This window comes from Talpa europaea (assembly GCF_964194135.1).
Source record: "Talpa europaea genome assembly, chromosome: 6".
NCBI lineage: Eukaryota > Metazoa > Chordata > Mammalia > Eulipotyphla > Talpidae > Talpa > Talpa europaea.
Window position 1 is genome coordinate 56919179 of NC_140072.1, and position 72089 is coordinate 56991267.

The 72089-nt window shown below is 46.7% G+C and overlaps 1 protein-coding gene across 2 annotated transcripts; it reads left to right on the forward strand.

Moving 5' to 3' along the window:
- Positions 1 to 10810: 10810 nt before the first annotated feature.
- On the forward strand, positions 10811 to 44776 carry ADD2 (adducin 2; the record flags this gene model as incomplete). Of its 2 annotated transcripts, none has more annotated exons than XM_084235061.1 (14): positions 10811 to 10996; positions 12777 to 12915; positions 16430 to 16581; positions 17048 to 17128; positions 18762 to 18911; positions 20181 to 20324; positions 22154 to 22252; positions 26940 to 27116; positions 30947 to 31204; positions 32113 to 32232; positions 33457 to 33546; positions 35450 to 35597; positions 37471 to 37590; positions 44469 to 44776. In XM_084235061.1, 14 exons carry the CDS (start codon positions 10811 to 10813, stop codon positions 44774 to 44776), a joined length of 2172 nt encoding a protein of 723 aa, XP_084091187.1. The 2 variants fall into 2 exon arrangements, with proteins under 2 accessions (XP_084091187.1, XP_084091188.1); XM_084235062.1 differs by having other exon boundaries at positions 44472 to 44776.
- Positions 44777 to 72089: the final 27313 nt, after the last annotated feature.

The following is a 72089-nucleotide window of genomic DNA, read 5'->3' on the forward strand; positions in this document are numbered from 1 at the left end:
GCCACATCATGCCCAATGGTCTCGTGTTTCCATTGATTGCATCTCTGTGTCCGGCGGGAGACAATGGAGGAGACAGAGTGTGAGCAGAGAGGCACCTCTGCTCGTAACTGCTCCAGTGTGCAGCGCATGTGCACAGGTGATGCACATCACTTCTGCTTCTGTCCCTCAGCCCTATCCAGATGGAAGAGGGACTAGGAAATGTGGGTGCCCAGGAAGAAGAGGAAGTGGGTTTGGTGAGCACTCAGCATTGTTTCTGGATAGTTTCTGAAATAGTTTCCCTTTAACATCCTCATGATAAAATCCAAACCCCACAAGATAATGTATGGAAGGAAGTGGAAAGTCAAACAACATGCCTCCCATTTTTGTCACCTTGTTCCCAACCCCCTGTGACAATGCAAGCCTCTCTTCTCAGGCTTTTGGGATGTCTCCACATGGGTGTTCTAGAGGCCAGCAGAGGTCCCCATGTGAGTCTTTGGACCTTCTCACCCTTAGGCATATTCCCTCCGGTACCCACCACCCCTCTTCCTGGACCTACTAACTCTCCTCCCCCTTTGCCAAACCAGCAAGTCCCAAGTCTCGTTGGACTTGTGAATCTATAGGTTTCTTTGTCTAGAGACTGGCAGAAAACTATCAGCTCCCCCTCCAGACCTAGATGCAAAGTATTCTTAAAATTTCTTTTATTCCTATTTAGTGAAAAAAAGGAAACACCATCTAAACAAAGCCAACAAAACAACTTTGACTTCAATGTGTAAAAGATCTATTTCCATGTCTTGTGGCCCTGGATATGATGTATTTTACTAGACAAGAGAAGGACACATCACCCAGTGACTGTTTCCAGGATGTCGGCAGGAGTGAGGATGGGAACAAGGATTGTCTTCCATGTGTTACACTTCACTTTCCTGTTGGAGGACAGATGCTTTCAGATTAAGCCAAAAAGCAAAATCAACTGTTCTCTGTTTGAACTTGACCAAGGTTAAACTTTTCAAAATACAGCTTCAATAGCTTTAGGTACACTTTTGCCTGAGGGCAAAAGGTAGCTGAGATGACTGCTTAAAAGTCTCTGTGACTGGTTCTAAGACAGCCTGAGGTGTGGAGCAGTGAATCAGAGAATATGTCAGTCCATTTAGACAGGCTTTTGAGGAACTTTTATCCACTGAGTATGCAAGTTTGGCTGACCTTTCACGAAAGGAACTGAGCCTTTAAAAAGTGAGCCCAGCCAGCGTGCTAGTTCAGCATTGTCTCTGCATCACCAGGCCTTCCTAAATGCCCCTTCATTCCCCTTCATTGACGGCATGAAGTCCATATGGTTTTGTGATTTATGACAGAGGATATTGGACCCGAGCGACTCATGAATGTCTACTGAGTAGGAATTACATTCCTGGGTGTCCCCATGCCAGAAGCAGGATCTAGAATTATCCTTTGAGATGCTGGCTGAAATCTTGGGGCTTCTTCCAAGAATATGGAGCCTGGCCTTGGGTGTCAGCCACATGCTAATTTCCATTCTCTACCTTCCTATCAGGCCCCTCGCACCTCCACACCTTCATTTAAATGAGGGGAGGAAAGTATAGTGAAGTGAAAATGTTGTAGAGCAACCCCGATACAAAACGGGGTGCCTGACTGTGGGTCCTCACCCGCGCGCTTAAAAGGACTTATCAATGCTCTACTGCAGGCACACGTGAAAGGTTAATAAAAGGTTTATTTACAAGGGAAGGGGAAATGAGGAAATATACAGCTCTGGGAGAAAAGCGGGAGACAAAGTTTTAAATGAGTCCTACCCGATCCGCCGATCTGGAACCCCAAAATGGCGCTCTGAGAGCTGGCCGCCAGCCAGGAGCGGTGAAGCCGGGAGGCGAGCGATCGCGAGCCAGAGAGAGCCCTAGGCCCACGTGTTTGGTTTTTTATATCCAACCTGGCTGCCCAACTCCACCCTCAGGTCCCAGCCACCCTCCCCTTGGTGGTGATGGGATTTGTCTTCCCCAATGTCCTGATGGTTTTAGTCTGGAGTGGGGGTGGAGTCCACAAAGCCTGTATGGGATTAACTCAGGACATCACTTCCCCCTAACAAAAAGAGGGAACAAGTTCTGGAACCAGATGGGATAAAACCTAGGTTCTGGCCTGTAGTAGGTCTGTGGCCCTGATCAAGTCACTCAGTTTCTTGGAGCCTCAATGTCCTCAACTGAAACAGCCAGGATGAGGGACCCTTCACTGCAGAGCTGATGAGAAGGGCCCAGCAAAGCACAAACACCTATTTGGGTTTAACAGCCTAAGTTGTTATGATTGTTGTGACTGAAGAATATCTTCCTTGAAGGTCTAATGCAGGACCTTGTTTCTTATAAATGTGGACCCAAGGTTTCTACTCTGTTCCACTTATTCCAGCAAGCATTGACCATATTCACTTTAGAATACCTCTGACATTCATTTTCAGATTGCTGTGTTCTACTGAAATCATTGTTGAATAAATGCCCCATCAGCGTATCTCTTTAGTTTGATTTATATTCATATTTTTATGTCAACATGGTTAATGGGCTTTTAACAACCAGGGACCAAATCTTATCTCTGGGGGCATCTTCCCTCTCATGCCCAATTCCAGTTTTTGCTCATTCTTGGGCACTAATAGATACTTAACAAAAAACTGTTCTTGTTCAGCGAGAGGGAATGGAATTGATTCTAAGTGGTGAGAAAGAATCTTGGTCCATTCATTCCCAGTAGTGTAAGTCTTGGGTAATAGAAGAATGGAAAATTTGCCTACTTCACTGGGCTTCACTAGGAAGTTATGTGTCTGGGAGACTCAGAAATGAGCACTTCTTAGGCCTGCAGCAGTTAGGGGGTTAAAGGATTCTTCCAGCCAAAGGGATTTCCAGAGATGGATGGAGGAAACTTTATTATTTATTTATTTATTTATTTTTCAAAGATTTATTTATTTATTTATTTATTTATACAAGCACTGGGTACAGTCAGAAGCGCGGGAGGGTGAGAGAATTCACCAGAGCCAGAGCGGGGAGCAGAGCAGGCAGAAGGACCAAAGTACACTGCTGAGGGGAGCAGCGGGCGGCAGGAGAGGTCTGCGCGCCATGTGGGACCCTCCTCCAGTGGCCGGGGAGCAGCCGGGGATCGAACCGGCCGGCGCTACAGAGGTGCGGGCAGCTTCGCAACCCAGCGCTCAACCGCTGCGCCACTGGGGAGGCCCAGGAAACTTTATTATCTCTCTCCTACCTCCTTCTCCCTTTGTTTTTTTAAACTATTTTTTTGTCCTAAATGGTCACAGCAGTTAATACCTAATGTAGAACGTTGGAAAATTCCGAAGGATGTGAAGAAGATGATGATAAGTTTTACCCATAATCCCCCCGCCCAGAGGCCTGGGCTGGCTCTTTATCTGAGCAGGCCAGGCAGGGTGTGGTCCAGCCCCTTTATTCAGGCGGTTCCATTTACTCTGCAAGGTAACAGCAGCAAGGCCAGACTGCCTTCTCCCTCGCTTTTGGAAGTTTCTTTCAGGGATCGGGTGAGTTTCAGCTCTGACTTCGAGTCTAAGACTTGAAGCAGATATGCTGTCCTTGCCAAGCATTGGCCAGGGGTCTGGGGGCCGGGGCTTTCAGAGGCCAGCAGCAGGAGGAGGCTACCGTGCCTGTGGCAGTGGTGAGAGCAGCTGGGAGATGACAACTTGCAGTTTTCCACTTTGGGCTTAGGGTGTCAGGTGCCACAGACTGTCTGTTCCTGTCTGGAGACCGCCCACTGAAGTGGCAGGAGACAGGCACCCGCCTCTCCTCTGCGCATGGAGCTTAAACAGATTTTAATAAAAAGTCAGACAACTTGGGCATCTGTTACTCCTCTTCTAGACCTTCTGTTCCCCTTAGAGCTACAGGGAACAATCCATAGAAATGTGATTTCATACTCCAATGATTTACATGTACCTGGTCTTGAGTGGGACAGGGAGGAAGACAGCCATGACAGAGAACATCTTTAGTGATTTACAGACCCAGTGGGTGACTCTGAAGCAGAGAATTGACTGAGCAAGTGTCAAGGGTGCGAGGATGCAGACTGCAGATGCTGAGAGAGCTCCTCCAGGGCTCACCCTCCCGCCCCCCTCAAAGAGTGAAGAAAGAGCAGAGGAGGGGCTGCTGGAGGGGAGAGATGAGGCAGGTGAGGGACAGGGCTGATCTTTGGAGAGTCAAGGATTTGTAGTGCTGGTGGGAGATGTATATTATCTTCTCTGTCTCCCCATAATCAATGTAACATTGTGGAACTGAATTTGTTAGTGTGAGAGTTGTAATTAATTGTTGGAATTCTGCTCCAAAATAGGCAAGAAGAATAGCTGCCGGAGGGGACCCAGTCATTTGGATTATATAACAAAAGAACATTTCGGTTTTTAGGGGAGGTGATTTAGGCACTAGGGCACCTGCCATGCCGCCTCCATGAACGCTCAGCACCTTACCCTGCAATGGGCTGCTTAGGGCTCTCTCCCACACTATACCATGAGCTCCCCTGTGGCCTCACTCAGCTCTGGGGTCACTCAGGGTCTGGACAGTGCTGCTTTGCTGAACTGGTCTAACTTGTCTCAATTAACTGTTAATCAAGTTTCAGTTCAGCTAACCTTCATTTAGCCTCTACCTGACACCAGGCCCTGTGGCAACACAAGGAATAGAAAAATGCCCAAGACAGAAGCCTGCCAGCTAGGAACTCCTAGTAATAGATGGTTGCTGGAAGACTAAGTGAAATGACAGAGTAAAGGTGACTCTGGAGCCCAGGAGACAAGGGCTTGGGGGAGAGGATAGCCCAACAACATTGCTCCAGGCAGGGAGGTGACTTCCAGGTCCTGGGAACAGCCCCCAGGGCACTGCTAGGCAGGGAGAGAAGGAGGGCACTGAGGGGCCAGGCTTGGCGCCAGTGAAGAGATTGGGCCTCTCTCTGTAGGCTGGCTATCTTCAAGAGCAAGGAGGTGGGCAGAGAGAAAAACCACAGGACCCTGGCTGGGGATGGGTGGGTTTGAATTTCCAACATGAAGCATCTGTTTAGTGTGATAAAACAAATTCAGAATTGAAATTTTATGTTGGATTAAGGTGAAATAAATACCTGTCACTTTTGCAATGCAATCTAAATTTGACTAGTCTTTGGCTGGAGGAATAGGAATTATAAAAAGAGAGCGAGAAACACTGCCTGGGGTCACGGGTCTGCATTTGAGAACCAAGTTTCTGGCTACTGATTGGATGAGGAAAGACTGCGTGAAAGACTTTGAAAGAAATGGGGAGACTGTGCATAATTCAGGGTGTGGTGCTCTGAGCAGGGAGATTTTAGAAGATAAAACCAGAGAATTTGGTGGCAGGTTAGATGCATAAGGTGAGAAGGGGGAAGAGTCATGTGTGCCTTCTAGACCACAGAGGAGGCCTGGCTGGGGGAGGGAGGCTTGGGTGCAAGGTTGTCTGAAACAGTGCATTAGCAGCTGGATTTCAAAGTGGTCATGGGATACCTGGTGGGCAAAGTGTCCTGAGCAGCTGTGACTTATTCAGGTTCATGGCTAGTGAGTGACCAAATGGAGACGGACCTCCAAATCCAAACTCTTCCCACCTCCCAGTCCAGCTCCACTACATACCAAGATCAAGGAGTATGTGGCCCTGAGATGCTCTGTCTCCTAGGAGATGTCAGGCATCCGGGGACTTGATACTCTCTGGGGCACCCCTTGCTTCTCAGCTATGTGCTCAGGGCATGGGTGACTGGAAGTTGGGGTGAGTTAGGTTCTCATAGAGCTATTTGGGGAAACTGAAGGCTGAACAGGTGGTGATGCTGACCTTGATACTGCAGCTGGTGCAGGCTCAGAGGGTGTCAGGCCATTGTCCCCCAAGCCCACCCAGCATGGCAGCCCTGCCCCAGGTGCTGGACCCGTTCTAGGGGCCCTGGCCTCAGTCTCTCTCACTCTCTTTTTTTCTCATTAAGACTTGCTGATCTGGGTCCTCCCTGGTGGCACAGGGGTTAAAGTCTCAGTGCTATATCAAGCTATCACTGCCAACCACTGTGCATAAGTTAGATCCCCAGCCAGGGAGCTGACCCACATGGTGCAGCAGACCTTTCCTGTCTCGCCCACTGCTCCCCTCAGCAGTATATTTCAGTAGATCCATCTGTTCTGCTTTCCACTCTGTCTCTGATGAATCTCTTACCGCCTGCACCTCTGGCCTACACCCCAGTTCTTGTATGCATAAATAAATAAAAATAAATCTTTTTTTTTTTTTCCAAAAGAAAAAAGACTTGCTGATCTGGCACCTCTCCTGTTCCTGCTGAGCCTGAATTTGTAGTCAGAGATTTGACAGTTTGGGTAACACAGGAGAATATTTTACAAATAATGCACTTGCCTTCTTCTCATGCCTATTTTCATTTTAATGAGGGGATAGCAACAAAATTCAACATATGGCGGTGGAATTTCAATATGAAAGGAGATTAGGATGGGAATTCTTTTGTTCAGTGTATATTTATATGGGGGAGAGATGACTGCTTCTATGCATGGCAATGTCACTTCCGGGGGCAAAGGATTCATTCTCTTTGGACACAAGAAATAGCTCAGACCTTAAAAAATTCAAGTCTTGGGAGATTATGGACAGGGGCAACCTCACTCCTCTGGCAGGGGGTGCTGGGAAGGGAGAGGCTTGTGCTCCAGGTAAGATTAGGAAGGTCAGTGACCACCCATCAAAATCCAGTTATGTCAGTAAACCCCACCCGGGAGCCAGCAAGCCATGGAAGAGAGGGCTTCCGTGGTGGTGGGTAGTGGACAGCCGTAGCATTAAGTGGTGACTGTGACCCTGTTCTAGCTAGAAAATAAGACCAATGGAAGGAGGGCCCAGATGGCAGCTGGACATGCAGAACAGAGAACTGCTTTTGGAAGCAACTGCCAGGCCCCTAATGAGAGGGGTGAGCATCAGGACTGGGCATAGTCGCCACGTCAGCACTGAAATGCTGATCTTTGGGCTTCTGGGAAGCTGGCCTCTGCACGAATGCAGTGTTCTGGACTCCCGCAGGCACACCAGACCGAAAGGTGAAGTCTTCTTGCCCCTTGAGACAAGCTTGCCCCTTGAGACAAGCTTCCCAAATGCTCCCCTGTGGCTCAGCCAGGTCAGGGGTGGAGCTGGGCTGGTTGAGGAGGCAGAACAGGCAGGGTCTGGCCCCAGGGCCACGTAGGGGTGGGGTGGGGTGGAAGACACACGGCCCTTGGTGAGACAAGCATCCCTGCATCTTTCACCCAAGTGAAAATGGACAAATATCACTTGTCTTTAAAAAAAAAAAATTTCAATAACTAATCCTTTGAAGGCCTTGATTCCCAGGGTTTTTGAAGTAATAACCTGCTGTTGTTTGTAAGATATTTATATTTCTTCTTCAGGAGTACTTTATGACCTGTTACCCAGGTACTCTAGATGAAATGGTCTGGAATCTTCTAATCTACTAATTCATGACCTGGCAACCCCCAATCCTTCCCACCTTGCTGGGATATAATATTCTTCAGGCTTCTTCTGCCTCTGGGACTACATCCAAAGTCACTCACACCAGCATCTGTGAGTTTAGTATCTGTTAGTGAAGTATTGGGGTGTTGTCAGGAAAGGGTCACCCCTTTCAGCTCAGCAGCTCATGACCCCACTGGGCTCATTCAGGGGTTCCATATTCCACTCCTTCCTTGCCCAGAGCAGCTTCTGTCCTCTGGGCTTCTCAGGGCCAATACCCAGCAAAGGGGTGTTCCAGTTTCTCTCTCTGAAAGGAATTTTGATCCCTGTCATAAAGATAATGAAGCTTTCCTTACACCTTTATAGATATAAAATAACAATATCTTTCAAGTTCATTTTTAAGAATTTTTCAACAGTCCTTCAAACGCATCAGTACCTAATAGTGCTGCAAAAATGGGGTGCAAAGTTGCAGGAATGCGGACAAGACCTGATATTTGTGTGGTTTGTATTTTCCAGTTCCCGCCTCGATGTCTGAGTTCCTGTAGATGTGGTCAGTGTCCCTGAGAGAAGAAGCGAGCGTGCAGGCTGAGCACTGAGAAGAGGCAGCCTGCGCAAGGCTGGTCCAGCCTCCTGGTAATTCATTGGTAGTTTCGGGTGGTGAGGAGGTGGGGGCAGGAGGGAGTGGGATTGGTAGAGGTACATTTTTTTGCTTGGCTGCATCTCACCAACAAGGGGATGACCTTAATCATCCCCACGAACTCCCCCAATCCTGCTGACTTAAGAGCTACCATGGAATCTGAAGGATATCAGAGGTCATTAGCTCAACCCTTTCACAGAGGCAGAAGTCCCTCTAGAGCACCCTGTACTCACTCTGACTCTGAGGAGAGAGCTCACCACCAGACACAGCAGCCTGTGCCATCTTCCCTGAATTGGGCAGTTCTGGCTGTTGGCAAGATCTCCCCCAAAACCTCAGTTAAAAATCTACCTGCTTGTCCCAGCCACTTAGTTTTCTAGTTCTGGCCCCTGCGTCTCTAAAAAATCAAGCTAATCCCTCTTCTACACAGCAGCTCAACAGGTACATGGGGCCACTGAGTGGAGACGTGCAGGACCCGGAGCCAGAGAGCCTGGGTCCTGGTTGAGATCCTGACCCCACTGGTGTCTGTGTGATCATGGGCAAGCATCAGCTTTTTTATCTGTAAAACTGGGACAATAATGTCTGCTTCATCGAGTGGTCCTTCAAAAGAAAATAAATCAAGAGTAGAAGTTGCCTGGTGCTGTTGTTCTGCCACTGATTCACTGGCACCGACGAAAGGGTGTCCTTCAACTTCATCCTGCCACTCGCTACTCTGAGGGAAAGGGCAACCAGTGGGACCCCCAGGCCACTTGTACTTCAGACTGACTTAGCTATGAATTTGGAGGTTCCAGCCACCAACCCTCCCCCCTTCCATTTCTGTAATTCACTAGAACAATTTGAAGAACTCACTGAAAGGCTGTTACTCTGATTACAGGATGACTGTAAAGGGTCCAGCTCTGAAGCAGTTAGATGGAGCAATGCCTAGGGTCGGGTGGGGGGGAGAGGGGTGCTGTGTTCATTGCCAGGAGTCACCCTCCTGCTAAGCTTCTGAGTGTGTGTGTGTGCGCGTGCGCGCGCAAGCGCTCATGCTTGGAGGTAAGGTTCTTATGACTCGGCATATTTGATTAAATCATCTATCACTTAATGCAACTCAAGTCTCCAGTTCTTCTCTGCTCCCTTCCTCCTTGGTTAGGGAGAGACTGAGGTTGCAACCCTCTAACCATGTCATTGTTTTTCACAGGGGCCCTCCCTTAAAATACCTAAGGGCCCACCCCAAGTCACCCCATTAGGATAAAGTCAGGTTTGGTGGCAAGGGGCTCATTGTGATTGTGAATAACAAGACATCCCTAATGTCTTTTCGGCACTTTAGAAATCCCAAGATTTCTGAAGCTCTGTGCCATTCCTGGGACAAAGTCCAGAATTACCTTTATGACATCACAGCTAACCCAGCCCACCGGCCTCCTCTGATCTTCAGCATCCTGCTCACTCTCTCTTGTCATCTCCAGGTCAACATGTTCCCACTCTCTGGCCAGAGAACTAGTCTTTCTCATTAGCTTTTATCTGGATGTTCTTCTTTTTGTTAATATAGCTCAAGACTGAATTCAGTTTTTGGACTGAAACAGTCATTGAATGTGCTCTGTTTACAGTTGAAATGTAAGCTTCTCTTTACTTGAGTTCTTAAAGCTGAATGAGTCTAGGCACTAACTGACATATAATAAGAGCAAATTCCTAATAGCACTTGCTATGTGCCAGGAGCTACTGTAAGTACTTCACATACATTAACTTATGTAATCCTCACAGCAACCCACAGAGGTTGGTAAACAGTTACAATCCCCATTTGGGGGCAACTGAGGAGCAGAGAGGTTCGTTGAGCTGCCCATTGTCACACGGCTAAGAGGCATAGTTGAGACTTGCACTCACCGCTTGTTTCAGAGCCCCTACTTCCAGCTACTAAGCCACGATGCACACAACTGTGATGACTTATGCAAGTGAGGGAAAGGAAGGAAGCACGAAAGGATGCCCCTTTACAAAGCCTAAAGAGAATCACGACTTCTATTTCCTACCCCTCCCCTATAAGCACCCTTTAGAGCTGAGCTCTAAGAAGTGAGCATAGGGGAGGGGGTGCTCCTGTCTATCAGGACCCCAACTTGGGGAGGGGAGAGCTACTTCACAGCCTTCGCAGACCCATTCCTGGGAAATGCAGCCAATCCAAGGGGAAGGGGCGGGGACCAGCTTTTACCTGCCTGGATGGAAAGGATTTAGAAGAGGAAGGCTCAGTACAGGCTGGGCTAGCCGAAACGATGCGAGTGCCAGGGGCCAGAGCAAAGTCAAACTTGTGAAGAAAAGCATAGCATAGCCTCGCTCAGGTTTTCAGCAGTTCTGTTCTCTTTTGTAAATTGCCCACCAATTATTTTTAGGAAACTTCTTAGAGGGCTTACCTTTTAGATGAAGTGTGAATCCTCAGTAAATACTATAGCTTTACACTCTCTAGATACGCAGGTCCGGCTTGCACTGGGGGAACTGTCCACTCGAACCCACGCGTGGCCAGTTGAAGCTGCCTTAGTCTTGGGGCTGGCGGAGCCCTGAGCCGGCCATATTTTCACCTAGTCCGATGATGCATTAGCGCCCCCTATAGATCGCTGCCTGCGCCGCGCCCCCTAGTGCACCTCTCCACTTCCAGGCCGCATCCCACCCTGATCCAACAGAATCCAGCTCCTTTGCTTTAGAAAATGTGAGCCGGGTCAGGGAGCATCTAGCTGTCCGCCCACCCTCTTCCCTGCTCTGTAGAGTTCCAGGAGCGGGTTGTAAACCCACCAGGAACATGAGTGGAGAGACCGTCCCGGAGGAGCCCGCCTCCCCCCCGGCCCCCCAGGGGCAGCAGTACTTCGACCGCTTCTCCGAGGAGGACCCTGAGTACATGCGCCTTCGCAACCGCGCCGCGGACCTGCGGCAGGACTTCAACCTGATGGAGCAGAAGAAGCGCGTCACCATGATCCTGCAGAGCCCGGTGAGGGGGTCTGGCCCAGGCGGGCGGGAGGGAAGTATGCTCGGAGCGAGGGCGGCGCGTTCATCCATCCGCTGACCCCGAAAGATAAATAACACCTCTTCCGCTGGTCAGCATCGGAGGCTTTTTTACTTATTAATTTATTTTGAACTCGCTGAGCAAGGTGCTCTGGCAACGAGGGTGTTCGATTCTCTCCCTGGTCACTGGAGGTTGGTGAAACCTGGTTTTTCAGGCAGGATGATGGGAAGAGGTGGGTCTGAGCAGCAGGAGCCCCACCTCGGTTTCCTGCGCTTCGGAGCTCTGGCTCCCAGCCTTCCCTTCTCACCAAAAGCTGACAGTGGACCGTGGGGCAAATTCTTGTAAAGCTGAGGCCAGCACGAGGTGCCACCTGGGCAGTTGCGGCTTCGCTTTCTGTAACCACAGTCAACTATTAGGAGCAGAGAGTCCTTGACCTCCACGGGGCGGGGGTGAAGAGGATCTGGAAGCCCCAGGAGGTGGGGGGAGTGGCGGGATCAGGGGGCTATGGGGCAGGAAAGGGGGGTCATCTGTATCACCACGCCATGGCTCCGACTGGAGCTCCCTTAATGCCTGCCTGAGAGACGCAGAGCTCATCCTTGAGGAGGCGGCCATTGAGAAGGACTGATGTGGACCTAATGGAACACTGATGGGGGGTGGGTGACGTGGCCCCGGGGGTGGGGCACTGGGAGGACAGTGTGGAAGGAAGCAAGGAGGAGTCTGAAGGCAATAGAGCTCCGAGGTCCTCAGTTTTCTGTGCATGACCAAGGTGCTGGGAAGCCCAGGACTGGAGCTGGCATCTCCAGGTCCTCTCCAGAATGGGCTCAGAGGCTCCTGTGGGGCCAGGGCATGTGTGTAGGCCATGTGTGACTTGGTGGAGGCATCCCGTGAGTGCCCTGGCCTCACAGAGGAGCACTGCTGGGCTGGGCGGGAGGGACTGGTAGCTGCATGCTGCGTAGAGGAGCCTGGAGGAAGATGGCAGGTACTAGAAGCATAGGAACAATGGAAAGCCCCCAGCGAGTTGAGGCTGAATGACAGGTATGGCAGGAGAAGGGGCAGAGTTAGCATGAACCCAAGTTTCAGGGTCTGACTGGACTGGACTCTATTCTCCGGCAGGAGATGGGAGTAGGAGAAGGTTACACTTTTGTCCTCCAGGTTCACCAGCACCTAAATGACTCCTGTTTCCTCCTGTTACCCGATGCCACCTAGTGGGCAGTCTTGTTTAGATAGGGGCCTGGTGGTTTGAATGGCCAGGCTTAGTATGTAGTAGGTTATCTGAAGTGCAAATGACCTCAGATATCATCAAATCCTTCTGTTCATGAGGGAACTGCAGCCCAGAAGAGCTGGAGGCATGGCTAGTGAACAGAGTGGATGGCATGTTTTTCATTTGATTCTTTTTTTTTTAAAATGTCTCTTAGACACTAAATTCCTGCCGGGTCTGATGGGGAGAGGGGCATTGGCTATCATTTAAACCCAAGAATCTGAATTACTGCCCAAGGGCAAAGGGAACAGGATCCATTCCCATAATCCCCTTGCTGCTCCCCACAGAGCAGTTTGGGGAAGTGCCTGAGGTCCCAGTGCAATGGCCCAGTGTCCTCTGGGGCCCAGGGACCCCAAGTGTGGAGTGGTCTAGCTAACACCTAGGCTGGGGCTTGGTGTGGGCACTTGGAAGGGCTCATCTTTGCAGCTGGGGTAGGGGGGTTCTCCTCTCAGTCTCCCGCATGAGCTGCATTGTGGGGACCAGCACCTTCTTGGGGGCCTGCTTCAGTCTTTCAGGGAAGAGCTGGAAGGCCTCATCCAGGAGCAGATGAAGAAGGGGAACAACTCCTCCAACATCTGGGCCCTACGGCAGATTGCGGACTTCATGGCCAGCACCTCCCATGCAGTCTTCCCAACATCTTCCATGAGTATGTGGGGAGCTGCCAGGAGCAGAGGTGGAGGAAGTGGGGCAGGGCAGAGAGGAAGGAGTAGCTTGGTTGCCAAGCTACAAATCAGTGGTGCAGTGTATTAGCAGCCCTGGGGGAGATGAGCAGCAGCCAGAGAGTTACCTGGCTCTGCTTCTGATGCTGCTGCACTTAAAGACTCCCAGGAGATTTCTCCCTGAGGCCCAGAAACAGGGGAGTGGTGGTGGCAATGACTTAAAAGGGAACTTGGTTCTGGTCCTGCTTGGGGGATTGGTGTCAGGATAACACACATCACTTCTGTGAGAGGCAGGACAGTTCATACATGACCCCCACCCCCACAAGTGGATTGGCATCAAGTCTTTTTTCAGTTCAGAATATTTTTCTATGATGTGAACACTGATGATATATGCTGGCTCTCTGGTTTTCGTCTCCCTTATCTATCATAGTCTCTCATCATCTTCATGTCTCTGTCCTTATACTCTTCCTTTTGAGAGAGAACTAGGGATAACCATCAGGAAGACAGTGGGATGCCTGGAAATCTTTTTAGTACACATGCAGGGTATCTGAGTGAGGGAACGTGGGAGGGGAAGTTCCAAGTGTCATGAGTTCAAGCCCCATGGGTATTCTTTGTTCAGCTCCATTTGCATTGAATTTTTTTAATTTATTTTTTTTCACAGAATTATCATTGGTTTTATAACATTATTTAGGCTTTGAGCCTTGAAATTCTTGTTTTTTATTGTTTTTTTTCAATAGTGAGTCTTTCAGCTTTAGCCTTCAGGAAGTTTGGTGAGTTTTCATCATTTTTTATTGTTTTTTTTAGGTAACTTGAATAAATGGTTCAGTTAGATCTGAGTCATAAACCTGCCACTCAGCTCTCCTGGCTTTTGTGAGGCTGGTTGGAATGAGCGTTCATTCTATCAAGATTTGAGAGCACTGGGGTGGGTTGGGGGAGGGACTCCTGTGGAGATGCTGGTTCTTTTTTCTCACCCTTGGGCCTGTGGGTGGGGTAATCCCACAACCAAGCTCCATGGGGCGGGGAGGGAGACTTTCTGACACAGGACAGAGACAACATGATAGAGTGCGTTTCAGAGCTATTCTGGCCCGCCTGCCACCCTGGAACTTTATGGTTATTTATAAGAGAAAGATTCACTTTGGTTTGAGAACCCTCCCAACAGCAACCCACCTGCCTGACTTGCCTGGTGGCCTTATACCTTTAATATGCCCCCCTTCTTGCTGCCAGGGATGAAAGCAAAGAGGTAATTGTTTTAAAAAATTAAAATTAAAAAATGTTTTATTGATTTGCCATGAGTTTACATAACTATCTTTTTGGGAGTACAGCATCACATCTGCACGTGTACACGTGCTTCCCATGCCCTCTCCCAATGCTCCAGTGCCCAACACTGTCACTTGCCTGTCTTCCGCGCTCTCTCTTCCTCCTCACTTCCCCTGGTATAAGAATTATTCTTGTTTTGCCAGTTTGTTCTCTTTGGTTATTTATATTCCATGAATGAGTGAGACCATTCGATAAATGTCTTTCATTTTCTGACTTTTTTTTTTAAAGATTTATTTATTTATGCATACAAGAGCGGGGTACAGGCCAGAGGTGTGGGGGGGGGCCCATGAGAGGATTCACCAGAGACAGAGTGGGGAACAGAACAGGCAGACTGACTGAAATACACTGCTGAGGGGATCTAACTCGTGCTGCAGTGGCCGCGGATAGCTTCATAGGTTGCGTCTTAACCCTTGTGCCACCAGGGAGGCCCCATTTTCTGACTTATTTCACATAGCATTATCAACTGAAAATCCATCCATTTTGTCCCAAAGGCACTATTTCATCTCTTTTAAATTTCTGAGTCGTACTCCACTGAGTATATATTCCACAATTTCTTTACCCAGTCATCTGTTGATGCACATTTAGGTTGGTTCCTTGTCTTGGTGATTGAGAGTAATGCTGCTCTGTACACAGAAGTGCATAAATCTTTTCATATTACAGTTTTCATATTCTTTGGGTAAATACCTGGCATTGCTTTTTCTAGATCACATGATTTTAACATTTTTATTTGTTTGAGGAAACTCCATGCCATTTTCCTTAGAGGCCACACCAGTTGCATTCCTACCAACTGTGGATGCGAGTCTTTTTCTCCACACACTTACCAGCATTTTTGTCATTTCCAGTCTTTTTGGTATAGACCATTCTCACATTGGTGAGGTGAATCTCATTGTAGTTTTGATTGCATTTCCAAGATGTAATTTCTTGTTTGGGGGAACTCGTAGAGGAAGGAGGCCTGCTGGACTGCTCAATTTGAATTAGAAATCCTCAACTTCAGAATTTTATTGTTATTGCTGGTTCAGATAAACCTTTGGATCCCTTCTGTCCTTGTCAGCTACTTTTACTGGACACATTTCCTAGAGATGTGTCACCTCTGATGTGCACAGGCACTTTGGGGTCATTTTCCTGACATGGGGTGTTTGAGGCTTGCTCTGCTTGCTTTGTGCCCTACAGCACCTAGTGCCCCCTCATATTTGAAACTATCTCATCATTTCAATTACCAGCAAACCTGATATAGGACGTACATCACATTGTATAGCAGTGAAGTTTATAGAGATGGTGGAAGCTTCTAAAGAGCATTTCAATCTTTTAAGGTTTTTAGTGGGATTCTGGGAGAGGCAGCATCAGGAAGCTCCCAGCCAGAAATCATTTATGATAGGACCTTCTCCCATGATTGGTTCCTAGACACTGATTAATCACGGTGCTGGAACTCAGACGCCCTCTTCTGCTTTCCTGAGGCATGCAGGCAGTGGTCATGAAGGTTGATGGGACAGGTTGTATGTAATCTTCTGGACCCTTTGAGTGCCTTGAAGACAAGACTACAAACCCTTTAGAACCATTTCCAAATCCCTTCTGCATCCTTCAGAACTCCCAGAAAGAACCATAAATAACCAAGGTCCTGCATGTCCAGTGTTGGGGCACCACTGAGGCCTCAAGCCCTTCAGCCACACTGACTTCTGGAAGTTTATTACTTGTCAGAAAAAGTTGAGGAATTTACTTCTCTGTTGACTTGCTTTCTACTTGCCTTATTTCCAAATGAGAGAAAAAGTTATATGATATAGTTAAAACAATATAATAACATCTAATTATTAATAACATTTTCACTAAAATGAGCTCACATAATATACCCATATATCCACTCAGAAACTTATTCTTGCTTTAATTCTATGTCTGCCTTTAGGATTTATGGTAAACTTGGCATTCTGGGAAACTTTCATTCTGTAGCCTTGAGTCTTGCCATGGTTTTTGGTCCAAAACAATGCCATCCTGCCCCCATAAGCAGAGAACTTTATTGAGCACAACTATCCATTGTATGGATTTTGCCCCTGGGTAAGGGTCAAAGTATGTTTAACTTACTTCCTATGAAAGTCACTTATACAGTTGTAGTGCCAGTGAGTTTTGAAGAGGTGGGCAGGGAGGGCGGGCCTAGGGAGTCCCAGACTCTGAGAGCTGCCCTGTCCCCCACAGACTTCTCCATAATGACACCCATCAACGACCTCCACACAGCTGACTCCTTGAACCTGGCCAAGGGGGAGCGGCTCATGCGGTGCAAGATCAGCAGCGTCTACCGACTCCTGGACCTCTATGGCTGGGCGCAGCTGAGTGACACCTACGTCACGGTGAGGAGAGCATATTGGAGTCAGGTGGGGTACTGTCTAAGGCCCCCACAAAGTCCAGTGGGAGAATTCCTGACTCTTGTCATGGCCATGGAACTTCTGGTGGCCTGCAGATAGAATACACGGAGTCCTTCCAGGGTCTCTGACAACTGTGGTCACCCGAAATAGCTAGTCTGCCCACAGGGCACTTCTTTAGATAAGGACTGGGCCCTCCTAGATCCTATTTCTAAGGCTACCTTTGGGATTGGGAGATTCCTCTTGTAGCTCCATTTCCCAGCTCCAAATAAAGGTGAAGTCATGTTCATCTTTCATGATTGGGGTTGAGGAGTAGAAGGGGGCGGGACAAGATAAGAGTTCTTAGGAGGAACATCTAGGTGCAGTGGTTTCATGTGAAGAAGTGACTCAGGCAGAGTATCCTTGAAAACTACCTCTCTCCCTCGTTGTCACTGAGAATGTGTGTCTTCTCCAGCTGAGAGTCAGCAAGGAGCAGGACCATTTCCTGATTAGTCCAAAGGGAGTTTCTTGCAGTGAAGTCACAGCATCCAGCTTGGTGAGTATAGTACAGTGCCTCAATGTCTGCTCCTTATAGAAGTGACAGCACCCCTTCTGCTCATATCAAGATATGTTATCACCAAATTAACCATTGCCGCCCTGTCCCCTGTGAAACTGACAACTTAATGGGACAGAGAAGACAATGGACACCAAAATCAACTGAATGCCTAGAGCATGACGTGAACAAGAGACCAAATGTGTGATGCAGGCAGAAAGCACAGTAGGAGGGAGGAGGAAGAGGAGATGGGCCTGGAGTCCTCAGAGCCTGTGATTGTACCACAAAGTGTAGGAGTGAGGAGGCCTTCCAGAAAGGGGAAATACATTAGAATGACAGCCAAGCCCTGTCCCAAAGCAATGCATGGCTTATTTTGTTCTGGTGCAATTAGAGAATAGCTTCTGGGACCCCTTTCTCCTGCTTCTCTTAGGAAGAAACTTCCAGAAGTTCATTTCAGTCAGGAAAGATTTCTGAGTGAGAAGAAGAAAGCAGTAGAAGGGGCTATTTTAGAAGTTCTTTCTAAGAATTTTGGGCAGAAGAAGCCCAGTGTTTCTTAAAGACAAGGACTGTAGCTGCTGTGCTCTGTACCTATGAGAAAATAGACTGTAGACACAGTTGAGTCCAGATTAAGTCCAGGTACTCAGTTAAAAGAACAGGTTAATTATGAAAGATCTATACAATGAAAATTTTAAGACACTGTTAAAAGATAAAAAGACACAAAGAGCTGAAAAAAAAAATAACCCATGTTCATGGATAAGGAGAATTCATGTAGTCAAAATAACCATCCTACCAAAAGCAGTATATAGATTTAATGCAATCCTTATCAAAATACCAATGACATTTTTCAAAGCAGCAGGACAAAAATTGCTAAAATTTATATGAAACCACAACAGACCCTGAGTAGCTAAAGCAATTTTGAGAAAAGAAAGAAGAAAAATGAAGGCATCATGTTACTTGCTTTAAATTATATTTTAAAGCAGTAGTAATTAACACTGTATAGTATTAGAATAAAATAGACACACAGCTCAATGGAATACAATTTAGAGCCCATAAATAAATCCACATATACATTAGCACCTAATTTATGACATGGGAACCACAACTATACAGTGGAGGAAGGAAAAATCTCTTTAACAAATGGGGTGAGGAAAACTGGACAGTCACATGTGAAAACAAAACTGGATCACTTTCTTATCCCATATGCAAAAATAACTTCAAAATGAATTAAAGATTTGGGATATAAAGACTTGAACAAATCTGTGTATAGAATACATAGAAGGAAACATAGGTAATGCTTTCCATGACATCTGCGATAGATATGTCTTTGGGGATTCAACCCCAAAGGCAAGGAAATTGAAAGCAAAAAAATAAACAACTGGGACTACATCAAATTGAAAAGCTTTTGTACAGTGAAAGAGAACCTCAGATTAAAAAGATAGCTTACTAAGTGGAGAAAATATTTGCATATCACACATCTGATAAGGGATTAATATCCAAGGTATATAAACAAAAATATACCATTTAACAACAAAAACACAAACCAAACAAGTCTGGCTCATGTATGCAGTGTCTGGAGGTAAGTTAAGTTGATAGGGACCAGATGAAGATCTAAAGTCTCTCTTGTTCCCTGGCTCAGATCAAGGTCAATATCCTGGGAGAGGTGGTGGAGAAGGGCAGCAGTTGCTTCCCAGTGGACACCACGGGCTTCTGTCTGCACTCGGCCATCTACGCAGCCCGGCCTGATGTGCGCTGTGTCATCCACCTGCACACGCCAGCCACGGCAGCGGTGAGTGTTCGCTATTCAGCCATATTTTGCTCCCGAGGCTGGCACAGCCCCCAAGCTAGTAACATCTCATCATTTGAAACAGTTCTGGAAAGATTTCTTAGACTTACATCAAGGTAAGAAGAGGGAACACCCAATGCAGGAGCCTCATCCTCTCCACTTTTCTAACTAAATAAGTGTTGGTTTGGGGACATAAGGTAAAAATGTGCCCTGTCTGGCTCTCCACCCTGTAGCAGATGCAGGGGTCACTTACCCAGGTGACAACCCCTCCTCAGCTTCTACTCAGGCCAGTCCTGCTGGGCAACACTAGCCCTCCCCACTCAGCCCAGGCTCAGGCAGAGATGGAAGAAACCAGGCGTGTACTCTCCTGTCACAACCCATGTGCCTGAGGGCTGGGGACAGGAGCATGAAAACCAGGGGAGAGTAGAAGGGAGACTCTCAAGAACAGGGTGTCCCACAGGCCTCAGGCAATTTCTCCATGAGTACCTAAGGTACCTGGAAAGACAGCAGGTCACCTGTTTGGGGTGTTCCTCTTATGGACCCCCAGGCCACATACCTTCAGGGACAGAGCAGCCTTGTCAGTGGCCTGTGGTTTTCTTAGCGAGTCTCCCCTGTTAGGTGCCCTCAGACCTTCTAGAATTTGAACCAAGACTGGAGATATATTTGTGCCAATGTGCATTTCTGCAGAGCCCAGGCTTACAAGGGGGGCAAAATGAGGAAAGAGGCTCTGCTAAACCTTGCCACACTCCTTGCTTTTAATAAAAGATGGGGAGTGGGGGCTACAGCCTGGTTTTAGCCTGTCCCCTAGCACTTGCATGGCTAGGCAAAAAGACCTCAGTGGACTTTCCTGCTAGTGAAGAGTCTTAGCTCGACTGACCTCAAGCCCAGGGTCTTCACCAAGCTACCTCAGGGGACCCTGGGCCCTGCCTCCCCACCACCTGTGCCAACTCCCCACCCCAGCTTCTTCTCTTAGGACAAGTCAGTCGCGAGGGCAGCAGTGGCTCTCTAGAGTGCATTTTTTTGCAGCAGTTTTCGAAGCTATTAACATGACTACTGTAAAATTGGGGTGGAAAGACACTAGAGGACGCAGCAAGGAAGCAAGACCTGAGCCAGGTGAAGGGGGAGAAGGACAATGCCTTTCCTGTGGGCTTGCTTTCTCCCTCACTTGAGATCTCCCTGAATAGAACATCATGGGCTGCTCTGGGAAAAGGGCTAAGGTGACAGAGGGGCTGGGAGAGCTGCAGGCGCTAACCATTCATCATCTCATTGAAGGTGTCGGCCATGAAGTGGGGCCTCCTGCCTGTCTCCCACAATGCCCTGCTGGTGGGGGACATGGCCTATTATGACTTCAATGGTGAAATGGAGCAGGAAGCAGATCGGATCAACCTGCAGAAGTGCCTTGGACCCACCTGCAAGGTCTGGCTCAGCTGTTCTGAGAAGATGCTCTGGGGTGGGATTGTCAGAACATTGACACGTGTTCATTGGACAATGTTCGGAAGTTACAGATAAACAAGCAAAAAGAGAAATAAAAATCTATCATGCTAGCCTGTGGTATAGGTGTGTAGGCCAAATGTATTTACTTATGTTTACAAACTAGGATCATAAAATAGATACTTATTCCCCTTAATGTGTTTGTATGTTATATTAAATATTTCTAAATCACTATCTAAAATTACACCTCATTTTGTGAATGTCTATACCACCATTTCATAATCCTCTTTGGTTGGACAGTGGAAGGATTTTTTTTCCCTTAGTTTTCTCTTGATATAAACAACACTGCAATGAAAATTCTTTCACTAAATCTCTGTGTATGCTTGAGATGATTTCCTTAGGATCAGTTCCTAAAGATGCATGTTTAAAAACTGTAACTTCATATTACCAAATTGTTCTCCCCATATCTAGTATATGAAAATGCTATTTCCCTTCAGTCTTCCTAAATTTGTGGGTTTTTTTCTTTTTCTTTTTTTTTCCTGCTGTCTTGATGGAGAAAAACACAATCTTAGAAGTGCTTGGTTTGAAGACCTGTTTTCTAACAGCACATAGTTAGGGATGGCCAGGCCAGTGTGAGTAGTTTCAGAGTCAAGTCTGGGATAATGGGCATTTGCTCCTTGAAAATCCTTGTCCTTGAACAGCACTCGCTGCCTGAGTCATTTCTCATCCGAGAGTCCCATCACCCCCTCTCTAACGGAGAAATCCCTGCTGCCTCTCCTGATATTCTCTAGGGCCTCAAGAGCAACTGGGGAGGGCTGAGATATTCATATCTATGAACTGCTACAGGAATTGGGGAGATGGGGGCATTTGTTATCTGCAAAATCTTTTGTGGGCCAAACTCATCATCTCTTTCGATTTCTCTGGCACGTGAGAGGAAAACATTCCAACTGTTTTCAGCAAGAGAAGATGTGATGATTAGGCCAGCAGGCTTCAGCTTGGGTCCTGCAAGGACAGATCCAACACAGGGGGTCTGTATCCCAGCTCCCAGAGAGATGCCACCTGGCTTCAGAGAGTTCTTGAGGTTAAAAACCAACTGAGAAGAGTTTCTGGCAGGGAGTGCGCACCTGGACCTTGGGGAGTCAGTCTCCTGATATCAGTGCCTTCCAGTTTCCTTTTTATCCGCCTGTTCTGCCTGAGTCGGATACTTTGCCCCAACAGCAAGAACACCTGGGTTCTCATTCTACCCCTTGTTAGCTGGGAGGCTTTCAATTCCTTGAGACTTCTAGTTTCCTCTCCTGAAAAACCAGTGAGTTCAATAAGAAGGTCACTGCGGCCTCTTCCATAGAACTGTGGGGTCGCAGCACTGCCAGGGCCACACTGAGTTAATGGGGAGGAAAATGAGGCCTGTGGGGATGGGACTCACTTGTTTCTCAGAGCCCCCTCTCAGAAGAGGCCCATCCCAAGTCAACTGAGTCACAAGGGGCACGGGGTTGCTTTCGAAGTCAGAGCCTCAAATTGTACATTAAATAACCTCCTTCACCTTAATACAAACACCAGTTTCTAGATGAGCTCTCCCAGGCTACACTCCGAGGCTAAAGCCCAAGTGTTGCCCAAAGAAATCCACTAAGTCTCAGTACTCAAAAATACCTTTAATTTTTCAAAGTGAATGTTTTGGGTAGCAATGTGGTATTTATAGAGGAGAATGAAAAAGTTGAGGGGAGGCTTTATGGAAATTGATGTACATAAAAAATCTCTCCCTCTTAACGAAGGTTTAGAAGGCTTAAGGTTTTAATTGGTTGTTTACTCCCCTACAGATCCTGGTGCTAAGAAACCACGGAGTGGTTGCTCTGGGTGACACTGTCGAGGAGGCGTTTTACAAAGTCTTCCATCTGCAGGCTGCGTGTGAGGTACAGGTGAGCATGTTCCTCCAGGGAGTGGCCAGGGCCGCCTCTGACAGGCCTGCAGCAAAGGCGGATCCCCCAGCTGACTGTGATTTAGGGCATCCTTTTGAATGTGCCTATTTCCCTGCTATAGCACTCCCTTATCCTTCTAAAATTTTACGTGTAGAATTAGTTTGGTAATTTTAAAAAATGTGTCATCCTTGTCTACCAACCAATACGCAACTCTTGGGTGTCTGTGACCTGGGCAGGGTGCTGCCTGGGCTCACCAGTTGGACAATGGGAGAAGTTGTAATTGGGTATGTAAGAAGTCCTTCCTGCTCATGTATTACCTGCGTATACCTGTTATATCTAGCTGTGCCCCTTAGATACCACACAGGTAGATAAGCGCTCTCTCTCTCCATTCTTCCTTCCCCCCCCTCCCTTCATCCCCTCTTCCTTTCTTTTGTTGGAGGGAGGTAGTAGGGCCTTGCACAGCCGACTCTGCACCATCATCTGCGTTCTGGGCTGTGTGCCTTTGGGTAGGGGCCTTTGGGTAGTGAGGCAGATGTGGAACCTTAGAGTCCTTGTGAGCTCAGGGCCTTTCAGACAAGGAGAGGTGCTGTTGGCGGTATTTTTGACTCCATGGACAGAAAGGGAGGCTGGCTGTTCCAGGGTGAGTCAGGTCTGTGCAGGGCTCTTTCGATGCCCTGTCTGCCCTCTTCTGGCTGACCCGGGCAGAGCAGCTCCACAAAGAACTGCCTTTCCTTGGGAGTTGTGGGGAGCTTCTGGCTTATCCCAGAAGCATCACTAGTGGAGTTTCCACAGGTGCTACCTTTTTCAATAGGTTTTTTTTTTTTAAAGATTCATTCATTTTTATGCAAGAATTGGGGTACATGCCAGAGATGTGGGGGGTGAGAGGATTCACCAGAGACAGAGTGGGGAAGCACAGTGCTGAGGGGAGCAGCGGGCGAGACAGGAGAGGTCTGTCCCGCCATGTGGGTTTCTCCCTGGCCCGCCAGGGATTGAACTCATGCTGCAGTGGCTGTGGATTGCTTCATAGGTTGTGTCTTAACCCCTGCGCCACCAGGGAGGCCCAATCTTTTTCAATAGTTTTAAAGGAATATGTTGAGAGGACCGTTGTCAAGACAGTATGAAGAATTGCCAGAATGGGAGAACATGGAGAAGGAGGAACACAAACAGTTTTGATGTGGTGTCCATTCCCAACAGCCCCCAACCAGTAATGCTGGCCCCTGACTGATGTTAGAACTGGGCGAGGGCCCCCCCCACACACACACATACTCACTTTCCCTTCCCCACATTTCCCTTCTTAGTAATTATCTGTCCTCCTTCTGAAGAAGAGGTATCCAAGAGAAAATAGCTTGTGAAAAACCTATGTCTTTGCAAATGGAGACCAGCCCTAAAAATGAGTGGAGAGAGAACCACACCTCACCCAGGCTCCAGACTCCTAGAAATGGCCACTGTGCAATTTAAACAAAGAAAGGATAGCCGTCTCACAACTGCAGGAGATGACAGGGCAGAGCTGCCAGTCACTCAGAGCCCCCGATGCTTCTCTTTGCCTTGCCTGCTGTCGCCTTCTTATAGTCAGAATTGGCATGATGCGACCCTGTTAAAGTGTACCAGGCAACGGAGGCAGACAATGCCCAGAAAACCCAGTGGCTTTTATTAGTGGGCAGAGCATGGAAGGTTCTAGAGGGAGGAATGAAGCTGGAAGGTATGGAAGAAAACCAGGAAGGATTAGACTAAAGAGGTGCACAAGCCCAGGTGCCACAGAGGCTGCTGGGATTGCAGTCCCAGACAGGTCATTTCTAGTCAGATGGCCAGCACTGAAGCTCGATTTTCATCATGGGCCTAATTTTCTCCCTCCATGAACTTGGTAAACAGGCAAATGTGGCTCTGGTCATTTTAGTGGTTCAAGGCTAAGAGCCTGTTCTGTTCTCCTGGGGACAGTGTTCTATTTGCTCCCCATCAGTTTGGGGTTCCAGGAAACTGGGTCATCCCCAGCTGAGAGAGGCAGCTCCCTGCTCTGCTTATAGGCAGATGGAAAGAAGTTTAGACAACTCTTCTCCATCTGCTACCCATCACCATGGAAACTGATGGGGGAAGAGGCAGGTGGGAGGAGGCAGCTCTTGCAAAAATGTGGGCAAGTTCCTCCTCATCTGTGAATGATTGGTCCCCAGGAAATATTGCTTCTCAGTCTTTCATGATAAAATGTCTGGACTTATTTTATCATAAACATTTATATGACATTCTCTAGGCACCAGGTGCTATTCTAAGGGCTTTACAATGTTACCTGAAATAATCCCCATGAGGTAGGTACTACTGTTTTTACTTTACAGGTGAGTAAACTTAGGCACAGAATATAATTAGTCACCAAAAGCTGAACATCGAGTACGTGGCAAAGACAGGGTTTGGATTCAGGCAGCCTGGGGCCTGAGTGTGTGTACTTCAATATTCCCTGGCCCTGTCTCTCCCGGGTGGTTGGTGCTGCTGGGAAAGGCTGACTGACAGACCAAGACCTCCCCCTCAGGTAACCAACTCTTGTAGTAAGGGCTTCAGGATGCTAGGAGGGAAGTCCTGTCTTGGCCAGGTAGGGGCCCAGGACCAATGAGGTAATTGATCAGCCATCAGGGCTTCCCTAACTCTGAGAGTGTTTCCTCATCCAACCTCGGTGGGGCTGTGAGGAACTTCAGAATAGGGAAACACTCAGCAGAAGGCGGGACTTGGACAGTTGAAAGGTAGATTTCAACTCATTGTAATCTTTAGCAACTCACAGTAAATCCTCCTTCACAGACAACAGTACACTAGGCTGTGTCCCCAAGCGTGGAGCTCTTGGGGCTATTAGACGAAGAGTCTTACTTTTGGTGAAAGGTGGAATAAATGACCTTCAAAGTCTTTGCCCAGGTGTGGAATCATTTTTTTTTTTAAAAAAAAAAAGATTTATTTATTTATTTATTTATACAAGCACTGGGTACAGTCAGAAGCACGGGAGGGTGAGAGAATTCGCCAGAGCCAGAGCGGGGAGCAGAACAGGCAGGAGGACCGAAGTACACTGCTGAGGGGATCAGCAGGCGCGGCAGGAGAGGTCTGCGCGCCATGTGGGACCCTCGCCAGTGGCTGGGGATCAAAACTGTGCTGCAGAGGCTGCGGGCAGCTTCGCTCAACCGCTGCGCCACCAGGGGAGGCCCTAGAATCATCTTTTTAAGATAAAAATGGAGTCTTCCATTGGAGACATCTTGGATGAAGAGGGAATGGAAAATGAGTATGCTGTTCCCTTCCCCTTCCAGGGTGATGGGGGTCACCTTGGAAAGGTAGCCTGACTGATCTCCCAGAAGTCTCATTAGGACCCTTTGGCATTCTGGTGAATTTAACACATTCTGGGGTCTGTCCCAGACCCTTATGAGTTCAGAGACCTGTGTTTGTCAACAAGTTAAGTTTGGTCCGTTTGTTTGTTTTTTAAAAAATAGCTATCACAAAAACTGTAATACTGAAAGTTTATATAGTCAGAGCAGTTCCCCATAATAAGCAGGCTTACATGGGATAGGAAATACTAGCCAGGACACTAGTATATTATTAGGCAGTGCAGACACTGGGATCACTGCCTACAGTAGTTGGAGACCACCATCTCTTTCTGTCACTGAACTTACCAGGAAGCCAAAGCATAACCAAGTATATCTGAATGGCAGATACCGGGAGTCAACCGAATGTACTGGTAGGCAAGCATGAAATTAGAAAATTAGGGGTTTGGTTAAATCAATGAATGTCTTTTAAGGTCATTCTAAAATCACCTGTTACATATACACAGCTCTCGCCCCCGAGCACAAAGTCCACTGCTGCGACCACCTGTAGAGTCCCTTCCCGTGGAACCAGGACAAGGGCAGCCCTCAAGGCCGCTGGCAGAGGAAGCCCAAGCCCGGCCCTGTTACTGGCTGTGCACTACCAGCATTTCCTCTGCTTCCTCCTGCTGGCGTCCCATGATCGACTGACCACATTGTGGAGGGGGCACGCTTCCTTCAGACCGGTTCGGTCAATCCATTGTTGGCCTAGAAGCCAGGTTCTTTCTTTCAATTGACTTTTTTTTCAAGGATATTTAAAACACACAGGAAAATACAAAGAATAATATATACACACAGCCAGCCACTTAGATTTGAATCTTAACGGCCTGTTGCTTCAAATCTTTCCCTCTTGAAATAAAATATTAGACAAAATGGAGGACCCCCTTTTTACCCTCCTTCCCTCCCCAGAAGTAACCACATTCAAAGTTGATCTGTATCCAAGGTAATTTTTCGGTCCTTTGTTTTATTTTATTCTTTTTGTGTGTGTGTATGTGGGACCCTCGCCTGCAGCCGGGGAATGCAAACTGGCGCTGCAGTGGCTGCGGGCAGCCTCGCAGCCCAGCGCTCAACTGCTGCACCACCAGGGGAGGCCCTGTATTATTTTATTCTTAATGACTTGCTACTTCCATCTTCCCTATAGTTTCTAAGAACTAACATTAAGAAACTACTAATACTTCTCTTCCAGGGGTTGCCAACATGCCACAATGGAAGTAAAAAGCCAAATACAGTTTTCCAGACATTTCTGTTTCTAACCCTCCCTGATCCCTACTCCCATTACACACCTGAAATGGGTGTGTGTGGGTGCATCCAGCACCACCACCACCAACACACACACATGAACTGGGCCTCTCTGCCTCTTGCTGCAGGTGTCCGCCCTGTCCAGCGCAGGGGGAGTGGAGAACCTCATCCTCCTGGAACAAGAGAAGCACCGGCCCCACGAGGTTGGCTCTGTGCAGTGGGCAGGGAGCACCTTTGGGCCCATGCAGAAGAGCCGACTAGGGGAGCATGAGTTTGAGGCCCTCATGAGGATGCTGGACAACCTGGTGAGTGTCCCGCCATTGCCCTTCCAGGCCAGTCCATGGAGACTTAGCCCCGAGGAAAGTCAGTACCAGGCATGAGGTATCATGAGAACTGCCAGCGTTGAGGTTAAGTTGTGAAAGTCTCATTGATTGGCAACGTGACTTAGATTTGTGCCAATTCCAACAGTGGGTGAGTTTTCTTAAATGATGACTTTGTTTTTTTTCTTTTGCTGCAACTTTTCTTAATTGTATGTTTTTTTATTGAGCTAACATGGGTTTACAATATTGTGTATGATTCAGAGGTGTAGGACCACCCCTTCTCAGATGTATGTCACCACACCACTCCCAGGCACCCATAGTCCTCCCTCATAGTCTGTTGAGCCCTTTCTGTGCCCTTGTAAGGGCTGTGGATGTCATGACACCAGTAGAATGTTCATTGGAGAAGGGGTAGGAAATTATTGGTTGGCATGAGAAATAGTAATCCAGTAAAAATCAGAACCACAGAGTCTCACAGGGAAGCTTGGCTCATTCCTCTTTGTAATTAGCTCTGCCTTTCTTATCTCATGACTTGAATGCAGAAGACCCATAGCAGCACCTGATGAACATTATGACAATACCCATTGTAATCATTGGATGAAGTGATCACATATAGAGATAACCGATATGTCTCTAGGCATGGCCTTTAAAGATACACTATATTTAAAGACTTTCTTCTTCTAATGGCTAACAGTTTAGCTGATGACATGACATGTAAACAGGAGACAATTCGAGAACAAGAGAAAGCATATATAATGAGGAGCTAATTTCAGGAAGAGACTCTAACATCTTAGATTCCTCAGAGAAGTGAAGATGAATCTATCTTTGTAACATTTTTAATACCTGATTCATTTTTCCATCCTTGCTTCTACTACATGGGGCCTCTTTATGGTGTCTAAGTCATTGCATTTCTCCTTGCTTCCTGTTCTTCCAGACCATCTCCATCTCATTACCAGCTGACTCACAAGGGTCACCTTATCGTGATGAAAAGTACATTTGTACCTTGAAAATAAAAGTCCTCTTAATATTTGGGTGCTGGGTAGTCCATGCCTAGAGTAACAGTTTCAGATGATTCATGCAGGAATTCTTCCAAATTTCTTAAGAAACAAAGTCTTTAAGAAACAGACAATTCTTGTGCTATTTAAACTGTTTCAGAAAGGAGTGAGAGAAAAACAAGCTATAACAACTGTAACACATTCAGACCAACTATTTTGAGTTGATGAAAAATGCCACCTGAAAAACTAGCAAACAGCATCCAGTACAATACTAAAATAATAATGCACAATAACCAAGTGAGGGCACATTCCTAGTATTCAAGGATGGTTTAACATTCTAAATCTTCTCAATATATGTTTATGCTGCTGCAGTGGCTGCTAGAAAGAGGTGTGAGGAAACAATGTCCAGATCAGTCATGTCCAGCCTAAAATAAAATAAAAATTATTGGAAATTCTGTAGCAGGTATAAAGGCAGAGGACCAGCCCAAGGCAGGTTATTAAAAGTCCTTCAGTGGATTCTTCTGGGGTTCAGACAGGGCAGAATCATTTAAGCAAGAGAAATAAGAGGGTTATTGAAATTATGGATCTAGCCCAGGGGGCAGAGGAGCAGCAGTAGCAATGGGAGGAGGAAAAGTCTATGCTGTTCTCAGCTCCTGCTCAGGATCCCAGGGGAAAAAAAAGTCATAGAAATAAGATAAAATCTTTATCTTTCATTATATTAATGAGTCAAAGGATAAAAACATTTGATTATTTTAATAAATATTAAAAGGTATTTGATGAAATTTAAAATGAATTTTTAAAAATAATAGCTGTTAAGTAGGATGGAATACACTTATTTAACATGGTTCATGCTGAAACACTGGAAATAGCACTGTTAAACTTTGAAACAAAACAATGATTCCTGCTATCAGCACGGTTATTAAAGATTGTTCTGGAATAATATTGGAAATCAATCCAAAGCAGGAAGGCACAAACTATGAATTACAACAGATGGTCTGTTCTTCCAGACCATCTCCATCTCATTACCAGCTGACTCACAAGGGTCACCTTATCGTGATGAAAAGTACATTTGTACCTTGAAAATAAAAGTCCTCTTAATATTTGGGTGCTGGGTAGTCCATGCCTAGAGTAACAGTTTCAGATGATTCATGCAGGAATTCTTCCAAATTTCTTAAGAAACAAAGTCTTTAAGAAACAGACAATTCTTGTGCTATTTAAACTGTTTCAGAAAGGAGTGAGAGAAAAACAAGCTATAACAAATAGCTTGTTTGCAAAGGAAATAAAATTACTATTTTTTATAGATAACATGGATATATTCCTATGAAGTCTGAAGAGTCAACTGAGAAAAATATTAGCAGTAATGAATGCATTTGAAAGTGGTCAGTTATGAAAATGTATACAAAATTCATTAACTTTTTATATACTCACATTTATATCCTATTTGCAAATGAAGCAAAATCATAAACATTAGTGAGAATCCATTTAAAGAAAACTGTCATACTTTATCAATAGACAGAAGAGGAAACCTAAAATCAATGAAGAAGTATATTCTTGGTTAGAAAGCTCTAAGAGGGTAAAGAGTCACTTTACCAAAAATAATCAATAAACTCAATGTAATTCCCTCAAAAATGAGGAAAGACTTTAGCAAAGTGTTCTTCCAGGTAAAATTCAGAATAGCTAGGGAAATCCTTAAAAAGAACAGTGATTAGGGATACTTGTCCCTTCACACGGCAAAGTGGGTGAAAGCTTTAGTAACCAAATGAGGGGCTCTCTAGTGGGAAGGAAAAGGTAAATCAATACAACAACTTTGAGAATTCAGAAATAGGCCCCAGACATCTGAGAATTCGACACAGAACAAGGGGGCATCTTATAGATAAGACCAACTCCTAGCCATTTGGGAAATGAAACTAAGGTGGATTCCTACCTCTTTTCATTCAACAAGATAGATTCCTGATTTATCAAAATTTAAACATTAAAAAGTAAACTCACATAAGTATTTAACAACATAGATTAATATATTTTTTAAAGATTTATTTATTTATGCATAGAGGAGCTGGAGTACAGGCAGGAGACACGGTGGGGTGACAGGATTCACCAGAGACAGAGCGGGGAACAGAACAGGCAGACTGACGAAATACACTGCTGAGGGGAGCAGCAGGCAAGATGGGAAAGGTCTGCTTCACCATGTGGGTTTCTCTTTGGCTGGCTAAGGATCAAACTTGTGCTGCAGAGGCTGCAGATTGCCTCACAGTGCAGCACTTAACCCCTAGCACCACCAGGGAGGCCCCCATAGATTAATATTTTTGGTGCTTTGTGTTAGGGAAGATCTTGTCGAGCACAGACGGAAAGTCTGAGATCATGATGACAAATACTGCCAGATATGATCACAAAATTTGCAAAAAAGTGGCAAGACCTAAGTTTCATCATGATGATTTAAACCAAGCCCTTTATTTATTTTTTAATTTATTATTTTTTAAATTAATTTTTAAAAACTAATTTTTGAACAATATATGATTTTTCCCCTCAGGTGTGATCACTGTAGTTCTCCCACCACCAAAACACCCATAGTCCATCACCATAGTCCCCTGTGCTCTTCCCCACCCTGTTTTCACCCCTCCCCAGGCCTTCTCACCTCTTCCCACCCTTTTTCCCTCCCCCTCCCCTCATGGATATCTCATTAAAATGATCAGCTTTCAAGGTTTGCCTTTGTCTACCCTTTGTTTCAACTGAGTCCTTAAGACAGAAGGGAGCAGAGCGCGTGTTGGGTGGGTGAGTACAGACCATTCCCCCCATGATAAGTGGTTCTATTTTTGTCCTTTTTAGGGATACAGAACAGGTTACACGTACCGCTACCCCTTTGTTCAAGAGAAAACCAAACACAAAAGTGAGGTGGAGATCCCAGCCACAGTCACAGCCTTCGTGTTTGAGGAGGACGGCGCGCCAGTGCCCACTCTGCGGCAGCATGCCCAGAAGCAGCAGAAGGAGAAGACTCGCTGGCTCAACACACCCAACACCTACCTGCGGGTCAACGTGACTGACGAGGTCCAGAGGAGCATGGGCAGCCCCCGGCCCAAGACCACAGTAAGGCGGGTAGTGGGCAGTGGGCAGCAGGCAGCAGGCAGTGGGCTGAGAGAAGTGGGGAGAGGGAGGCTCCTATGGGATGATCAGGGTGGAGGGAGTGCCCAGCTACACATATGTGGAAGCAGCTTCAAAAAGGGGAACAGAACAAATCTCTGTTGGGCCTGAGTTGGTACACGTTCCCCCCAGGGGTTCCTATTGTGCATCTGAATCAGCTGCTCATCAGTTTCTTGCACAGATGTGCTGAATTTTGGGGTCTGAGGAGCCAGTTTCTCCAGAAGGTGACTGAACCACGTCTCTCCCAGCAACATGAAACCTAGTAGCAATTGGATTTTGCTTCTTGCTTCTCCATCTGGAGGAGGCTACTGAGAAGTTCAGGGAATAAGTATCTAATATTTGCAGTACAGATCTGAGGGCAACCCAAAAGGTGGGTGGGCTCTTCATTTCTGTGAAGTTGTCCTTCATCTCTCTCTCTCAGCCTCTCTCCCTCTCTCTCTCTCTGTCTCTCTGTCTCTCTGTCTCTCTCTCTCTCTCTCTCTCTCTCACACACACACACACACACACCAGCTAAATAGAATAGCTCTTCATAAAAGAAGAAGCCCTGGGAATTAATATCAATGAGTCATCCAATACTGGAGTAGATGGCCACCTGGCTGTCAAAGCTGCTTGCCAAGCTTGCGATTTGACTCTGCTGTGTTCTTTGGATTGGGGCTTGCGTTGGAAGCCGGGTCATTTGTTGCCCATCTCTGTTCCGGGAGACACATATCAGACACATATCAGGAGGAGAGAACACATGCATTGAGCTTGCTGACTTTTCACATAGGCAGCTGGCCCAGATCCCATAGGGTGGACCACTGGGGAAAACATGTGGCTTAGTCCTTTGCCTCAGCCTTTGTCTTGTGTGTGTTCAGTGGATGAAGGCCGACGAGGTGGAGAAATCCAGCAGTGGCATGCCAATACGGATCGAAAACCCAAACCAATTTGTGCCTCTCTATACCGACCCTCAAGAAGTGCTGGACATGCGGAACAAGGTAAGGCAGTGATCGCTCACCACTGCCATCCTTTCTCCTTCAAAGCCTAGGGGTGGAGATGAGGGGTAGGATGGGGGTGCTGGGAGGGGTCTCAAGTCCTGTAAATATGAGTTGAGTTTCCAGGATGCGTCTGACTTACCAACATCCCAGATGCCTCTTTTATTATTATTTTTTAAAGATTTATTTATTTATACAAGCACTGGGTACAGTCAGAAGTGCGGGAGGGTGAGAGGATTCACCAGAGCCAGAGCGGGGAGCAGAGCAGGCAGAAGGACCGAAGCATACTGCTGAGGGGAGCAGCGGGCGGCAGGAGAGGTCTGCGCGCCATGTGGGACCCTCACCCGGTGGCCGGAGATCAAACCAGCAGAGGCTACGGGCTGCAGAGGCTGCGGGCAGCTTCACAACGCAGCGTTCAACTGCTGTGCCACCAGGGAGGCCCCCAGATGCCTCTTATGGGAAAGAAGCTTGCATCGTCTGGCCACGGTCCAGGTGCTATGTCCAGGGCTGTAGGTACGTGGCCCTGCAGACCCTCCAGGCCGAGCTGTGCCTCTCACACTCCATGTGTGTAAGAGACGTGCCCACAAATTGAATGTTTACAAATGTTATGCTGTTTTCCTCTGGGCACATTTTCAGGTTTTCAAAATCCTTTATATTTATTTCTCGAGCTTTATGGTTCTCTCGCTTATATTTCTAATATTATTTTAAAAGACTCAGTTGTAAGAAATGACCTCCAGTAGGTCAGATGCTCTCACAGAACAATGGCTCCATGTGTGCTCCAAGGACCCTCTGTGGGCTTGTTTAAAATGCACATTCCCAGTTTCCTCCCTTCTCCCCCAAGAAATTCAGATTCAGTAAGTGAGGGGGTAGCCCCAGGAATTTGTATTTTAAACAAGCTACTCAGGGATTTCTTAGGGATATTAGCATCTGAGGACGCTCCTCAGGGATCTACTATGCCTCATTTCGCTCACCTTTTAATGGTGACCTCAGAGCGAATGAGAATCTGGTGTTTTTCATAAGCCAATTCCCTTTGAACAGATACAGAGACTCTTTCGGAGTGGCTGTGCTGCTTGACACAGAGGAGACAGGCCCCATGCCACTGGAGGACCTTTTGGGAGCCAAGTCAGAGAGCACACTGAATAGCAGTATGTGCTGGGAATGTCCACTCCCAGATTTCACACCCTCAAGCAGACCAGCTCACTCCCACTCCCTCCCCTTTCCACACAGATTCGAGAACAAAACCGACAAGATGTGAAGTCAGCAGGGCCTCAGTCCCAGCTCCTGGCGAGCGTCATCGCTGAGAAGAGCCGAAGCCCGGTACAGCAGCAGCTGCCCCTGTCTGAAGGGGAACCGTGTTTGCCTTCTGGGTCTTCAGTGCCCGGGGCTGGGCAGCAGGATCCCTGAGTCCTCATGCCCACCGTCCCCTGAGACCTCAGGCACTGGTGCTCTTGCTGCCAAGCGGATGCTTTGAGGACTAGAGACAGTGTCTCCTGCCCCCCTGTGGGCGCTGGGTCTGCTCCCACACCCAGCCCGCCCGCGGGGTGATGCTGACTCCCACCCTTCCCCATGAGTGCCACTCTGCCCTCGCTTAGTATCCTGCAAAGTGGGGATCCCAGGAACATGGCTAGCAGGCCCCAGCTATTCCAGGCCTGCCCACCCCAAGTGTTTCTGGCCTCTGCGTGTGGATGTGGCATTTTCAGGCGCTAGCTCTGGGAAGATGCCATGGGCACACCTAGGGGAGGCCTGTACATTGGGACCCAAGCTCCTAGGGATGGGAAGGCCTGTTAGTTACCATAGAGTTAGAAAGTATAGTCATTGTTTCAGTGCTTGAGATAGAGTAGTGTTTTTCTAGTGCTTAGCAGACGGGGTGTTAGGATTCTGGCTTATGTTAAAAATCAGTGCCACTTATTGCAAAGTAGCAGTGGCCTTCTCCTTGGCAGTAAGAAGGGGGAAATACAAGAACTGGGCCTCTCCGCAGAGTAAATGGAGATGCTGTGATGACTCGAGTCAGCTGCAGCCCACAAGTGGGTGTCTGTTGCCAAAAGTGTGCAGGTCATGTCCACACACCCCTCCGTCCCCCTCACCTTAAATGAGCAACATCAAATGTTTCTCAAGGTCGAATACAGAAATACCCCTTGATACGGGGGGAGGTGGGAGTTCAGTACAAAGAGCAAAATTGCTTTAAACTCTGCCACTTACAGCCTGGGTCTTCTGCAGCTCCCCTTCCTGGGATCCTGGTTTTGGACTCTCTTAAATTCCATGATTCCTTCAGATAGGTCCAGTGCTCTTCTGCAGAGTCCATGGGCCATCACAGAGGTGCTGTCGGGCCAGGGATGGCAGCCTGGGGGCATGTGGTATGGCCTAGCCACTCCAGGCCCCCCTCACCTGGGTTCCCTCTCTGGCTCCTGCTCAGCTTCAGGGTACAGCATTCTCCAAGGCCAAGATGAGAATGCTGAATTAGGAAAATGGGCTGTGGGGTCTGAATTTTAGCTCCTGTCTTGGGCTAGCGGGGTCAGAGGATTCCCCAAGCTCACCCAAGGCCCTGCTGGTGACTCCTCAGAGCAGGGGGCTCCACAGATGTGATGAAACAGCGATTTTGCCAATGACCCCCATAGGGACCTGCAGTACAGGCGGGTTGAAGATCTGAAATTCAGGACTTTGTCCCCCTTGTAATTTATGACTATATGCAAAACAGAGCTAAGAGTTCGGACTGAGAATGCTGAAGCCTCTGTGTGTTTTGCATATGACTTACTGCTGTGTGCTGTGGCTTGAGCTGCTGTTGGGGATGGGAGGGGCTTGGCGGGGAATGTGAGCATGAAGCTGGCTGGAGCCCATGCTTTGCTTGCTGGGTGTTGGCTGACTGACTTTGGGTCTCTGACTGTATTTTCATAGTGATGGCTTGGATGCATCCACAGGAGGGCTTGCAATAAAGGTGTGTCTTCCTTCTGCTTGGGAGCATCTTTCGATTTCATTTCCGGAGCAGAGGGTGGAACCCCTGCATTCATCCAGGCAGTTGCAAAGAATCCTGGTCTGGGGGTGAGGTAGCCTTGGGGAGGAGTGAACAAGCCCTACCCCAAGGCCCCGAGCTGTTTCCAAGGAGCTGCATGCCACGCTGTCCCTAGCACGACCACTGGCAGCCACATGAGTCTGAAAGGAAGTTCGGGCCTGGGCCGAGCCCCGGGGCTTAGAGAGCAACACACACTCTGTGGTTAACTTTCAGTCTACAGAGAGCCAGCTGATGTCCAAGGGGGATGCAGATACCAAAGACGATTCAGAGGAGACGGTGCCCAACCCCTTCAGCCAACTCACTGACCAGGAGCTGGAGGAGTACAAGAAAGAGGTGGAGAGGAAGAAGCTGGAACTTGAAGGTAAATAACCCAAGCTTTGGGATCTTCCAGGCTGGAGGAAGAGCTAGGGAACCCCTAGAGGCAGCAGGGCAACCAGCAACTCCTGGAATCCCTACCTTCCCACCCCATAGAGTCCTCCGGGCTCAGTCTAACCTCATCTTGCTTTCATTCTCAATCTCACATACTTCTCTCGCTCTTCTCTGTCATGTCCTCAATTTGACCTTCCTGCCCACCACCGACCATATTCGTGTTAGCAAAATGCCATTGATCACAATTGCTCAGCGCCTAGCAGTTACATGGTGTCTTCACCACCTCATCTGACCCTCTCCCCTGGTGACAGGAGTTAACCTTGGTAGAGGGCTTCCTATAGAGCCTGTAAATATTGCTTGGGTCAGTCATACCAGATAAATGTCAGATAAGATTATTATAATAGTGGTCATTATTATTAATAATCACATCTGGTATAAACCTTGCAGCCTGAACCATCAAAACTCTCCTCCAGAACCTCCATTCTGTTCTTTCTCTTACTCCTTTATTTCAGATTCTTTGGTCAAGCCACTGACTTTCAAATATCCAGACACATGACAGCTTTCTGCCCTAGGCCTGCTGTTGTCCCTTCCTAACATGGTTTCCCTGCTCACCTAGCCTGATCCAAAGTTATAGCTCTTTATGCTCCATCTCAAAGCCCTTCTAGCTTGGAAGCCCTCTCTTCCCCCCACCCCCAGTCCCCACACTGAGCTGACCCTTCTCTTTGCTACAAGAGCACTTGGGGTCAGAGATAGCATTCGGCCAGGCTTTCATTCCCTGGAACCCCCATCCCCACCCAGAGTCAACCACCTTCTTGGCACAAAGCCGGCACTGGAAAAACTATTACTGATTTGCTTGGAGTTCTCATGTGTAGACTGAAAAAGCAGATAGAAAAATATGGTGCTTTTTATCCCCAGAGATCGTGTGGACTAAACATGCACATGGGAGAAGTTAGACTATAAATGTGCTACATGCCAACAAATCATAGGTAGGAATTCTCCTCTAGTCATGCCACTCTTGTTAGGGTGACATATTCTATCAGGGGAGGTACTTTTGTTATAGGACAGGGAGAGGGGCAGCCCAAACCCCGCAAACCTGCCTATTGTCTATTCTAAATGGGTTCTGCCATTCGCCGCATCAACACAAAACATATGACACTTTAATGGGAAGGAACTTTAATACAATTAGGAAACAATACAGGAAAGGCAAAGAGTCTAGTTTTTAAATGAAGCACCCAAAGTTACCCGTCCCCTCGTGGGTAAAACTCCATCCATATGGGATCGGCCCAGAGCAAGGCCCCAAAGCCTGCCACAAGTCTAAAGCATCTTCCAGTGGGGACCCACAGAAAAGAGTCAGAAACAACCAAACAAGCCCGGAAGGAAAAGAGCAAAATCAACATCAAGATAAAAGCTGCCACTGTCACCTCCCCACGGGTCTCACCCACATCTGTGTCACCCAGTCCACGACCAAAAGACAAGCACAGTTTCTTCACGTGTCTCTAGGCTCCACGCGCCTCTTCCAGGTCTCCTGGCTCCATCCTGCTTCCTTCCTCAGTCTCTTCTGCAGCTTCTCCTCTTCCTGCTCAGCTCCACCCTCCCTTGGGTGGGGCAGGGAACCTCGAACCTCCCCCTTTCCTGGGGACCACCCTGTTACACTTTGATGGAGCAAACAGAACAGGACCCAGACTTCTCCCATTTGCCTCCCCCAGAATGGAGCAGAAATAGAAAAAAAAAAAGGTTAGTGGAAACACTGAACTTCAATCAGGAGAAATGAGGACCAAGTAGAAAAATAATTCTCTGTCTTTCTCTCTCCACCCTCTTTTGCCCCCCATCTTTCTTCTGCTTGAGGTGGTTTTCTGTATTTTCAGGAGAGAAGGAAACCACCACACAGGAGCCTGGCTCACCTGTAAAGTCTGCTTCTCCAGCACAGAGTCCAGTGAAGTCAGAGACCAAGAGCCCGGTGGTCTCCCCGTCCAAGTCTTTAGAGGGTGAGTAGAGAGGAGCTGGTTTGGGGAGCATCCACAGGTTGAAGAAGGGGTATGCATTTGATGGAAGGCCCCCCGCCTTTCAGGTATCGCCCTCTACCCAAAAAGTTTCCCTACTGCTATTTCTAGGGAAACTGAAATAGGGGTTACCAAATTTAAGCTTTTATTCACAAGCTCTAGCAACACACTTTCAGTCTAAGCCTCATCTAATCAGTGATGAATAGTTTGTGACTGACTCACACCTTTCATCTCTAACTCAGACTAGGTTGGCTGATGAGCTCAGAGTTAATGTGCACAGGAATCTTGTTAAAAAACAGATTCTGGTATAGCAGGTCGGGGGTGGGACCTGAGATTCTGCATTTCCAACAAGCTCCGGGGTGAGGTTGATGATGTCATTCTCTACCTTGACTGCACATTGAAACATCTGGGGAGCTTTAAAAATCCTGATGTCTGCCTGGGTCCCACCCAGGGACCCTAAGTTAATGTTCTGGACTTTTGGTCAGGAAGGAGGGCAGCCTGGAGTGTAACATCTTGCCAGGTGAATCTAATATGTCATTGGGTGGAGAACCATTTTATTAGCCGCTAGTTGAGAGTCCCAACTCAACAGCTAATTTTAGAAAATGAAATAATCTCTGTGCCTCAGTCTTCTTGTCTGTCAAATGGGCTACTAATATTTCTCCTTTTAAGGTTCTAATATAAATAAGGGAAGTTGTGGATAAGATCAGACTTTGAAAGAATGATTTAAATGTAAGATCTAATCATGATTGTGATTACTAATGTACATATGGTAGATAATAATTCTACCACTGTCCACCTAGAGCATGTCAGCATCCTCAGTGAGCTCCTGGGACCACTTCTGGGCATAAACACTCCTCCTCAGGCCCCCACGCCCTCCCTTGGGAGCTGCAGTGACTTGGGGAGCTGCTTGCTGACCTTTTAGCATCTTCTCCCGCCTGGGTAGAGTGGCCACATGTGTGGATGCTGATATACACCCCCTCCCAACCCCTGAGTTTCCCACCCTAGCGAATTGCTGCCATGAGTGCAGGCCCTACATTGCCGGAGGAAACCCATCTGCTTGAGGCCAGAGCCCCAAGCGGATGTCCCCCGACTGTTTGTGTTCATTATGTCTCATCGTGGTGTTGTCAACCTGTCTCCACAATGTCTTCCTTTCTCTTCCCATTTGTGCCTTCATCAAAGGAGTTTCCTCCGAATCTGAATACTTATCTCTGTAGTAAGTATAGAGAGGCTGTTTACTAACTCCAACACTTGAAATGGGGGAGGGAGGACTTTTTCAAAAGAAATTTATTTCTTGCCATTTTTTTTTTATTGCAACTCACAATGCTGCCTTTGGGAGGTTTCCTGGCTAAAAAATTCACCACCAATTCCTTGTGTGCTATGCATGGACCAGGCTTCTCTTTAGGATATGCACACATAGGACACACTCATGCGCAAACACACACCCTACTCACATGGGGCACGGTACCCAGAAGCAACAGTCACAGCGAGTGGCAGGGGGCAGTCCTGGCACTCCCTGTGGTGGAGTGTTCACAGCTCTTGGGACACATCTGCCTCGCTATTCTAAATGCATGGGCGCCACCATGGAGCCCTGACCTCTTCTCCAACTCTGGGCCTGAGCCTGCATGCCTTGGGGACCAACTTCTTATGGAGATGCATGTATCCCTACTGAAGAAGGAAAATCTGGGCTCACTGAGGAGTAGGACAAGGGGTGACATTTTCATTTCAGCTCCTGGGAGCCCTTGGGTGTGTGGAACTCGAAATAATAATCCACCATCTGAGATTGTTCCCACCGCAGTGGTATTTCTGCTTCTATCTGCTCCAAATCCATGTCCCTGGGTCAGGGGGCATACCATTACCATGGGTGAGTTGTTAGAAAAGTAAAGGTCTTCTCTGAAGACATTCTCTGTAACAGAAAGAGCTGGGCAGCATGGACCTCCTTGGAGCAGACCCCCTGTGATGAGGAGTGAATTGTAGCTACTTGGGGTGACCAATGTGAAGTGGGGCTTCATAGTGGCCGGAATGCCCAGTGGCTTGTGCAGAGAGCAGATAGGGCTGACCTCTCAGCAGCACCTTCACTTTCACATTAGCTCACCCATCACAGCAGGGTGAGCGAATTTTCACTATTTGTCACAATGCTCTCAAATCCTCTTGTGCGTGTTACTTCGATGTCATTCTTCACATGTCTCCCTGTCTTGTCTTTCAAATCCTCTTTCTTCACATGTGGCCATCACCAGCTCTTTGACTAGCTCCCAACGACTGCCCCTGCTGATTCCACCTCTCAGGGACTCCTCAGGGGCATGGCTAAGTTGACAAAGAAAAGGCCCTGCATTTGACATAAGAAGATCAGTTCTGCCACTTACCAGGTTATCTCAGAAAAGTCACTTAAAAACACTAAAATGGGAGAGTAACGCCAGTCCTTAGTGGACATCACGCCCTTCCTAACTCACAATATTGTAATCAGGATAAAATGAGCTAATGAGTATAACAGGACCTTATAACAAGCTTACAGAAATTAGTTCTTAGGATATAGTGTGATTTGGTGGGTGTGAGAGAGAATATTTCATTTACTGTTTTAAGCCACTAACTTTTGGGGTGGTTTGTAATATAGAAATAATTATTAAGCCATGGTGCATAATAAGAACTGTTTTTATGGAAATTAGTTCTTGTGTGGGTTGACTGGGCTCAGCTGGATGGTTTTTATGCTCCATTGAAGTCAGCTGTGGTCATGTGGGAGCTTAATTAAACTTGAAATGCAAGATGATGCACACATGTCAGGGGACCTGGCAGGGGCAGCTGGGAGGACCCTGGGAGGATGTCCTCCCTCTACCCCACCCTCCCCCATGTGGTCACAGGGCCTCTTTATGTGTGTTTTTGTCAGAGTACTTGGACTTTACATGTAGCGACTCGGGCTCCCGAAACTACAAAACAGAAGCTACAAGTCCTTCTTAAGTCTTGGCCTGAGCTGGCTCCTGGCACTTCCTCTACATTCTGTTGGTCAGTGCGCCACAGGACCAGCCAGATTCAGTGTGGGAGGGACCACACAAGTATGTGAGTCCCTGGAGACACAGCTCATTGGGGTCACGTTTGCATATCAGCTTCCACACACTAATGCATATTTGGGTGCTCAGGAACTTTCGAGTTCCAGCCATGGTGAGTGGGTGCGAGCTACAGAAAGTCTACTGCACCTGCTAACCACAAACTCCACTTTCCTGCTGTGAGTAGTGCTGCCTCAGGCCTCAGGGAAGGAAGTAAAGGTGGAAGGAGATCTCACTCTAAGCCCACAATTCCCAATGTGAGGTCATGCACCACCTGTGTCCGAATTACCTGAGGGTTGTTAAAAACGTGTCTGTTGGCTCACCTTCTGATTCAAAGTCTACTGCAGGTCTAAGACTGGAGAGTTATGTTTTCACAAGCTTCTTTCAGGCCCAGATTCTTTTGGACTTTGGTGTTTGAGAATTTACACCCAGACTGAAGCCCTCCTGAGTCCCTCTCTGCTAGCCAGCACCAGCTCATTGAGTGGCCGTGAGGTTGTTAGTCCTCTTTGCTGGTCTTCTGCAACCTGGCCTTGTTCTCTGAGCACCGTGGGGGCTTATTGGCTGTGTTGCCACATGAGTCAGCAAAGGTCATGGAGATGTGTTATTTTTCAAGACCTGTAACAAATCTTCTTGTGGCTTGTCTTTGCAATGGTGTGGAGCCACCCTGTCATCATGGAAATGAAAGTACGTGGCCATTACCAGTAACCCATGCACTTGGTATATTGTTTATAAGCAGTTTAGTTGAACTTGGGTTCAGAAATAAGTCAGCAAATCCAGTTTCTGGGCCTTCCATGGGTGTCTCTCTGGCTGCAGAGAGGGCGTCCTCCAGCATGCTGGCAGTACCAGCGTCATGTGCTGATTCTGAGATGTTAGCCGGCTGGGCTCACAGAGCCAGGGGAGGAGAGGCACTTGCTCGTTCAGTCAGGCAGAGTCCATAGTCTTTCCCCACATCCTCATCTCAGTGCATTGACACAGAAGCATCCAGCGGCTGAGGTGGAACAGGGTCTCCTCTGGCTCACTTAAGAAAGCCAGCAGCAGAAACTGTGGTTTGAACATGTCCTGAGCTGAGTGATAGTTGTCAGAGAAGTAAAGTTTCTCCGCTGTGTAGTCTACTTGAGTGATGAATGAGCTCTTGAAAAACGACACATGCAAGTATGAGATGAATGTGTCAGCATAGGCTTAGGAGAGTAAGATCACTGTCAAATGCCCGGGGAGGCTAGAGCCAGACCACAGGGAGATGCACATTTAGATTGGCAGATAGGAACAGAGCGAGTGGCCAGGGGCAGTGGCCAGAAATCTGGGGGAGGGGACATTCTTGGAAGGGGACATCACAGGACCAAGAGACAATGAGTAGTTGGTGGCTGAGTGATAATTAGATAAGAAGTCAAACCTGAGAGGCAGTGTCCAAACAAGCTCCGTGCCTCCCTGAGAGGCATCCCCTCCTCTAGTTTCTTTCTTTCTTTTTTTTTTTTTTATAGAGGCACTTTCCATGTGCTGCTACTCCCCCAAACTATTCATAGCACAGCAGCTCCCTGCGCTCCTGGTGGGTGTACTGGCCATGGCCTCATTTTTGGATGATGAGAAGAACCTTCAACCAAGACAGGGGCCAGGGAGGGTTGAGGCTGCTGACAGGGTGGGTGTGAATGAGGGGCATGTTGGACACTCATCCCTACCAGGGCAGGAAATATCTGGACACAAAGTGAGATCCCCTCATCCACAGCTGTGTTCGTGGAACTGGATCATCCGAGAGGGTCAGGTTCACGAAACATGTCTGAACGGGTCATCCGTGAAGTAGGGCCTTCAGTGGAGGTCAGAATTGGCGCTGTAGAGCCTCAGAGATGTGAGAGCCCAGGAAGATGAAAGCGAGGATGGGGCACTAGGTTCAGGAGACCGAGGCCAGCACTCAGGGCTGCTGTTACTTTATGTAGCTGGGTCCTGTTTAGCCTAGAGGCCTTGGACTAGGACAGACAAGAAAAAGATGAACCAAGGCATTGACTAGAATGAAACCATCCACGCTTGCATTTGTTTGCTCAGGCCCTGGACCATTCTTGGATTCCACAAACATTTTTTAGTGTGCCTCCTATGAGCTTATTACACAGAAATTGGTCACAGCCTTGCCCTATTTTATTTCAGTTTTAAGGGGGAAGATAGATTTAAAAAGAAGTGTGACTGTTTGACAGTTCCTGCGATGGAAGTTTACATCATAGGGGAAGAACAGAATGAGTGATAAAGTCTACCTGGAAGCAGGGGTGAAGTCAGGAAAAACTAAGGGAGCAGTAACTCTCCAGCTGATTCAGTGTATGGAGCCAAGTATGGGGACACAAAGAAGGGACTTTGTGGAAGAGGAAGACAGGCTGGGATGACAGGGAGGGGCCCAGGGGCCAGAGGGCTTTTGAGGCCAACTAGCAGGTGAAGTGAGAAGGGCAGCAAGAGAAGGCTGGTCACTGCATTTAAGATACCACCAGGCGCTGGCCTTGGATGGGGGAGGGGGCTGAGGCTGCAGGGTCATGGGCGCTGGAGAACTTCTTAGCTGGATGATGACAGGACATGACTGGACAGTAGGAGGAAGGGGAGGCAGCAACCAAATGTTTTGGCACTGAGAAAGAGACAGCTTCCCAAGTCGCCTGAGCTAGGAGTTTCCCAGCCAATCAGAAGTTACAAAAGCCTCACTGTACGAACTGGCCCAGAGAGTGAAATTAGCCCCTTCTCACTGTCCCCCAGCCTAACCCCTCTGTCCCATCCTCCACGTAACCATCATGCCCCCAGTCTTTACCCCTGGCAAAACCTAGCCTTTCCCTAAGACCTCTGACCTCACCCACTCCTGACTCATGTTCCCAGAGAGCGGAGCACCCGGGGGTCCCGTAATGTGACAGCTCACACCCATTCACCTGCTCCCTCCCTTGGGTGCACACAGTCACGACAACACTGAACTGGACTCCGGGCACTGAGGCCTGCCCATTCCTTCACGGTTTCCTTAGTTTGCTGTAAATCGGGAAGGAGGTGAGGTCAATGAACTTGACATTCCTTTCTGCTTTTCAAAGTCTATGTTTTCATTATTTCCCATCTCCCTCCCATCCAGGCACTGCACAGCTCAAGTGGAAGCAGGGCTCGGTGAGAGTGGGGAGAGGGTGTAGTCATGAGGTCCCAGCAGTTCCGACCTCAACCACGGTGGCAATCCTAACAGGTTCCCTTCAGGTGCAGCAAGACCTGGGGGCCCCGGTGGCTGCCAAAGGGCATATTCCCCTTTTGGTTAATCCATACCTCTTGGAGAAATGAGGGCACACCACCCAGGGATTTCATCCTCTCTCTGTCTTCCTCTCTCTGCCTCCTGAGAAAATATTCTCCACATTTCTGAAATATCCTCATTGATGTAGATGAAATGGGTTTGAAACATATGATTTCCCCAATTTCACTGGTGAAGCTGAACCAGTTTAGCTGGCTCCCCTGTGTTGCTTCACAGGATACTGTGTCCCCTTCCCACAGCCTCTCTCCTCACTGTGCCTGTTCCTTCATTCTGGCCTAGAAAGTCTCTGGACCCGGCCCTTGCCGGGCCGCCAGAGCTTGTCTGGACGCCATAGCTTGTTTACACTTGTATCAAGAGCCAAGAGTTATTGGACTGCCAAGGGCTCATTCCCCAGGGTAGGCCGCGCGGAGGGGAGTGCAGGATTTGGACACAAACCCACCCTGCCTCCTCCACTGTCAGCCTGGCCCTCCCTTTACTCTGGACTTACTTTTTATAAAGTTGCCTGGAAATGGTTCTTTTAACTCCACGGAGAAGCTCTCTCCTGAATGAAATCTCACGGGTCATGTCTTTTGATCTTTTTCTAGAAGGTGCTAAGAAGACAGAAACAAGCAAAGCCACCACAGAGCCCGACACAACACAGCCCGAAGGGGTGGTGGTCAACGGGAGGGAGGAGGAGCAGACCGCGGAGGAAATTCTCAGCAAGGGCTTGAGCCAGATGACCACCAACGCTGACACGGATGTTGATACCTCCAAGGACAAAACCGAGTCAGTCACCAGCGGCCCCATGTCCCCAGAGGGCTCACCTTCCAAGTCTCCCTCAAAGAAGAAAAAGAAATTCCGAACCCCATCCTTCCTGAAAAAGAGCAAAAAGAAGGAGAAAGTGGAATCCTGATTCCTGGCACCCCATCTGCATCCTCTCCCCCTCGCCCTCTTCTCCCGTCTTTGTCCCTGGAAACACAGGGCCAAGGAGGGGAAGAATAGGGCCCTGGATCACACTCTGAGGAGAACTTAGAGATTGCCCATCCAACCCCTCATTTTATAATCATCCCAGAGAAATCAGGTGACTCTACAAGGTTACACAGCTAGTTAGTGGCAGAGCCTGTGCTGGAATTAAGGTCCCCTGGTCCCAGTCAGTCCAGTGCTCTTCCCACTACACCACACTGCCTAGTTGTGGGCCACCCTTGAGGGATGCTGCCCACCGAACTGAGCCCAGGGCAAGACCAGAGTGGGCCCAAGCTCTCCCAGGCTCAGAGAAATCAAGCGTCCCCGAGAAAGTCCTTTTCCTCATGGGAATCCAGTCTCCTGCTGATGGAGCTGTCACACATTTAGGAATCTCTCTTCTCTTCCATGGGCCCCCTGTCCTGCTGCTCGCAGTAACCAGACAAATTGACCTGCCCCCTCCAACAGAAGTTAATCTTTGTCCCCAAGGGCTGATGGCTTAGCTTGTGCTTCCCTGACCACTAACCCTGAGATTTCTTCATGGAACCTTCTGAGTGATGGGCGAAAGAGTTGTAAGTGTGGCAGACATAAGGGCAAGCCAGGGCAGCCATAGGATTGGGGGCTGTTTCATCTATATAAGAAACCAGGAAGTTGACCCATTGGAATCAAGCATCTCAGACCCTTCAATACTAAAACCAAATTTAGCTTAAGAAAAGGTTGGCTCATGCTCAGGGCAGAAATTTGGGGAAATTTTGAGCCTCAGTTGGCTTTAGATGGTACAAGGAGGATCAAAAAAGGACGCGAAAAGCTATGCCTTTCTGGCTTTGCATGACACACAGAGCAATGCAGCTCTCCCTGCCTCTTTCCTGCTCAACAGTCAGGGGTCCCCTGATTTTCCCTCAAGCCTAGAAACACTGGCTCACAGGCTGGAACTGTTATCTTACTCTTTAGCACCTAGAACCTTGCCCCCTTGGGTTCCAACTCAGTCACTCTGGGTCCAGCAAAGCAGCATGAGATGAGCCCTTTGGGACTAGTCCCCTCGGACCAGCTGTCAGAGAAATGCTTGGGTGTCCCAGGCCCTCTCACTGTCTATCATGGGTCCTGGCAATAGCTCAGCCATTGTTTTAAATGACAACACTATCTTTTAACACTATCTTTTCATATTCTTCCATGGAGCATTGGTTAATGCACACCATTGGCTTGCGGAAATTAGACAATCCATTCTCTTTAAAGCACAGTGTCTTCAAAGAATATTTTCCCCTTTTGTCCTGATTATTGTAAAACTATTTTTGAAAGTTCTTAATCATAGTTTTCCATCTTTGAGCACTTATTGTATATATACAGAGAGAGACACCATGCAGGCTTTACATACATGATATCCTTTAACTCTCTTGTTCATCCTGTGATGTGGGTTAAGATTATCCCCACTTTATGGGCAAGGAAACGGAGGCTTAAAAGGATAACTGACTTATTCCAGGTTACTTGGCTGGAAAGATCAGAGCCTGCATTTGAACCCAGGTCAGCCTGAGTCCAGAACCTCACCCTTAACAGCTGTGGTGATCAGAAAACTTTAATCCCCAAGGATGGCTGTTCTGATCCAGGACCTATCTCAAGTCTATGCCAGCACTTGAGATGAAGGTAGGAAGTCACTAGTGCAGGTTAAATTACTCACCAACATGGACTGGTGAGGCCAGTGTGGACCGCTGACAAAGGAGAGACAGGAACCTTCTGGTTCCGGAAGGAAATACCATCCATAGTTGGGCTATTTCTTGGGAAAGAAGGAAACTGACATATGATCAAGGAAAACCTAATACTTTATCTCTAATGCAGATTCCTAACTACCACTCCAGGCCCCCTCTCTCTCTCTTCCACCCTCTGATTAGGTAAAGCCTTACGATGGACAGTCCAGTGGTTAGGGACTAGTGGACTCAGAAAAGTCTGTGATATAGAAATGCTTTTAAAAGCCAATCCTTTGATACTTCTAAAAAAATAGATCTCACATCTATTCATTCATCTCTTCACAGTATCAGGCATTTTACTGACACTAAAAGAAAAAGTCATCGGCAAGCAATGTTCAGACTGGAGTGTACACAGCCACTGATGCAGCTCTTTGCATTTGAGTGGTTCTAGCTCAGAGATGATGCTGATTGATTCTGCATTCAACAAGTTCCTTTGTTCCCTCTACAGCAGTGCGGCCAGATTTAGGTGAAGCAGCAGAGCCTTGCTGGAGCATCATCCTTGGAATTTTTGTCATGGGTCCACTTCAGTTTTATCCATTTGTTCATTCCTCGTGCATTCAAAAACTGCATGAACTTGGGTCATGGGCCAGGCCTGAGGCAGGACAGAGCCCCTGCCCATAAATAAGCATCAGGGCATGCAGTCAAGTTACGACACAGACAGGGGCACAGAGGTGGCAAAGGAAAGCAATAATTTATTGTGTTTGGGGCCAGAGAAAACTTCTGAAAGGAGTGATGGCTGAGTTATATTTTTCAAAGCAAAGAGGAATTTTCTAGGAGGACAGAGGTTGGCAGGACATTTGTGATTAGGAGGAGCACTTGCAAAGCCTGGAAGCTTGAAACTGATGGGCACACTGAGAGAGTCAGCATTGCCAGGACACGTGGGAAGGTGGCCTGAGGCTGATTTCACAGGTGGGTGAGGCTGGGTTATAAAGCAACTTGTAGAAAGTGTAGAGGAGTGAGAGTTTGTCATGTAAGGGGCTTGGAGTTTCTGAGGGCTTTTAATCAGTTGGAGTCATGATGACCTGGAGAAGGGAATGCTGGAGGCACAGGCAATCTCTTAATGAAGTCTTTCTGAAACTTCAGTTCTAAAGCATGTTTGGTGACCTGCTAACACTGTATTTTTCTTTGTAGCAAATAGTAGGCTTCTGGCAGGGAGAGTTAATTTCTGTAAAATTCTTTGGATAAAGCATCATAAGAGAAATGTTCAACAAGGACAGGGAAATGTTCAAAGAACTAATGCTTAGTACAGTTTCCAGTTCTATTTTGCCTTGTGGCAGAATTGCTGGTAGAGCTGTTGAGTCTTTCTGCGGATTTCTTCCTCCTTTGTATATGTAGGCTGTGGCTTGCTTCACCCCAGGCTGGAGGCCAGATACTGAATGCTGGTGAAACAGACATAGAGGCCAAACACAACCACACGTGTGTAGGGCGAGAGGAGGGAGCATCTCTTTGACTCTGCTAAATGTTGGCTAGAAACTTCCATCAGTATTTGGAGGAAATGTATATATGGAGAGCTCAAGATTGGCAGGTAATAGATTTGTTTCTGGTAAAACTACTGTGCTTGCATATGAAAGGCAAAAAAGGGGCACAGAGAAGGCAAAGGAAAGCAATGATTTATTGTGTTAGGGGCCAGAGAAAACTGGCCCAGAAAGGTGGTGGAAGTTTGAACCAATCTGCTGTGTGGTAGCAGGCTAAGCTGGGAAGTGGAGAGGTTTCTTGTTTCCATGAGAAGGCTGGGAGGAGCGGTTTACCAGGGGGAGATGACTTCAGAGACAAGCGTGGCAGTGATTCTGGGCACTGGCACCCAGTGCCATCCAGGCCACATAACCTCTCCTTAAACTTTACAAAAAGTACACAAGAGACAACCTCCTAACCCAGACCTGGGCTCTATAAGAGCAACCTGGCCTGCAGGTGACCCAAATAACCCTCTGACTTCAGCCAGCTTATACAGACCAAAATAGCTTCCCTCAACTCTCCTAGAATGAAAATGGGGTGAGGGAGGTCCTTCCTCTGCAGACACACATGTTCTTTTTAAAGGATTTGAGGGGGCATTGGGATGAGGAGTCTGGTCCAGTGAGGTCCCCACTGGAAAGCATGGCCCTCCTACCACTGATTTCTGTCTCCTGAGCCTTGAGTCCCATTCCCTGTGTCTAATAGCATGTCACTCACTCATGAATGTGGCGAGACAGTTGTTCAGATGTGGTTAGCCCTTTGTACAGGGGGTCTGCTCTTGTCAACATGGGAGAAATGCCATGAAGCTCCTGCTCTGGTTGTCATGGACTTGAAACACCTGCCACCCAACAGCATGACTCACTTCTGACGGGTTAAAAATAGATTTGGCTTTTCCTGTGCAGGTCTGAGGGGCTAGATGGACATAGCCGCCTCTGGTCTGCATGTGCTTTTATACAAGGGTGAATTGTCTTTTGTGGTTCCAGACTCTTGAGCTTGTGAACACGCGAGAAAACAGTGCAGACTCCTCTGGCGGGTCAGTGGGAGCTCAGGGCTGGCTGGCACGGTTGCCATTGACTCTGGGTGCAGAGGAAACGGGTCTTACCTCCTCTCACAACTTGAGCGCGAGTGAGCTCTAGGACACTAACACCTGAAGAGTGAGAAGAAAAGAGAGAGGATAAATCTTCTCACCTCTCTCCCAGAATTCCCTGCAATTCAAACCTGATGGGACATCATGGCACCCTGCTCCACATCTCTCCCCAAAGGGGAGATTGAACAGGAGAAGTCAGAGGCCTGAACGGTCTTGAGGGAAATAGGCTCGCTTGGCATTTATCTGAACACAGTTCCACTTGTAGAACTGTGGAATCATCATTTCCAAATGCCCCAAGTCACCAGCCTATCCACCTGGGTGTGGCATACTTTTTTGTCAGAAATAAGGGAGTACAGGAACCTTGTCCCCCAGGCACACCCAACCCTCTTTAGTGGAGAACACTCTTTCTCTTTTTAAGAGCTGTTAGAAAAGTATCTCCAGTTGGGGGTTTTCTTAAAAATACAGAAGTAATGGTTTGCACTGGTTTATGCTTAGGCAGTACTGGGTTTTGCCAAATGGTTTGGTGCCATTAGACTTCAAGATGTCCCCCAAAGATGGGTTACTGCTTTGAGAAACTGGGGCCTGACAATGGAGAGATGGTCACTGTCACTGACACAGGGAGGGACTCGGGCCTGAGTGACTGGAGTCAGAGCCTCTGACGGCAGAGCAGCCGTAGCTTCCAGTCTGTTACTCCTGCTTTTGCCCACTGCTTCCCAAGCCACGGGATGAGGCTGGCTGCGCGTGGTAAATCCCCACGGGCCTAATGGTGTGAGGAAAACGCTTCGAGGGTTTAGGGGTGGCAGGAGGATAAGTGTAGAAGAACCCTAAACTACTTTCCCTCCCGTGAGTCATGCTATAGAACTGAGAAGTTCAAAGGTCGGTTCTTCTCTTGTCAAGTGAATCAGAAGAAGAATGACAGTTGGACCAAGGACAGAGGAGTCACATGTAGATCAAAGCCCTCGCAAAATGAGAATATATTTCAAGGGCCCCCAAACCTACCTTTCAACTCCACTTCATGAATACTGGGGCTGTCCATGGGGCCTGTCATCTCCACCACCAGTGCTGAGTCCCCGTGTTCGTCCTCCCAGGAAGAGGTGGGGTGGGGAGAAGTAGCTCAGAGCCTGTGCTCCCCTGGCCGGGGAGAGGGTCTAGGTGGAGACTGTGGTGTTCTCTAAAGCTGTGGATGGTTTCAGTGAAATGTCTGTGTCTGACAATCGTCTTCCCTTGTACATACATGGTCTGTGTTTGGGTTTTCCTGGTATTGTGACATTTCCAGTAGGGGTTCCATGTAAATACTCTTTCTGCTACTGAAACGCCAGTCCCTTGGATCCTGCAACGTCCCCACAAACAGTTTTGCCTTTCTCTACGCTAACACTTTTTGAGCCACTGAAGTGCAGATTGATGATTAGTTTCTTGAGCTTTTATTTTGCAATTTTATATATATACACATATAATATATATATATATATTTATGGGTTGGTTTTGTATAGTTTTCTGTTTGAATCTCTGAGCACCAAAGCTGCCCTTTGATTTTCAAGAGAACTTTCCAAAGCCACTTCCAGAGCAACCCCCTCCCCACTGCTTTTTTTGGTGTTTGTGGTGCTGGGTGGTATCTCTGCCCATGGGTTTCTGTATGTATGTGCTGTTACCTCACCTGCAGATATTGCCCTAGTAAATCTACCGTGCTTGGCTTCCTAGTGTGTGCCCATCTCTGTGAGCCCCCCAGTCCTCCCAGCTGCTGGGGAGTGGGAGTCAGAGAGGGGTCCTCCTATGGAAATTTGACCACACAAGAAACTTATCCTTGAAATCATTCCCCACACACGGGAAGCAGAACATGATATATGAATAATTGAGTTTTCATGGGGGGGAGGTAATAAAATGCTGTCATTCTCTGAGAGGGTTCGGCCATCTGGATTTGCAAACGGCTCTGTGGAGAAAGGTAGATTTAGATGTGCTAGTCAGAGAACAGGGGGTGAAGGCAAACATGGATGGAAAGTGGGGAGCTGGTTTGAGGGCTGGAGGAGAAAGGGGTGTCATGCCAGAATTAGAAGGGTGGGAGAGCTAAGAGATTCCCCCTAAAGGGTGGAAGGAGAATAGAGATACTGGGTGGTGGGAGGTTAAAGAAGAGGAAAGAGCCCATTTTTCTCCCTCCCAGCTCTTCCTTACTCAAATAAGGGGTCCAGGATTCGCTGAGCACCCCCACACATGGGTCAGATGTTGTTTATGTGTCTGATGCACTTTGTTTCATTCCCATAAGAACCCAGAGGGTGGTCCTATCATGACTGCCCACATTACGGATAAGGAAAAGGGCTCTGAACTAAGGAGTTTTGTGTGGGCCACGCGTCAGTATGTGATGAAGCTCAGATTCAAAGCAAAATCACTAGGTACCAATTTCTACTCCTTCCCACTGCCCAAGTGTCCTGGGCAAGACTCTTCAAGCAGTCTTATCATCACTTCCGGAACCACTGCTTCCTGGTGGACCTGTTCCCCCAGAGCTGCCAAACTCTTGCTCCTTGTCCTCCTAAATGTCCACGGCAGAGATTAAAAGGATACCAGCATGGGAGCAGAGTGCCCTCTACCTGCCAGGAATGCCGAGCAATTTTTTCAGCATAAATAGTGCAGGAAAGAAGAATCTAGGGCCAACCAATCCAGGGAGGGTGTACCCATGCTACCCTGGCAAGCTCTCTTAGATAAGAAGATGGAGTTAAGTGTCCTGAAAAAACCGAGGAAGGTAGAGGGCAGGAAAGGAGGTACCACGCGCAGAGTGAGTGCTGGAGAGATGCAGAGGGTGCCCCAGAGTTTCCAGCCCACTACCAAACAGCAAGGGTATGTGAGGAAACTGCCCAAGGAAATTATGACCCAAGAGGACTGAAAGTAAGAGTGTCCAGTGCTGACACAGGATGAGGTATGACTCTCCCTACAGGGCAGACTGGAAAACCAGGTGATTTGAGGGGCACAGGCCAGAGTCACAGATGGCTACTCTCCCTTGCCTCACTAGGAGAAGATAATCAGTCCTAGAATAAACACTGCATTGGCTCTACTGAGCAAATCTCAAATACTAGACCTGAAAGGATCACACTGTTTCTAAATAACTTTACACACAGAGTAACGGTCAAGACTATTTACAAGAATACAAAAATATATAGCAGCCCATAAGGAAAATTCACAATATCTGCCTTGTAATAAAAGATTTCCAGGCATGCAAAGAAGCAGGAAAAATGAAGAGGAAAAAAAAATCAATGAATCAAAACTGACCTAGAACTCACCCAGATGTTAGACTTCACTGACTTACACAATACAGCTGTGTCCCACATGTTCACAGTTATATATAAGATTAATATACATCTATATAATATATATATGCACACACATATATCATCTATGTCTCTATTAACTTTGTAAACCTGTGGAATACAGCTACACTGTTTGATTTGACATAAACCAAACTTCTCAAATGTGTAAATAAAAAGTACATTAAGAGGAACTAACAACAGATCAAGCACTGCGGAAGACCATAGTGGATATAAAGACATAGCAATAGGAACTATCCTGATGAATAAATGAAACAGAAAGAGAATTTGAGAAAATGAACAAGGCAGCTACAAAACTATGGATCATCTTCAAGCTGCATAATATATGCATGCTTGGAATTCCTGCAGGAGAGGAGGGGAAGACAGAAAAAGCATGATGAAGTAATGACTGGAGTTTCTTTAAATTTGATGAAAATTATAAATCCACTCATCCAAGAAACTCAATGAACCTCAAGCACAAGAAAACCACATGAAGACACATCATTAACAAATTGCTTCAAGCTGTAGTAATGTGGAAATCTTAAAAGCAACCAGAAAAAAAAGGCAGCATGCAGACAGGAAGAGAGAAGAGCAGATTTCCTGCTGTAAAAATTGCAAGTCAGAAAACTGTAGAACCTATCTTAAGTACTGAAGAACAAACCTATAAACCTGGAATTTCTATTCCCAGTGAAAATATCTTTCAAAAATGAAGATGAAATATTTTTTCAGATATACAAAATCTGTAAGAATCCATCACTACTAGAGCATGCTGTAAGAAATGTTAAAGGAAGTTCTTCAAGTACAAGGAAAATATCTTCCAGGAATATGAATCTGTACAAAGGAGGAAAAGCACCAGAAATGGGAATTACAGGGGTAATCATGTAAGATTTTTTGATGATTTAAATATTTTTTAAAGGATAACTTTATTAACAAAAAAATGTAATATGAGGTTTTAAACATATATAAAAGTAAAATGTCTGACAATAACAGCACAGAGATTGGAAGGGAAGAAGAGGAAGTGTGCTCCTGTAAGGTTCTTATACTATCCTTGAAGGGGAATAGTATCACTTGAAAGAGAAGGTGGAATGTTATAAGTTAAGATATAAATATTTAAACCCTAAAACAATCAGTAAAGTTATAAAATAAAGAATTACAGCAGTTTCTCAACCTCAGTACTATTAATATTTGGGGCTGAATAAGATGGACAGAGGATCTGCATCCAATATATATACAGAGAACTCTCAAAACTCAACCATAGAGAGAAAAAAAAACAAAATTAAATTAAAATAGAATTTTTTTTTAACAGATCCTTTCCAAAAGGAATTATATGAATGGCCAGTAAGCACATGGATGGATTCTCTGATGCAAATGAAAGCCACAATGGGATATCACCACACACCAGTTAGAATGGTCAAATTAAGAGAAAAGTCTATACCAAGTGTTGACAAGGAAATTTCATAATTGCTGGTGCTAAAATGGTATAACTTAGGAAAACAGTGGGCAGTTTCTTGAAAAATTAAACATATACCTATCTCGTGAATGAGCCGTTCAACTCACAGGAAGTTATCAAGGAATGTGAAACTTTCATGTCCATCTAAAGGTTTGTACACAAATGTTCATAGCAGTTTTGGTTGGAAAAGCTAAAAACTTGATACAAATCAAATGCCTATCAGCTGGTGAGTAGATACACACACTGTGGGAAATCTTTTCTCCAGAACAACACTCAGCAATAAAAAGGAATGAATATTGACGTGTCTACAGCATAAATGAATCTCACAATACTAGTGCTCAGCAAAAAAAACAAAGAAAAGTATATATACTGTGTGATTCCATTTACATGAAATTAAAAAAAATGCAAACTAAACCAGAGTGACAGAAAATATATCAGTCGTGACCAGGCTGGTATGAGTGGAGTGCAGAGATTACCAAGGGGAACAAGAATGTTTTTGAGAGGGACGGAGATTTCATGTCTTGATTGAGGTATTAGCTTCCAGGGTGTATACTTATATTAGGTATTCTCACAGTATATGCATTAATAAATATGTACTATCTATTGCATGTCACCTATCCCTCAAATTAAAAGAAAAAAATGAACCCAGTTATAAATGTCAGGAAAAAAGGGCAGGGAAAGCAAGTAAGCATAAAAAATAATGGAAAGCATAAAACCAAAGAGGAGTAGGAGTGACCATGGAAATTCTCATAATAAATGTGAATGGATTAAACTATTCCAATTTTTGAGGAAAATTTCAGATTAATCAGAAAATAAAATCTACTGTCTGCTATTTAAAAGACATACATATCAACACAGGAATGTTCAAGATACAGGGATGTGTAAATAATCAAATATAAAAGAAATAATCAAATGCAAATAATCAAATGTAAATTCATGTGCAGGAGAGCACACGAATATATCAAAAAACAGGAGTGAAAGATTTAGTAATAAATGGTCCAAAGAATTGATTTCTATAAAAAGCATTCAGTCTACAACAAAGTGATCACAATTAAAACTTTTTTATGTTGAGTAACAGAGATTCGACATGTGTAAAGCAAAAACTGATTGGGGTGTAAAGAAAACTAGATAAACCACAATTACAGGTGAAATAATAGGTAAGACAGTTTAACATACTTCTCTGCCCTTACAATTAAGTAGACAGGAATAGCTAGGTAGTGCGGTAGATAGACAAATAGATAGATGAATACAGATATATATTAACATAGAGGATTTGAAGAACATAACAATGAAAACGTCTTGATTTAATGGGCACATATAATAAACAGAATGCACGTTCCTTTCATCTGTAAGGTAGCTACAAAAATGGATCATCCACAGGAACACAAGAAAGCTTCCTAATCTTCCACCCACCATAACTACTGAGGCTGCTGGGCCTCCTGATGCTAAACCCCAGACGTCCACCAGGAGGTGACATTTCCCTTCTCTGCTTCCACTTTGCAGAAACAGTCCCAAGCAGGACTTGTTCCATTTTTGGCAGGCAATGTTCCAGCAGCACTGTCATGGACCATGGTCTCTCTCTCTCTCTCTTTTTTTTTTAAATTTTTTTATATATATTTTTTACATCATTTTTCATTTTTGCACATGTATGCATTTTCATCTTGGTTATAGTCCCCATACAATTCCCACCACTCTTGTTTTGATCCTACTAGGCAGCAAAAGGATCAAGCATAAATAGTGAACCTCCTTCCTCACCTAAGACCTAACAACCCACCTGATTTGTGAGCAGCCCTGAACACGTAGTAGATAACTACTATCTGACACTCTCTGCCTGGCTTGCACAGTTCCCATCTTTTCAGAGCCTGCCCAGTAGCCCCCTACTCATCAGGATCTGTTTTCTCACCCAAGAGGCCATACAGTGTGAGCAGGGCCCCAGAGCTATAGAGACACACTGCTCGGACTGAAACTTGGTCCTGGGCTCATGAGCTGTGTGCTCTGGGGTAGGTAACTTAACACCTGTAAGCTACAGTTTGCTCCTTTGTAAAACAGGGAGCTAATTAATATAGAAAAACATCAAAATTTTGGAGGGGCTAATTTTTTATGATTTAAGATTATTTTAACTTTGAATGATACAGTAGGGGACACCATAAATTTTTCACTGCTTCAGACCTCTAAAGATCAGCTTCTACATACTCACTAGGCATATACTCACACAGACACACACACACACACACACACACACACACACATAATCATAGACACAACCACACACACACAGGCATAGTTATGCATGGTTGGTATCATTTTAAATAAACTTAAAACTGATGATCTCAATTTCCATTGTTGTATCTGTTTAAAATCTCCTGACTTCAGAGCAGGCAGTAGGAACCCCTCTCTAGAAGTGGTTCTTCACCTTGTCCCATCTCAGCATGTAACAGAGGTCGTACCTAACCCATGTAACTGTCCTGAAACTTGGGGGTGCCAGGTCAGAGTATAATTGAAGACTCATATAATGTATATTTATTTATTCATTTTTTTTTTAAATAGAGGCATGCTTTATTTATTTGTTTGCTGGTTTGTTTGTTTGTTTGTTTGTTTTGTTTATACATGCACTGGGTACAGTCAGAAGCGCGGGAGGGTGAGAGAATTCACCAGAGCCAGAGCGGGGAGCAGAGCAGGCAGAAGGACCGAAGTACACTGCTGAGGGGAGCAGCGGGCGGCAGGAGAGGTCTGCACACCATGTGGGACCCTCCTCCGGTGGCCGGGGAGCAGCCGGGGATCGAACCGGCGCCGCAGAGGCCGCGCGCAGTTTCGCAACCCAGCGCTCAACCGCTGCGCCACCGGGGAGGCCCTATAATGTATATTTAAACATTGAAAAGTTTTAAAGCAAGCTAAATATTTCAGTTAAATGTGTTCTGTCCTTTGCAAGTATACATTCATCATGAGGTAGAAGACCAAGTTCAAATTTAAAAATCTCAGACTCATTGGAATTCTGCAGAGGAAGATGGCAGAGTGAGGAGAGCTAATCTTCAGTCTCTAACCACTAGCCTGAGGCCTGTGACCCTTCTCTTCCCAATGCCTGGGTCACACCATGACACAGGTGCCCATGTATGCACATGTGCCCACGGCCAGGTTTTCTGTACATACCTCCCATCCAAGCAGTTACCTTTTCAGCCACTCTGAATCCTTGGGAATAGGAATTTTAGAAGGTATCTGTAAAGACATTAAAAGTTGGCAAAGCCAGAGCTTGGGCAACACGAGGTGGGCCTGTCCCCATGGCCCTGCTGACTCCACCCCATGGAGGGTGTGGTCAGCGAAAAGGTCAGGGCAGGACCCTGTGCCATGCACGCCCCAGGATAGGGTCCCTGTCAGAGTCCAAGGTCAGTAGGGCTGCCCGCAAGCTTAAGGAGGGCCAGGACGCTGAGGCTATCTTCTGTGAATTTCCCTACAGGCAGTACACTCTCCTCATGTCCATTAATTTAGAAACCAAAGCTCACCACGGGATTGGATGGGAAGTGTTGTTATAACGAGAGAAGACAAACACTTGACAAAATCTGGTCTAGATGGTTGGTTGATTTGCTAGGTTAATGAAGGCTGAAAGAAACCAACCCTCATTTTTGTCTTCACTGGCCTCTAAACGCCATTCTCGGTGAAACTGAAGTGCAGTAAGACCAAGAACCCTTGCACCGTGTTAAAAACTTAATAATGATCCATTTCACTCCTTTCCTCATTCTTGGCTGCTGAGACTTGATAAACACAGGCAGGAAATGGCACTGGCCTGCTGGCTAAGTCACCATCTGACTCTTCCCCCTTGGAGAGCCAGAAACTGACTTTACCAGATCACCCAGAGGTGCTCCGGCTCATGATGACAGCTTATTTTCCACAGATTGCATTTTCAAGTGGCTACTTCCTGGTGATATGCAGGGAGGCACCTTCATCCTGTCCTTTAACCATCTCCCAAACATAGGGGCACCTTCTAGGAAAATTCCTAGGCCTCTGATCCCAGTCTCTCCATCACAGCTCTTGCTAAGGCTGCTGCTGGTGGTTCCATTTGCTGACCGGGTCTCCAGCTCTGGGCCTGAAGCCTGGATATATTTTCTATAAATATCACCCATGACCTGTGACTAAGCTTGTGGTACAGGTGCGATCACCATTCTTTTCCCACTGACTGTTTAGCCTACATAGGACCGTGTTGTCGGAAGGCCAGGATTCCCTTCTTGAGGCCCCTCCAGGCTGCTCTGGAACTGTCTTAGCACCAGGGGCTTGCGTGTGAAACTGGCCTTCTACTACTAAGAAGACTGGAGAGACATGAATCCACTTCTGGCATTGTGACTTTGCCAAGGCTCCATGTGGTCATGAAAAAGATCCCACATGGTCTGATAGACGCTTGTCCACAGCAGCGACAGTTGCCCAAACACCAGCCCAGTCCCCACAGAGATCAAGGGCTTCCTCCCAAATACTGCACCACAGACTTGGGGGGGTGGTTAGGTCCAATGCAGTCCAGCCTCAGCCCCCCTGCATCTTTGCTTGAGCCTCTGGCTCCCTCAGGGGTCTGCTTGTCCTTTCAAGCCAACAGATTGAGTCACAGCACTTTCATCCACTTCTCTCATTTTCCTCACTTCCAAATGCAGGGAGAACTTGGAAGCTCACTCTCCTGTGGCCCTGGGAAAGCCAGTCTCTGGCTCTCCCCACGATTCTTCACATTAAGGGGCAAGGTCACCGTGTCTGCCTTGTACTCTTGCCCCAGGGCAAGAGGTGCACTCTGAGCCCAATTTATATGGCTTAGAAGGACTATTCGAAAGTGGCTTTCCCCCAAATAACAAACATCTGTCTTGTCATTACCTGCCTTCGCAGATGCTGGAGATGATGGTGGAATGATCCCAGCCTCTCCTGCGTCCAGGCCTGCTGCTGTGTGGTGGGTAGATTGAGGTGGGAGAGCAACTAGGTAACAGAAAGGTGTTAGTGCGGGGGTCTTGGTGAGAGGTGCAATGGTGGAATGGACGGGGAGGGTGGGGTGGGAGCCGGCTCCGGTGCTGACATGCAGCTAACTCGACAGATTTGGGGATGGGATAGAGCAGCTGTGACTTCCCTCTTTTGCTGGTGACCAGAACCAAGTGGAAACTAGCTCAGCAAAAAAGGGGACTCTAGGTGGATCTGCAGTTGCTCAATGAGCCAACGGAAGCGTGCCGGAGTGGAGGCAGGCTCGGGGACTGGAGTAAGTGCTCGGAGGCCCAGGACTCTCAGCTTTGCTGACTCATCATTTTCTTTACGCAATCTTGCACCCTCATAACTTTTTTGGCTTCCATAAACCAAGAGGCGAGGGGGAATCTCCATGAGACTCAGTTAGAATAATCGTAGGGAAGGGCTCTGATTGGCCTGGCTGAGTTCATATGCCTATTTTGGGGCCACTTACCAGGGCTGGGGGTGACTGTGGTTGACCCAGCCCATCCTGGGAGCAGGAGCACCGGAGTCAGGCCAGGACAGACCATGAGTTCCGTACGGATGCGCTGTGTGTGGAGGGCGCCTGAGGCAGCCAAGTAGGGTGGAGAGATTCGCTTGAATCTAGAGCTCGCAGGAGTGGTCCAGCTGGAGTCACCAGTGACGATGACACAACCTGAGATGCAGCAGTCATGGAAATGGATGCAGGGAGAGAATCAGAAACAAGCCTTGATGAGCTTTTGAGACATCGTCAAGCCATGGGGGAGTAAGATGATCTGGCAAGGGATGCTGAGGATTCGAGGGAATGAGGGAGCAGGGCACCATGAACCCAGGGGAGGGCATCAAGACATGGAGGCATCAGTGGGAGCAGAGGCTGCTGGCAGGCAGATAAACTGAGGCCTCAACCTTTCTACTGAGGTCAGGGACATGGTGGAGGTCATTGGTGACCTTGGCAAGACCTGCTTCAGAAGAATGATGGGGACAGAAGCTAGAATGGGATGGAATTAAAAAGAAGATGCAAGATAAGAAAATGAATATGGGGCCTCCCAGGTGGCCTAGGGGTTAAGTGTCAGGGCTAATCACCACTACAGCCTGAGTTCCATCCCCACCAGGGAGCTGACCCACATGGCGCAGCAGACCTCTCCTGTCTCACCTGCTGCTCCCCTCAGCAGTGTATGTGAGTAAATCTGCCTTTTCTACTCCCCACTCTGTCTCTGGTGAATCTTCTTACTCTCACACCTCTGGCCTACACCCCAGTTCTTCTATGCAAAAAAAAAGAAGAAAAGAAAAGGAGATGGAAGAAAGGACAGCTTTCATAGGTGACTATGAAGGGGAAGAAAAAAGAGCAGTGACAGCTCGAGGCTGTAAAGATATTAAGGCTGAGAGTTAAGGTGTGTGGTGTTTTATTAAATTTTATTAATTATCATTATATATAATAATATATTCTTATTTTATTTAAGATTATTATGTCATATAAAATAACATAGTAAGCATTATTTGTTATATAATGCATAGTAATAGATGTACTAATAGTATGTTATTGTATTTTATTTGTAAGGATATATGTGTGTATATACATATATACATATCATACGTAATATACATATCATACGTAAAACATATCACACATATAAGATCATGATTAAAATTAGATTTTATAGTTAAGATTATATAACAGTAGTATTATATACCTACATTCATGACACATTCTTATCCTAGCTTCATGTCAGAGCTATTTATTTATTAAAATTAATATTATAAGAAACAACTGTCACCTACCGTCATAGGGAAGAACTAGACCTTTGACAACACCTTGCTCTATCCTCCTTCCCATCTTGCCCTTGGCCCCCCTGCCCTGGGAAGCAGCCACCATCCTGAACCCCAGTTGATCCTTTTCTTGTGTGAATTTTCACTTACGGAACATTTAAGAGCCATTTCAACAAACGAACAACAGGTCCATGCTGCATATGGATGAATCCTCACAGTGTGTATTAAGTGAAAAAAGCAAGCCCCAGAAGACGGCCTCTAGCACGCTGCCCTTCTAATTAAGTTTTATGTTCACCAAAGGCATTTAATAAGAGCAACTACGACCGGAGCGCTGGTGGGACAGGCACGGGCGACTGGTGAGGTGCAGGCAGGTGGGAAGTGCTGCTGCAAAAGGTGAACAGGCCCTTTTCTGGCCACCATCCTCTCTGACACAGGAGACAAGGTCACCTACTGAGAGTCAAGACAGAGATGGAGCTACAGGTGTACGGCGAGAAGAGAAAGCCTGACACCACACTAGCGGTGTCCTTAGCGAGCTCACTGGAGACGCCCACACCGCTCCAGGCAGTGGTGGCAAATGGCGTGTGCTGGTGGCCTCAGCTCTGTAGTCTTGTAGACTGTCCTGTGGAGGCCGTTCTTGGCCCTCAGCTGCCTGCCCGCAGGCCTGGAACAAACAGCACCGCGTGAACGGCATGGTCGTTGGCCTGGGGAAAGCTGGAGGGAAAGGAGTTTCATTTGCTCTCAGGTGAAGGACTACGGACTCGGAGCTGGAAGGCCAGAGTGGAGGGAACTGGACAGAGAAGAGGGAAGCAGGGCTCAGGGACTGCAGGGCGTGAAGGGGAAGGAGGGCCAGGTGGAGGCCAATGGACTAGCAGCTGGGTGATTAAAGGTGGACGCTAGAAGGGCAGAGCCTGGAGCTGGGGTCACGACAAGCCTAAGGGTCACCCTGCAGGTGGGGATGGGGCACTCAGGCCGATGGATGAAGAGATGCTAAAACAAAAGCCCTGAATTTTGGAGGAAGAACGAAGACTGGAGTCCTGGCAGCAGGAAACGAGGCAGTGCAGGGCCGTGGTCGGGTGCCCCCCTGCCCAGGAGACATGGAGGCCGAGTCGGCTCCAGCAGGAGGGCGGGGTGGCAGTCACCACCAGGAAAGAATCTAGGTTTTCCGTGTTTTTCCAAGAGGCAGGACAGAGATCTGAAGGTGGAAAGGGACACAAGTAGGTCACCAGCCCAGGCTTCTGACCCTGAACATGAGGTAAAGCGTCACCTCCAGAGAGGGTTGCCCAGAAGCAGGGACCTGAGATGAGGTGCGAGGAGCACTCAGAGAGGGAGAGGACTCGCTGGCAGTAGAAGGAAGAGAGGCAGAGGACACCACAGGATCAGGGACTAAGGAGCTCAGGCCAGGTGACGAGGCTGGATGGGCGATACACGCAGGCTTGGCAGGGTCTTCGTCCTGAGCGCTGGTTTAGGACGCTGCTGGACGCACAGGGTAGGATCCCACTCAGAGCAGCCTGGGCAGCGGTCTCAGTGCTCACAGGCTCCGGGACTACCACATTCTCAGGGGGGCTCTGCCTCCATGCTCACCCAGGGTGCCGACCCCCAATTTCCTCCCAGTCCTCCATTGTCAGCAGAGAGTTTGGACTTAATGGCTGTTTCCCCGCGGAGTAGGTGGGGAATGCAAGCTCCGTGGAGACTTGGCTAGACTCAGTCTTTCCCCGTAGCCCAGGTCCTGGCAAAACATGAGCCTCTGCATGGAAGGAATGCAGATATTTACCAAACTGACTCAGAGCAGCAACGGGTCAGAGTGGATGAACTGATCATTGAGGTCGGTTTATTACCCCTTCTCATTTGCAGATGAGGAAACTGAGGCACAGAGGTGAAGCCACCTGCCCAAGGTTATGTTGCTTCATGTCTTAAATTCTTACCAACTACACAGAACATTGAATAAGCAGTAGTTTCATTTGCAGAAAGTTGGACAAAAAAGTTAAAAACAACACGTGTGTCTAGGTCCCCAGTGAGTTGGTCTCACTGGTCACCCAGGTTTGGGGAAGCAGCTTGTGTCTTCCAGGTTTGCTGTGTGACCATTCAGCCTCCTGGGAGCGCCCTCCCACACATGAATCCAGTACCTTCCTTAACATGGGCAAGATCCTTCAAGGACTGCCTATTCTCCCAGGGGCACATCACTGTTTCACACCATTGACAAGGGTACCTTGGATCTGGCCCTATGTACCCTTCCAGCCTCACCTGCTGGACTCTGGGGCACCAACCTGTGCTCCAGCATCCTTAGTTCTGATGCCTCCTCGCCTACTCTTCACTTTGTCCTTCAACACTCAGGGCAAGTGTGGGCACCTATGTTCGTCATCTGAAACAGGGGTCTTCCTACTCCACCCATCCTCATCCCGTAACTGCAGCATCAGTGCAGTGCCCCAGTGAAAGGAGGAAGAACCGAGAACAACAGGGCTGGGAGGGACTGCCTCAATCAGCACAGGTGTAGGGCAGTCTGGGGTGTTCGCCTGCCTGGTTATTCACAGGCACGCAGGTGAGGATCAGTGTCCCAATGCTGTGAGAACCTGACGTCACTAATCTAGAGGACACCATCACTGATTACAAATCAGGCATCTTTTCAATAGCAAAAGGAGAAATGACATGTTGTGTCCTACCCCCACTTACTTTCCACCATCAGATAATGTTTCTCAAGTCCCGGGAAGGGGTAGAGAACACCACATGGTCAGATAATACTTTTAAATCATCTTCTTCCCATTTGGACCACTGCTTTCCAGGAACTGATTAAGGCTGAAGGATTCAGAAGCCATGTCAGAAGCTGGAAAAGGACAAAATACGTTTTAATCTAGGACATTCTACACTGTTCCTCCCACATAATCCAGCCACTGGAAATCTGATTAAATCTCACACAGGTACTGGCTGCAGAGAAGTCGGATCCAGAGCGACAACAGCCTGCAGCCTGGGGTGGAAAGCAGGGCGGCACCTGGGCCAGGGACTCCCGTGCTGTGAATCTCTTCTGTGTCAGGTGAGATTTCCCCAAGCATTCCACATTGTCTCAGTGTTATAGGGCAGCCCCGATATTGAACGGGTTGCCTGGCTGTGGGTCCTCACCCGCGCACTTAAAAGGGACTTATTAATACTCCACTACAGGCACACACAAAAGGTTAATAAAAGGTTTATTTACAAGGGAAAAGGAAATAAGGAAAATGTACAACTCAGGGAGAAAATAGGGAAATAAAGTCTTTAATGCGTCCTACCCGATCCGCTGACCTGGAAACCCAGGTCGGCAGACGCTGCGAGCTGGCAGAGAGCCAAAATGGGGGAACCCCCTCCAAAGCCCACGTGTCTGGCTTTATCCCAACCTGGCTGCTTAACCCCACCCTCAGGTCCCAGCCACCTTCCCTTTGGTGGTGATGGGATTTGGAGTTCCCAGTGTCTTTGGCTTTGGCCTGGGGTGGGGGTGGAGTCCACAAAGCCTGTATGGAATTAGCTTTAGGACATCCTTTTCCCCCTAACATCAGGAGGTTTTCTTCTCAGCCTATCAGCCCTGGCTCTGGAGTCAGAAGTCCTGTGTCCACACAGCAGTGTCTCTGGCAAAGTCAATCACTCTCTCCAGGTTTTGGTTTTCTTGTCTGTCAAATGTACTCCCTGGCCTCCTAGGCTGGCCTGCAGGCTGCCCAGGATAAGGCAGGAGCTGCTCGCAAAGAAACCAGCATGAGCAAGTGCTTTACAGTCAACTTCTTCCTTCTTGTTATTTTCATCATCATCATCATCATCACCATCATGTCTCCCATTTTTAATATAATGAAACCAGGACTCCCATTAAGGAAGGGATGTACCACACTGACAGGCTGAGGCCAAAACCTCAGGTGCTGGCACCCGTCCAGCGTTCTTCCCAGGTTGCCGAGATGTCCTGCCCCGGTGACAATCACAGGCTCCTCCTCCTTCCAAGGGAAGGGAGACATAATTAAAGCTTTCAAGAGTTTCCAGATGCTCACATCAAAGGAAGCTCGGGCATGTCATTACCCAGCGTTTTTGTCTTATCACTGCCTTTGAAGCTTGTTTTTGTGGAAGAACGTGATGGTCCCGAGGTCCGTCCCAAGTGACCAGCCTCTGGACCGCCCCTACAGGTCCTCCTCTCCAGCGAGCCGATGGGGCTCCTGGCCTGGAAACCCACTGGCCACAGCAGGTCTGGCCTTGTTTTTGCAAAGGGCTTTGTCCTTTGGTGTCCCTCCCGCTGCTTTGCTCTTTAATAGTGCAAACTTCCCAGAGGGGTGACAGCAGCTCACACAAAGGTGGGTGTGAACTCTTGCTTTTCGAAGGTCTGGTGTAACTTGTGACAACTAAGCGGAGATGGGAGCCAGGAGGGGCAAGTGGAGGCCTCAAGACAAACTTCTCCTCCCTCACAATTATGGGGAAGGCTGAATCATTAAAGACATGAATCAGATTTATTTATTCTCATGGCTTTGAAAATAAACACCACAAGGCCAGTATGACCTGACAGCTGGCTCTTGCCCACAGAGGCCTGCGGTCTCGGTTGAAAAGGAAAAGACAGCACGTTCCAGCCCAAAAGATTGTGTCACCCTGCATGGAGACCATCATTTTTGCTCCTCCCTGCAAGAAAGAGAACTGTGACCCTGGGCTCCTGTTTTGAGTCATTGTGGGTCTAAGTAGAGGGGAGCGGGGAGCAGCCAGGGATGCTGGGCAGAGGCACTGACCCTCCAAGAGCAGGATGGAAGCAAGCAGGAGGTCATCTGCTTCCTGCAACCTCCCGGCCACAGTCAAGATCCGAGAGATGGGGGGAGGGGTACAGAGTGGAGCTTCCCAAACAAGCCGCCCTCTGGGACATGGGTGAGCATTTCTGTCCTGATCGCCCTCCTTCTAGTCTGTGCGCTGAGAAAGCAGAGGCTGGAACTCAGGAAGCGTGATTGATGGAGAGATTCCAGGAAGGCACTTTCTCAAATCTCTCTTCTCCCCTCCCCACTGCCTTTCAATGAATCTGAAATTCTATCTCTCATTTATCATTTATTCTATTTACTTGGCTTTCAAAGGAATCTTCGACTTTTAAGGGCCTCTTTTAAAATGTAAACTTACCCTTAAGTGGTGAGATTAAAATATTCCCATCTGCAAACTGGAAGAGCTGGGTGGAGCCAGACGTCCAGACCAGAGAGAGGGGCAATCCTGGGACCGAAAGGTAGGAGGTTCTAGATCATACAGCTTCACCTCAAAGAGGTGTGCCCTGAAAGAGAAAAGACAAAAAATAAAAGATAAACACTCCAAAGGACATCACAAAGCATGAAAAATTCACAAAATTTTACAAAGATTCTAATCTAACTATATTGCGAAAATACAAAATAATGTGTGTAGATTCATAGCAATTGCACAAAGAGCTGATTTTCTTTTGTGCATGCACCTTTGTTCATAGTACTTTATACCCACACGCGCACGCGTGTGCGCTCACACACACACACACACACACACATTTGCAGAGTGTGAAGCCAGATCACATACTACTGTGCTAGCAAATGATCACACAGCCATTTGCAAAGAGTTGGTTTCTTATTTTGTCAATGGAGAAATGAAACCAAACTGTCAGTTCTTTTCTCTTTACAGCAAAATTGCCTTATGGTCAATTCATTATGCAGTGAAAATGTTTGCAGAGAAGTAACTTGTGGCAAAAATACTGGACACCATGGTCAACCTGCCAAGCCAGGGATAGAAAATCTGTTTTCCATGCTGTGTGTGTTGACAGGTGTCTCCCACCCCCTCCAAAGGAGTGTTCAAGTTTTAACCCCAGCTACTCTCTTTGGAAAAAGGGTCCCTGCAGATGTGGTTAGTCAAGATGGAGGGTGACTTTTAATCCAATATGATTGGTCGTCTTGTAAAAAGAAGATGGGAAAAGTGAAACTGGTAGGGGCAAATGCTGTGTGAAGACTTCAGGCTCAGAGAAGGTGGCCGTGAAGGTGGAGGCAGAGACTACAGTGAAGGTTGCCACAAGCCAAAGAACTCCTGGGGCTGCAGGAGCAGGAAGAGGCCGGGAAGTACATCACCTGGAGCCTTGGAGGGAGCATGGTCACACCCACACCTTGATTTTGGACGTCTAGCCTCCAGGAGTGTGAGAGAATACATTTTTGTTGTCAAAAACCGACTAGTTTATGGTACTTCATCACAGAACCCTAGGAAACTATACCTACACCTATTCCCATCCCTAACTTGCCAACAACCCCCACAAATGTTGGCTCCTATATAGGCTCCTATATTGGCTCCTCTGCAAAATGAGGTGGTTGATTTAGAAAAACTACTCTCCCTCCAGCTCTAATGACAAGTTAAGAATTATTCTAAGGTTAGGAAAGCCGTCCATCCATTCAGCTAATCATCTTTGAGTATATTCTGTGCCGGGCACTGTTTGAAAGGTGGGTACATCTTGTCTCCCAAAGATGATGAGTCTTCATCGTCTTTTGGACACAGGCTCAAGCCCGGAGGAGTCTGGGCCAGAGCAGGTCCCTAGGATCTGGGAGCCCATCGATGTACACGCATCTGTACTTCTGTGCAGCAAATGTAAGGGGTGGAAAATGAAGATTTCCTAAGAGGCCATAAAGGAAATTGGCTGCACGATTAAAAGGATTGACATTTAGGAAGGTGTTTATCTTGTATTTAAGTGTTTTCTGTGAACATAATTATAGTTACAGTTTTCTTGCTTGCGACTACTTTCTTCACTCTCCCAGATATTTTATATAGGGCATAGTTTTTTGCAATAACAGCACATGCTAAAAAAAAAAAACATACACTTATAGAAAAATAAAAGGTGCTTTTTGGGAGAGGGGAGAAAGTGAGACTGCTGCTATTTCTAAACCTCACCTTTGGGCCGGGACCTTCAGAATAAGGCATTATAACATAAAGAGACAGCCTCCGAGACTTGCAAGCAAAGGTGCCAGGAGAAATTAATCTATGTTTTAAATTAATTTTTGTTTTAACGAAGTTAATATATAGTTTTAAATGTTAAATCAATATATATTTATAGTAACATATATGTGTTGTGTTATAACACAATGTGAGGAGTCCCTGTTCCACATCTACCCATTCTTCATTCCCCTCCCAAAGGTTACTACTTTCAAAGGCTGTTTGCCTGGATTTACTCATCTCCATGTTTCTAAATAACATGTGTGTGCTGTTATCTTGTACTTGGTCAATTTTAGATGCTGTCTACAGACTTCCTATTATGGTAGATGAGGATCTACTTCTCTTACACCATCATCCCATCCTGCCACTTCCTGTCCCCCCTCCCCATGTAGTTAGATTACAGTTTAGTCAGATCAATAGTGCCTGTTTATGTACCTAGACAAATATTATTCACAGTTGTGCATTGTGGCACACTACGGTTATATTTCCTTCCTTAGTTTTTGTTTCATCTGTAGTTAATAATTGCCTAGGTTTTTATTTACTTAATTTCTTTGTACTTTGTACTTCATCCCCCAACTTCCAAAAGTCACTCAGAACATTTTTCTCCAAGGCCAATAACATCAAGCAACCTAATTGCTCCTATTGTTGTTGGAAACATCCCACATGGGAGTCCTGCTTTCTTCCATCTGGGCTGGTTGCTGTCTTGACCTGCTGCATAGCTCTCTTCCTGGGACTGACCTCTCTTTGCCATCATCCTTGGATTCAATTTTGCCTTTCTCTTTAAGTGGATTCTCTGCTTCTTTGATTTCTTCCTCTTTTTGTTTAATATTTTGTTTACTTGTAACATGAGCCAATCGTCTCATCAAGTTAAAAATGTGGTCCAACAATGGCAGGTACAGTGATGGACTGTCCTTTGGGTGACACTGGACAATTGCCTTAAAATACTGGCCTATAGCTGTGACTCTGGGATCTCCCTTCACCATATTCCTAGTGATTCATTTCTTCTCTGTGTTGAAATTCTTTTTCTTTGTCCATGTCCTATTCTTTTTTGCTTTACTTTCAATAGTTGACAGTAGCTTCTTGAGAAAGGGTGTGTGGAGATACAGTTCTGGAGAACTTGTTATCCAAAAATGGCTTTATAACGTCTGTCCTTGCACTTCTTTGACTTCTGGCCGACTATGGAATTCTAGGTTGGAAGTCATTTTTTAGGTTGGAATATTTTTTTCTTAATTTCTTGGGGGAGATTGCTCCACTGTCTTCTTGTTCCCAGTGTTATGACTAAGAAGCTGAAAGTCATTTGGATTTCACATCCTTTTATGTGATCTAGCTTTTCTCTCTGGAAGCTGGTAGCATCTTCTGTTTGTCCTCAGAATTAAGACCTACCCCAGCCTCAGTATTTCTTACAGATTTTCTTAAAGATTTGTGTGACTGTCAATACTATGTGAATGTTTTAAACTGTTTCTTTTGAGTCCTGGAAAATTTCTTATATTATTTGTTTGATCCACATTCTTTTTTTTTTTTTCCCTCTGGAGCTTTTCTTAGGTGATTGACTTTCTTGGATGATCTTTTGCAGTTTTTTATCTTTTTTCTCATATTTCTTTCTCTGCCTTATGTTCTAGGAAATCCCTCTGATTTAATCTTACTCTATTCTATTATTTTTTCTAATTAATTTTATAATTAATTATTCCTTTTTAATAGCATCTGGCTCTTGTTTTTAATCCTCAACCATATAGTATCTCAAAAACTGTGAGGATATTAATTAGAGTGTTGTTTGTTTTTATGTTTACTTCTCACTAAGTTACCTGTTTTGTTAAGAGGGATTTGTTCTGTTTGTATATCTTTTTCATTTCATCTAAGATGTTTTTCTTCCATCTGATGATTGTCAATCTTTACCTAATAATGGGGAATGGTGTTGATTTTTCTCCAACCTTGCTTATGTAGGGGTGTGGCTGTTTTTCTTGCCAGGTCTCTCCATTCCTGGGTGTGCTGACTGAAAGCTCTGCAGGGTTGGTGGGGCTTGGCTGCAGCCTCACTGGTCTTTTGGATTAGCATGTAGATAGCCAGGCTTCGAGCTGCAGCACCCCAAATGCTTAAGTGGAGAACTTTACTCACGGGTGCTGTGGCTCACTCTGGCTGTTCTATTTAACCTCAGGAATTAAGTTCAATATCTTAAGAAAAGATAGTTTTGGGGCTGGGGGAAATTGCTGGGCTTCCTAAAATCTTCTCTTGGCAATAGGGCTGCAATGCAAAGGGGCAGTGAGAGGGATCCGCTTTGAATTAACCCTTCATTTTGGGACCTTCCTTCTCACCTCTGCCCTCCATTATCCCTGCCTTCTAGGCCTGTTCCTGGAGCTTCTCTGGGGTTTTCTGGGGTGATGGGCTTTCTCCTATGTTATTGTTTGCTCCCACATGTTCTGGGTGCTTTGTTTCACCCTGTTTAGTCATCAGTATTTTAATTTTTTTTCATCTATAAGAAATTTATTTTTTTTTCATCTACAAGAAATTTCACCTACCATTGGTCCCTTTTTCACTTTTTTCTACAATGAGCTGGCTCCTTCACTATCATTTTACTGGGAACTCAGGTAGAAAGGGCAAAAAGTGTGTCCTCAGCCTGCCAGTTTGAACTTTAAAACCCCCATGCTACTTTACCTGTTCCACAGTAAAGAAAACATTAGAGAATACTTCCTAACTCACTTTATGAATGCTCCTACTCTCCTATTTACACTGTTTCCCACCACTTTCTCAAGTGAAGGCAGTTTTCTCTTGCCTTCTTGCACCACTGAGCCTGGCGGGGACAGCAGGTGGCTGCCTTGCTCCTCGTTGCCTTGCCGGCATTAGCCTGGCATTCCCATCCGACTGTGACATGTCCCCTGATTATGCCACACACACTAACCCCCTCACAGGAGTCCTTCACCACTAGCTAGTCATGTCCCTTTATTCCTGGAAGATTTTAGCTCCTGACTCATAGCATCTCTAACACCACTCCTTTCATAACTCATGAGGTTGTAATAGCCACACAGATGATTTTCCCCCATCCAGCACCTCATTTCCTCCACCTTGTCCCCTTCAACGATCATGTTCCTCATCAGAACTCAGCTACTCGCTCCATGATTATATCCTCGATCTTGTTGTCACCTAAAGATGCCAGTTTTAAGCATCCACACCATGACCACCACTATCCAAATTCCCAGCTCACCTCTTCAAGGACTCAAACTCCAGTAATTATCAAATCTTCCAGGCCGTTTGTCTTACTGCCTTCCACTGCTCCCCATGTTCTTGTGTTTGACCTAGAATAAGCGCCCCGATCCAATCCTATAATCCCTTTCTTAAAAACCCTTGCCCTGCCCCTCTCTCTTCACACTACTTACCTGAAAAGATCTCAAAACTAGTTAATCCCAATTCTCCATTAACTTTACACCTGAACCACCTCAGTGATTTAGGCTGGGTACACACATTAAAACCATGCTGACTAGTTACACTTTATCATTTTGTTTCTTTTCCATTTGCTGAAGTTTGTTCTATGACTCAGAACATGATATATTTTGATAAACACTCCCAGTCACTCACAGAGAATGTCTATGCTGCTGGTGCAAGTGGAGTGCTTTATCAGTGTCATTTAGGTCAAGTTGGCTGTTTGGGTTTGTCTTTTAAGTTGTTAATTACTTTCTGTTTGTTTTTCTATTGATACTAAGAGTAGAGTGGAAGTCTCCAACCATCACTGTGAACTGATTGGTCCATTTCTCCTTTCATTACCCTGTTTTCTTGTCATTTACTTTTAGATTCTGTTGTTAGGTGCATATCTAGGATTTAGGATTGTTACATCTTCATTCTGAATTGACCGTTTATCATTATGTTATATTTCTATTATTACTAATAATATTCTTGTTTTGAAGTCTACAGTGTTATAATAGCTACTCTGGCTTCCTTTGATTAGTATTGTATGGAATGTCTTTTTGCATACTTTTACTTTTATTCCACCTATATATGTATTTTGAAAGTGATTTTTTTGTAAAGAGCATATGGTTGAATCTTTTTAAATACAATTTAACAATGTCTGCCTTTTAATGGGTGTTTAGACTCTTTATGTCTAATCTGATTCCTGCTATGGTCATGTTTAACTCTACCATCTTGCTGGTTGTTTTCTTTTGTCCCATCTGTTCTTTGTTCCTTTTTTTCCCTTTTTCTGCCTGCTTTGGGAATTTTTTTGGTATGATTTAATTTTATCTCTACTACAAGCTTATTAGTTATATCCCTTTTAAAAATATTTAATGGTTGCCCTAGAGTTTATAATGCATGTTTTTATTTTGTTACAGTCTCTTTCTAAATAACATTATACCACTTATGAATGGTCTAAGAACCTTACAACAATGTACTTCCAATTTCTCCCTCTGATGCTTTGTACTACTTTTGCCTTGCATTTTACTTTTACATAATTTGTAAATCCCACAATACACTTTTTATCATGTTTGCTTTACACCAAAGGTTAGCAAGTTATGACCCTCAAATCAACCAAACATTATGTAAATAAAGTTTTATTGGAACACAGTCATGACCATCTGCTCACATATTGTCTATGGCTGTCTTCCTGCTGCAATAGCCGAGCCAAGTATGGCCCTCAAACCTGAACTATCTGGGCCATTAACAAA